At 38.2% G+C, this 72,089-nt stretch overlaps 3 protein-coding genes across 3 annotated transcripts; 2 read left to right on the top strand and 1 right to left on the bottom strand.

Annotated features, from left to right (window-relative positions):
* Positions 1-21,528: 21,528 nt before the first annotated feature.
* LOC133830167 (putative disease resistance RPP13-like protein 1) lies at positions 21,529-26,006 on the top strand. Its single transcript, XM_062260094.1, has 2 exons — positions 21,529-21,950; positions 23,847-26,006. Exons 1-2 carry the CDS (start codon positions 21,763-21,765, stop codon positions 25,996-25,998), a joined length of 2,340 nt encoding a protein of 779 aa, XP_062116078.1. The 5' UTR covers positions 21,529-21,762; the 3' UTR covers positions 25,999-26,006.
* A 50-nt stretch (positions 26,007-26,056) lies between these two features.
* LOC133830166 (putative disease resistance protein At3g14460) lies at positions 26,057-27,129 on the top strand. The gene is made up of 2 exons (XM_062260093.1): positions 26,057-26,738; positions 27,005-27,129. Exons 1-2 carry the CDS (start codon positions 26,057-26,059, stop codon positions 27,031-27,033), a joined length of 711 nt encoding a protein of 236 aa, XP_062116077.1. The 3' UTR covers positions 27,034-27,129.
* Positions 27,130-66,383: 39,254 nt separating this feature from the next.
* Positions 66,384-69,452, bottom strand: LOC133830165 (BTB/POZ and TAZ domain-containing protein 1). Its single transcript, XM_062260092.1, has 5 exons — positions 69,182-69,452; positions 68,935-69,068; positions 68,431-68,734; positions 67,981-68,297; positions 66,384-66,891 (listed from the first exon to the last, which is right to left on the bottom strand). The coding sequence occupies exons 1-5, from the start codon at positions 69,320-69,322 to the stop codon at positions 66,705-66,707; spliced, it is 1,083 nt and encodes a 360-aa protein (XP_062116076.1). The 5' UTR covers positions 69,323-69,452; the 3' UTR covers positions 66,384-66,704.
* Positions 69,453-72,089: the final 2,637 nt, after the last annotated feature.

Here is a 72,089-nt window from a genome sequence, read left to right as displayed (position 1 = left end):
CATTTCAGTAATTAAATTAGTTTACTGAAATATCATTTACAAGGAACTAAGTGTTTTAAGGATAATGTACAATGAAGGGTAAAACAGTATTTTAGTCCTATCTCATTGTAGACTGTCTATAGAGGATTGAGTGACAATTATGGTTGTAACAATGGATAATTAATAGCGTATCTATATTTGTTATAGAGCGTTCTATGAATTCAAGAGTGCAATTCCGAGTCTATAGTGGAGTCACGAGGAATTAATAAGTTAGTAAATTTATTTGTTAGATTTATGATAACTTATTGGAGCTTGATTTCATAGGCCCATGGTCCCCATTGTACCTTGGATAAAATCATTTAGATAGTCTCAATTAATTGATTTAACTATCAATTAGAATTATCAAAGTTGACCAGGTCAATTTTGGATATTTTCACAGAGTTATGTAATTTAGAGAAGAAAAGAAAAATTATGGCAGATTTATTAATTAAGATATATTGGTATCTAAATTAATAAATAAGTTTAAATCAAGGTTCAAATTATAAATAATTAATTTGATAAAGGATTTAAATGATTATTTAATTAATTAAATCAATGGAAAATAATGCAGGCCTTGTTTTTAAGTCCAATGGGCTTATAATCAAATGGGAAATTTCACGGGCCTAAAGCTCATGATAATTTCGACCTAGGGCTTCAAATTGGCTATTATTTTATTGATTTTTTAATTAAATTAAATGGCCTAATTGAGTCTATAAAAGAAGTGCTTAGAGAGAAGTCATCAGTTTAGATTTCTGAGACGACAGATAAGTTTGATAAGTCACAAGTCAGAATTTCTAATAGTTTTAGATTCTCTCTAAACACAAGTCATTTTCTAAGCCTCTTTGTTATTTTCTCTTCTTCTCTCTATATCTATCTCATGTGTTGAGAATTGCCCACACTAGTCTAGGTGATTCTAAGGATACATTGGAAGACTGTGAAGGAAATAGAAGATCGGTTCAGTTTCTTGATAATACTCTACGATAGAGAGGATACAAGAGTTAGAGAAAATGAAGGAATGACTCTTTCATTCCGCTGCGTATACTGTAAGTATTCTTGTCTTTTTTTCTCTTTGAATTCTATTTTAGAAACATGTTCTAGGTTATCTCATATTAATTTATTTAATATTAGATCTACATGAAAATAAATAAAGATCCTGTATAAGTTTTCCTAACAACTGGCCTCTGAGCCTTTGGTAATCTTTATTTTCATGCATGAATATGTTTAAAATTGGATTATTTGATATGTTTGAATAATTGGATGGTTTTCATGTTTTTATGAAGCATATTGATTTTATGTGAATTTTAGCAATTTTTTAGGTTATTTTGTTGTGTTTTCTATGATATTAAATTTATATATGTTTTATTTTGTGTAAAACATGTTAAAAATTAATTAGAAAATGGTTTTGGTATGAAAAATTGCACAATTTTTTTTTTCTTCTGGCTGCCATCGCGTGCACATTAGGCAGCCAGCCCTGCCACCGTGCGCGCATCCCCTAGGCAGCCGCGTGCACATCCCGCGCGCCTTGCACACATCACGCACACACCCAGCACACACCATGCACACGCATCCACGGCCGTCTCCTCCCACGTGCGCGCGCCCCAGCAACCAGAACATTCATCCATTGCTCAACTCTGAATGGATATAGGCCTCCCTCAAAAGCTGGAGGGTAATATTCCTGAAATCTCTCATATAGTAATTCCCACATGTTCTCAACCCTAGGCTGAGCCAAAACTGGTGCCACTCCTGGCATAACAAAGGAAGAGGTGTTCCCTGACAAATGCTATTGTTTTAAACACATGCTCTCTTCTTCTTGCCTCTGACATCTTTCTTGCATATCTGTAAACACCTGTTGCCAATTTTGAGGGGCAAGGGGAGGGCTCTAGCCCTGGCTATAATTTTCAGCCTCAACATAAACACCACCAAGTCCCATTAATTGCCTTGGGTACTTAACCTCCGAATTCATCTGCAGTCAATGACTTGACCCATTAAGCATAATGAGCACATCCAAAAGCCTTCCCACAAGAAAACCAAACAGCACCACATTCACATACCCTGATGTCCCAATAATGTACTAAATACCCAAAATACCCCTTGACTCACTTCAAGTCAAGTATTGGTCCCGTTGTGACTTTCCCACTAGCTTGCTCCCTAGGATCGCCTCATACCGAGTAACCCAAATATATCCACATAATGATATGTTCCCACACATATATCATATATATGAACATATACTCTAAATATACCTGCAACATGCCAAATTACGAAAATTTCCCTTCTTATGAGAAACAGGTTCACATGTAATACACCTAACACATGCATATCAAGTCATATTATAATATAAACTCACATAATCATATAATGATACACATATACATCACATAAACACATAATTTTCCACAATTTTCCATCCTGACCCTCTAATCAAGGCCCTAAGCCTCATTAGGTAAGTTGGGACGTTACACGTATCATCCCCTGCCATTCATCCTACACTGAACCCTATAGCACATGCCACCGCTCCAACAAAGGGTTGTACAACTCACCCTCCACCACGGCCACCAGTGGCCCTAACTCCGAACCATCAAGACCCGAGTCCCTCCAAATATAGACATGGTAAGTGCCCACAAGTACACTCAGTGAGTTCAAGTTCTCAAACTCGTTGCTACGAAGATGGAATACATGACCTGCACTTGAAAAACCAAAGGTTGTAGGCCACCGTGGAGAACATGCAAGAGGTACTCAATGACCTTTTACATGAAAACTCCGATGCTCCCCTCTCTAAGCATAAAGAGAGGGAGCATGTACTAGGAGAAACCACCGTACCCATGGATGGTGGAAAAATGCGACTCTTCACTAGTAATACCCCTCGCTCGAGATGCAAGGAAGATTTGATGCCAACGTTGCAACCTGGCGCGAACCCCACCTACAAGAGGTGAGAACCCAAGACTGCCTCCAAAAGAGCTTCACCGACTTAAGGGAAAAGCTTAACCAGAGAGGGTCCGAGGTAAGAACCGCACCCCCCGTAGCTTCTCTGGAGGATACAACCAAAGCAAGGGTTTGCCTTAAGAACCTATGAGACTCCTTGAAAAAAAGGAGAAGGGAACCAGACACTGAAATCAAAAGCCTTCGAAGTGAGGTGGTCATTGCATATGGGACGCACGGAGGTGATGATGAGTTTGACTACGAGTCGCCCTTCACAAGGGAAATATAGGTTGAGCAACTCCCCACCAACTTCAAGGAGTCTCACATGACTTCATACGAGGGCACTACAGACCCTAAGTATCACTTAGACGCCTTCAAAGACTTGATGAAGTTAAGGGGGTCAACAATAGGGCAAGGTGCCATTGTTTCGTTGTTACGTTTAAAGGAGCTTTGTACAAGTGGTTCAAGAGGTTAAGGCCAGGAACCATCAGGTCATGGCAGCAGTTCTCTAGCGAATTTCTTCAGCAGCACCGCGCGGTCCATGATTATATTATGCCGAGTACCAACCTCGCTAACATAAAACAAGGCGAAAGTGAAAGTCTGAAGAGCTATATTTATAGATTCAATATAGAAATAACTAAGGTGGGAAGTTCAACTAAAGAGGTGCTCAAGATGGCTATCTCAGCCAGAGTTCGTCTAGTGAGAAAATTATGGGATAACATGCTCAAGAGAGAGGTTATAGACTTAGATGACTTCTTCTAAAGAGCACGAAAGTATATACGTGTGGAAAAGGGCCTTGAAAGCTTTCATGCTAGGGGAAGCAAACCTCCTTCCAACCCCCATTCTACCAATACGTCTGGAGACTTCGCGTAGAAGAGATCATTATGGTAGAGAAGTCGCTGATCAAGTTGGAGATTGGGAGATGTCTACAAGAAGACTTTAAGAAGAAGATAGTGGAATTCATCAAGGATAGCCTTCGATAAGACTCCCTTCATTTGTGTCTCTTGCGAACCAAAGAAGTCACCTCAATTAGCCTCCACAAGGTAGTAGTATTTTTTCTTTATTTGAGTTACGCCTCGCAAGGAATCAAAAGTTTCACTATAGTTGGCCTCCCGTAGATGTAATTTTTCTTGGAAGGGTCCAAGAGGTCATTTAACTGACCCCAGGGTGTAACATGGCAATGACATTGAGCCTACCCTTGCACATTGCCTACTATCATTAATTTCAAGCACCTATCTTATATATTACATCTCTCATCTCCAAGGACACTTATGTGGACTCACATACTATTATATTTTAATATAATGTTTGATTGATTATATAAGTGTTACAAAAAGTGATTATTTAATCTAGTGGGGAATGTTATATTATTTCATATGTTCCCAAAATTTGAAAATGATGATGTAGCAATAGAAATGACAAGGGGCAAGGAATGGTTGGGTGACCTGGCTTAGGAGTAACCCAGTAGGCCATTGAAGAATTTTGACTGGCTTGAGAAGTGTCATGACCGACCAGGCATGACCTTGTCCGACCAGTCATGTGTTTGTGCATGACCTTGTCTGCCCAGGAATGACCTTGTCTGCCCAGGCATGACCTTGTCCGACCAGGCATGACCTTGGCCGATCGGTCATGACCATGTCCGACCAGTCAAGTGCATGTCTGCCCAGCTAAGTGCATGTCTGCCCAGTCGAATGCATGTCTGCCCAGTCAAGTGCATGATTGCCCAGTGAAGGTGTGGTCGACCAGCTTGAATGAGATATGGATCAAACTGGATAGAGCAGGACTACGTCAAGATTCCCAGAAACGGCTTCAACAAGAATCGGTCTTGGCATACACGGGAATCTCTCAACTTATCCCACAAATATTGTGTATTGTTACATTTTGAATATTAGTGTAATTTAAATATAATGAGAATAACAAAATATCCCGATTATGGGGATATCATCTGTACAATCCTAAGGCTATAAATACAAGGCTTATGGCATCATAAAGGGGACTTTTGGATTTTTGAACTTTTGATCTGAATTTTCTAGAGAGAGAGAGTACTTGTATTTGAGAGAATTCTTGTATTCTTGTAATCTACACTGAAGAAACTCAGTTGACTCAGGTTCATTTGATCTTGAGTGTAGATCTATAATCACAACTCTAAGTGGATTAGGCTATTACCATCACATTGGGGCTGAACCACTATAAAATCGTCTGTGTCGTTTATTTTCTCTTGAAGGTTTTATCGTTTTTGACGTTCACACGTCGTTGGCCAAAAACGCGGTCAACATCATATAATATAATGTTAGATTAAATAATGTGACAAAATGTGATTTATCACACAAATGTGATTTGTCACACCTTGTAACATACTATTGAGAGTCACAAAATTAGACACATGTGTGTGCCCAAATGTGACATATTTTGGAGTTACAAATTTGTAACTCCCAAATATTTCTCAATAATGTGTATATTATATGTTACACATTTGAGATTGGATTTCATAAAACCATTATGAAATATGGCTGTTGGAGATATGATTTTAACCCCAATAATGTGTTTTGAGAGTTACAAAATCATTTGGGAGGGTTTGGAACCATTTGGAAAAAACATCACATTTTCAAGTGCTGAAAATGAGCTGTGGCCGCGGCCACTGAATGATGGTGGCCACGGCCTGGGGGACAGAGAGCAGTGGCCGCGGCCACTGATGTCCCTGGCCGCGGCCCTAGTGGCTGACAACTTCATACAAATTCAGTTTTTATCCAATTTTGAACGTTTCCAACAGCCAAGTAACTCCCAAATCTCTATTTTAATTCCATAAAACATCTAATTAATCATTGGTAACAGCCATGGGGGTTGGTGGAATTTGAAATTCAAAGGGTGTCTCAAAACTCTATAAATAGGAGCCTAATACTCACTTGTAAGACACACCATTTTTCATCCACAAAGCACTTGGCTGAAAAATACACCTTGAGGCTTGATTATTCCAAAGAGTTATTTCCTTGAGAGATCCCTTAGTGCTTAGAGAATAGGGGGAAATAAGCTTTTGGACAAAGGTCTTGAACCTTGTTCTAGTTGGTGATCCCCACTACTCTACACTTTGGTTGTGTGAGAGTTTGTTTGTGTTTTCATTCTTTTGTTCTTCTTATTTACTTATATTATTATAGTATTGAGTTTGTAATCTTCTTCTTCTACATCTTTCTAGTTACTTGTATTTTGAGCAATTGAGTTGTAATATTTATTTAATCAATTACCTTGTCTATTGTATTTTTTGCATAGAGTTGTATATTGGTTTTTCCATATTTCAATTGAGCAATAATATATATTATCTAACACATACTACCATTGTCAATTAAAATTATCAAAGTGTATCAGAAGGAATGAAAAATAGTGTGCTTGGAAAGATAGATCCCATCAACCACTTTGGAGGTATTATAACTAGCCTCAACAGGCACCTAGCCATGTGTGAAGTAGGTGCCTAGCCTAGAGAGCCTCAATAGGCGTGTGGCCATATGCAAAACAAGTACCTAGCCTCGTGACATATATATAAAATACTTATAATACATACATATTTATATGTATATATATACATGAGCGGTGAACCTTATAAGGCACCATTTGAATCTATAAGGACTAGCTACCCTTACAGAGGCTAAGAAAGTCAAAAAGTCCCTCAAAAGTGACTTCCTCACAAACACGCACCCTACAAAGGGACCGTGTCGTAGAAGAAACAAGGGGAGCTCAAAGAGATCCCTATGTCTAGATCGATATAGTCACCTAACCCAGGGAAAAAGGGGCCTAAAGGAGGTCTTTGTAAAAAAACTCCCTTGCAATCAATAAAAGGGCCTTGAAAATAGGCGCATGCGAGACTTCACAAGTACCATCTCCCTATAGGGGTCGTAACCCAAGGGGAGATCACATCAAGGACCAAAAAGGGTCCTCATAATAATCCTAGGTCTACTAAAGTCACCTAGCCCAAAAATGGTCTCAAAAAAGACGCTTGCAAAAAGGGTCTCGAAGAAGAAGCTTGCAAAAATAGTACTATGCATAATAACGAGAAGGACGCTTCTCGATCAAAAATAAAAAATCAAAAGCGTGTGCATGCCGAATATAAAAGAAAAAAAGAGGTTGGGAGATACCCAAAGGGTCAGCAAATCCTTAAAATAAACCAACATGCATACATATGAGGAGCTCAAATGCTTCTCCAATAAGCATGAAGCACAAACAAGATACCAAGTGTCTTTCTTCAACGAGCAACACTTGGTAGACTTCGCAGTCGAGCGGACATGCTGCTATGATAGTGAACAAGAAGCCATCAAAAGAAGAAAAAAACCACAAGAAAGAATGGTTAAAGCATTCTTCACTTTGAAATCTGACAAATAATGGATACGGGCAAACCACCCAGGGCAACATCTTAGGAGCACTGCATGAGAGCTCACCTTGTCTAGAAGATACTTCTTGGGCCCCTCTGGATAGTGTGCCTCAAGCTCATTCGTATGACTTGATGTTTTGTACACCAATGAAACCTATGGGATCTTTACAAAGGAATGATTGGCATTAATTAAACTTCAAAGGAGTCATGAGGATCACCACTTGTGAAGTATGTTTTTCCATATTTCATCAACTCATTTCACAGACTAGGTCCCACGTCACAAGCATGTCATGGATAGTTGTGGATTAGACTTTTTTTACCTAGTTTTGCTTAAGGAACAGAAGACAAGTGCCTCTATAGAAAAACTCTCCACCAAATTTTGTTATGTACAAAACATTCACATCAAAAGGATTCAAACAATGAACATGAAAATGAAGAGAGTTCAACAAGCCTCCAAGGAAAACGGTGGTCATATTGGAACTGGTAATAGTCGTGATCAAAATTACACTGACACTGTGGATGTTGACTCAAACACGACCATTGATGAGTACGTAATCCATTGTGAAAATGCGGGAAACTGGCAGCTTTGAAAGTTTGCTAGGGTCTAGTAAATTCTAGAAGAAGATTCTTTGGATGCACCAACTATGTATGTAAATAACGTGAACTTCTTTTCTTTATTTCTCATACAAGAATGATCACATTTCTACTTGTGCGTATTATAATGCATTGTTGTACTGATTGATAGCTCAACACTTCACCATATCCATGTTGCGGGTTTTTTAGATGGAAAGATCCACTGATGTGTCCAAGGTCGAAAGAAATTATACCTACTATGCTGGAGAAAATTGAAAGGTTGGAAACTGACAAACTAAGCAGTAAAGACTGATAAGATATTTATAGTATTCTCAATCTTGGGCTTTACTTCTATCTTCATAATGTTTGTGTTAGTTGTAACTAATGACTTCTCCACAAAGAATTAGAATTATGATTACTTTGTATGTTCCAAATTTAGTATGTTTGCTGAATGTCTTAATATCTATAATTCAGATGGAACTCTATGATAAATTTCGGGTGATGGTATTTTGCTGTGTCAAATTTTTGTTGGTTTTCAATGAGCCACATGTAAATTATGAGGATATAATGGGGTAAAGTGTAGGATTAACATGTATATGAAAATTTTAATTAACTCTCTATAAAAACATAATTTCAAACTTTATTCCATAGGGGTTGCTTAAATGAAAAATAATTTTAAATCGTTGAATCTTAATCATTTGTTAACCTTGTAATGATATTAGTACATGGTTTCATAATTTTCATTATTTTTAACCCACAATAAGTAAATTGTAATTTTCCTATAAACAAGACAGAGATGGTGGTTGGATCAAATTTAAGATTTTTTAATTTAAATATTTGCACTTGAGTGTTACACTGGAGAAAAAAAAAATGCAAAATCAGTGTGATGGTTATATACTAAGGGCTACATAGTAACACAAAAAAGCACTCTGCTTAAAAAATCGACTGTTGTCTTGTCACATCGATATTGGTCGAAATTTCAAATGTTATATTATGCAATCTGCCAAAAATTTCAACAGGAGTCTAAATCCTTCGAGATTAGTCGAAATTTCAAGTAGCACAATTTACAACAATTTGATATTATTACTTGCAGTGGTAATAAATTAAACTATGACCTAATAAATAAAATTGCTTATTCAAAAACTGAAACTAGTTCTCCTTAACAATTCCTCAACCTCTTCTAACTTGATATAATACATTTGGGAAAAGGAAAAGTGGGCATGGCTAATACCAAAAAACATAGACGATTTGATTAACTATTCCTCATACTTAATTCTCTTCAGTCTACCACTGGTCCTTTTTGGTACTGGACGTGTGGGAATGGAGTTCTTCGACTTTAGCTTCTTCGTTGAAAATCTGGGGTCGGAAGGGGTCATGACAAGGATACCTACGGGTAGAGGACTCTGTTGCATGAAGTATTTTTCTTTGTCAGCGAAAACAACTGCCCCTCACCTCGTTTTAATCATGTGTTACAAGCAGACATGCTATCTTCAGCCGCTCATCCACTGGAGCAATCTGCAAGGACCCATTGATTAAAATGATTAATTTCAGTGTTAACACACAGGTAGACGAATAATTAATTTAAATAACTTCATACTGGAGACACAGATTCCTCACGTTTTAAGAAGGACTCCATAAACTTCATGACATATACTCCACAATCGTGCCCATTGTTCTGTTGGGGTGTATCACTCTTTATTGAAACTTTGAAGTTGGAGAATTGGAAGTCATTTTGTTTATGTTGCTTTATCTCGGACTTGAAAAAGCGATCAAGAGTGCTTAGCTGAAGTGCAAAATTTTAGTAGTCATGAGAAATTAAAAAAAATCATTTAAAAGGAATAACCATGAGAAAGGTGTTGAGGCATATTCTCACCATCTCTTTTGTGGCTTTCATGTTTACGGTTTTGCTTCTGGAAACAAAAAGGGGGTCCCAAATATCAGCACACCTATTGATTATATCCACCACGACTAGGAACCAATGATTGAAAATCTCAGTGACCAACACTAGTACAAGCATCTAAGAATACACCAAAATTAGATGACAGTGAGGTGTTCATTAGATTATGACCATTTAAGCAGTGGGGATATTGTTAACTTTAACAAATAAATTTTATTAAAGGGTTAGGCTTAATACAAACCAGTTCACAGAAGGAAAACTGCCCAAAGTGGAAATCAGCCCATTGTTGGCTTACAACGTAATCTTCTACTGGCCTCCCTTTCCCCAAGTATGCCTCCTGTTATATTCACGACGTTTGTCAAATTTCCTTATACAACATGAAATAGTAAACATAAAATGTAGGTTGAATTAGCGGTTATGGACTTTAGGTGAATTATCGATATTTGAGTGGGCATATACCAAATGGAAGTCGTTTCAAGAACCTCATGTTGCTACCTTTCCTCATGTGTCAACACCCGGGAAAAGAAAGTAATGATCTAAAATTAAGAAATCACAATGTATATGTTAATAATCAAAGTAATGATGTCAGAAATATAGAATCCACATGCAGTAAAAACTTACATCACCATAAATGTCTCTTTCGGGAATCAAGGTCCACATAGAGCTCCTGAACAATTCCATCTTGCCAAACTTCACCAGAGTGTAGCTGAGATGAATGAGACAGAGAAAATATAAAGACACATTATTAATACACCACTAGATGGTATTTAAATTGATTTTATCAATTGAAATGGTATGACACTCAATTGCAAGATTCCATACCTCCACTCCAAGTATGGGCTGAACATCCATTTCGCAAGCTTCATCACATCAAGCAGGACTGACACATATAGGTGAAAAGAGCCCACCACCTTTCCCCCCGAACTAGAGAAAACATTAATGGCTTTCTCACCATAAGGACCTGTTTGCGCTAGTAATTTTTGTTTTGGGGACTTTGATTTTGTGGAGGTCATATCCCTGTCAACATCGATGTGCGTAAGATCATGCACTACCCTCTCAGTTGCTGGTTGGATGTTCTCTATATCACTTTTTTTCTCACTAAATCCTTTCTTCTCTTTTTTTGTTAACTCAAAATTCTTTCGTCTTTTTCCAACACTCTCAACCTCGCACTCTATTGTGGACTCTGAATCTTTAACCGCAGCAGCCCTAATGATATCCTCAATAATCTTTTTTTTTTTGTACATTCTTCAACCAGGTTGGTTGTAATGGATAAAGTTATTTCACTCAGCTTTTGGTCTAAATGCTTCTGCATTGCATCCAAAGCCACTTGGACTTTCGCAGATGTTTCTTGTGGTAAATTGAGTGTGAATTTTCTCACTTCTGTCAACTCACTCATGAATGTGCCAAAGTCCTGCTTCAGAGCGCCCACGTTCTGCCTTAGACCATCTACAACCTGCCTTAGACTATCAACATACTGCTTTGTGCCGTCATCAGCTACAACAACAGGGGGGCTTAGAGGTACCAACAACGGCAGTCCTGACCCCCTTAGCAAGCAAAATCTACAAAAATAAAACAAAAAGAAAGAGATCTTGAGCAATAACTACATAATTTTTTGGCATAATCAAGATTAGCACATCAAACAAACATTTTACTGAAAGAAAGAAAGGAAAAAAAAGACAATTACATTGTTCGATTGGAATCCTCCAGATTTTTGAAGCCATTTCTTCACTCGCTTCACTTGGCTGTCCGTTCAGAAATCTATGCAAGGAATTGTTCGATCAACGTAACCGGAGTCAACATGATCAAAATAGAAGAGCTACACTAGAAAATAACAAACAAAAAATGTAAGTTTCTATACACTGCCTGAGCAAAAATTTGAGTCATAACTTGAACAATTAAAAGACAAATAAGATACCTGGAGAAAGATTAAGCATCCGGACAAGTATTTGTACTCGATCACTTGGAATTTCCTGATGGACTCCATAAGGAACCGCACGCAGAAGGTGCCCGAGTCTTTCGATGCTATGGAATTAACATCATGCAACACCTTCAAGTAGGAAGCGCTAACTTTCTTTTCGGCCATTGGACACAAGATACTACCGATGCATGCCAGGGAAAATCTTCCATGAAGAGGTCGTCGACGTCTTGTGACTCCTTCAGGTCTTTCTCCAGCTTCCTCAGGCAAACACTACATTCTTTTCCCACAACAGCGTTCACCAAATCTGTTTTAGGAAGTGCGCGAGTTCATCACCCTAAACTCCAAGGACCGTTATAGTGCGCATTTTAAACAGTGCTAAACTCGCTAACTGAGCCATTTGGCCATAATCGTGTAACTAAGTATGATTAGCGGTTTAGGGATTAAAAATTTCAGTTAAGATGTATTGTTTCATTAGAACGTTTACTGTATACATTAGGATCCCAAAAATATAGTTTAAAGGTTTATTACAAGAAAATATTTACAACCAGCCGATCTAAGCGGCAAAACAGGGTTTAACCCTAGTTCCTCTCCTTCAAACCTCGGCCGTGGTGGTCGAGCAGCTGCATATGTACACATCATCACCTAAGCTCTCTAACTCAAGAATGGTCCAGCTTTCTTTTTCCTTTACTTGCACCACATAGCACCCGTGAGCCGAAGCTCAGCAAGAAAACTCAATATGCTCATGAATAGTCATATCATGATATCAAATTATATCTAGCATGCCTAGCAAACATAGCTCTATTCAAGCATGCAAGTAAATTCAAATAATGCTGGGGAATCTAGGATAAGAAATCCTACCCTCCTGATTGGATGACCATCAAGCCAATCCTAATCAGATGAGTGATTTAACACTTAAGGTTCTAGTAAACCATACTGAGTGACTGACAAGCAAGTCACTACGGGGCTCAGTGCCCAAAGCCATGCAAATGATGATCAGAATGATCATACAAAGCTTATAGCCCTGAACAGATGAGTGAATATCACTTTGAGGAATTGTTAAACCATAATGAGTGACTGACAAGCAAGTCACTGTGGGGCTCGGTGCCCATAGCCGTGTAACAAAACCATTACCTGAGCTTTCCTGCAATGGCTCTAATTAGATGAGTGACTGATGGGTAGTCACTAGCTTAAATAGATGAGTGAATGATGGGTAAGTCACACGAAGCTCGGAACCCATAGCCATGTGACTAAACAGTCACTGGGCTTGCTGGCCTTGGCTCTAAATGACTAGCTGTTTAACGCCCAAACGTGACTTCCACTTAGCGGTGGTTGTAGTATAGATCGGGCGGTCGATTCCACAAGGAGGCAAAGAAATTAAGTTAATCAATAGATAAAGTTAGAGAATAAATAATGTGAGGAAAATAGAAAGAGTGATATTTTTTTGTTGTTTTTGAGATTTAAATATTAGAAATAAAGATAGATTAAAATGTGATGTAACAATAGGTAACAAGCAGGAAGGATCAAGAATCACCAATATGCATATTTATTTATTTGGATTTTTGATTCACAAAATTTACACAAATTGATAGTTCACATCCCAACTATTCATTTGGAAGATTTGACATTGAAGCACAAATATATTTATCAAAAATGTATTCAAGTGATTATTATTCTTTACCATGGAAAGATGAGATAAATCTTATGAGAAATCTAAAAATGACATTATACCATTGGCAATAATGCAATAGAAGATTGGACATAAAACCTAACACAAATATTACTTTTACCATTTATAAAATACATAGAAAGAGCATGACTAATTCTATATAGATTTTAGCAAAAGTAAATATATATGGATGAGATGGAGAAAATGATAAAGATATTATCTATATTATTTTCACTAATTTGATAATACATAGAAAGTGCTTGACAAAATCTATATAATATTAGTAAACATAAATATAGATAACAAGATGAAGAAATAGAGATGAAAGAAAATAAATCACTAAAATATATAAACTTTAAGCACATGGTGAATCAAAAATACCAAACAAAGTCATAGTGCATATAGGATTATCCTAACCTTCCTAAGAAGGTTAGCCTATTATGCTAGACATTCTCATGAAATTCTAGAGAGAAAATATGAGAAATGAGACTAAAATTTGGTAGAGTTTTGCTACCTAAAAATTACATAGAAAATGTGAAGAAAGTGTCCCTATTTATAGATGGAGAAAATGACTAAAAAGAAATTAAACTACAATTTGGGGTTTACAAAATAAATCTGAAATATTAATAATGAAATATGATTTTGAAAAATCAAATCTTATTATTAATATTAACCTAGCTATTTTGGTGTATGGTCAAAATACTTTTGTTCAAAAGCACCAAAAAAGATGAGCTTTAAAGCTCAAAATGGTAATTTTGCAAGGCCCAATACCCACAAAATATGGGTTGAAGGTGGCTGTGGCAGAAGTGGGTTTTGACCCACTTCCAGCCAATAAAAATGTGCCACGAGGCAGGCTGTTGGGAAGGCTTTAGATTGGGCTTGTTCACTTTGTTGGGCAGCTGGGTCTCTTTGGGCAGCTTGTGAAGGAGGCGAGTTGGCCCTTCATGTGCATTTGGGCCACTGGAAGAGGAGTTGGAGAAGGCTGAGGAATTGGCTTGCTGGGGTGAGGCTGAAGCGTTGGAGTGAATGAGCTGAAGAGTATTTAACGTTGGTCTTGGAGGCTTGATGCTGAAGACAAATTATGATGGCCTGGACACGTGGCGCGAAGGGAGCATGACACCTGGCGCTGGGAGAGTTGCTGGGACGCGTGGCAGGCTGGGAGCGCGACAAGTGGCTGCTGGAGAGAAGGGAAAGCTTTGGGCCTGTGATGCTTTGGGCCGAATTTATGGGCTTCAATTTTGCAAAAATGCCAACTTTTCCTCCTTTCTTCAACTTTATTTCTTTATTTCTTCTTTCTTTTCTTTATGACAAAATGCATCTTTAATTCCTACAAAATAACAATAAATTAAATTGTAATCAAATATTTTCATTTATAAAATAAATCATATTAATTCCATGAAAATATTAATTAAAACTTAATATATTTTGACAATTAAAATCAACAAATATGCATTTTTGGGCATTAATCACTAGCCTTAGGCTAGACAAGCGCTTTTAGTATTCATCGAACTTGAGGTCGGTACGGCATTAACGCTATTCTGAGTCATTTAATGTAGATGTCGATTAGATCTAATCTTTGTTGGCTTGCGTTGAATACGCTAAGGCCATTCCTGACTTATAAGTCAGCACTGTGTGACTAGTGCCCAGTACCACTGACGAACTTGACTAATGAGTCACAGCTTCACAGTTGATACTGACACCTTTGCCAATTCTGACTAATGAGTCAATGCCACGCATAAGTAAGCAATGCTACCAAACATGTATCGTATGTCAAATATCCAAATACATGGTATTCAGCACACTTACTTAACAATTGCTAGCATAATTGGAATCATGCATAAACACAGAGACTCAAGCTCTGAACAGTCTCATATTCAATATTCATGGCATGCCCTAATCACGTGTTTCTCGTGCATCACATGCATCACACTTAAACGTCCAACATGCCTCAATAATAACCATATACAAGTGAGCAAGATTGCTAAGCATTCAATATGCTATCAATATTCACATTTAAACATCCAACATGCATCAAGAATAACCATGCATGTCACATATGGGGTGCAGTTTTCTTACCTTTGGTCCAAGCACAGGTTACCAATAAACAAGCCACAAGCACGATCCTGATTCCAAGTCTCTAGTGATAACCTAGTCACAACCATAATATAAAACCTCATCAAAATGAGTAAATAAATACTTCCAAACCCAACCCAAGCCTTCGGGACGTCGAATCCCACTCAACTAGGTAGTAGATCGATCCCAGCCTCCTAGAGTTAAGTTCCCATCACAAAAACACAAGTTTGGGAAACTTTTGCCTTAAGGGCCGCGGCCCTCCATGAACCATGCCGCGGCCCGCCCCCCTGGAAGAGCCTATCACCACCTTCATCAAGCTAGGGCCGCGGCGCCCTAGAACATGGTCGCGGCCCAACCTCACACCAGCCTAAAAACCCTGATTTTCCACTTTTAAAACCTTCCAAAAACCTATCTAAACATCTCCAAATCCCAAAATCAAAGTTCCCAAACATCCCCATGATCCAAAATCATCAAAACCCAAGTCTCAAATCAATCAAAAACTCATCAAAACACAAAGTCCAATTCAAGCTTAAAAACTTTAAAAACTTAGAACTTAAAACTTGAATTACCTTCGATTGAGTTGTTTTCCAAGTAAACCCTCTGGCTAATAAGCTTCTAATCTTTCCTAGGATCGCTATGCCTCGATCCTCGCTTGAATCCGAGTCCTAGAACTCAAGTTTCCTTCGAAAATGCGATTGGGAGACAGAAATGGAACTTAGAGGGAGAGAGAACGTACATAACGTTCTTTTTATTTCCTAAAAGGTTACTTCAAGCTTAAGTAGCCTCAAACAAATCCTAACGCTCGGGGTCCCGAAAACACCCCCGGGGACAAAATGGTCAAAATCTCCAGAATTTCCCCCTGATCTTACTAACTCCCAATTTATCACCAAATATTTATTCCCATTACCCAAAACCCGATAATGCTCTAAATACCCCTTGACTTACTCCGAGTCAAGCATAAATCCCGTTGTGACTTTCCCACTAGCTTACCTCCTAGGATCGTCTCGTGCTGAGTAACCCTGGCATAACCAAACAATAATAAAGCACCACACACATATCACATATATGCCAAATATGCCCGAAATGACCAAAATATGAAAATCACCCAATTACTCAAAAATGGGTTCACATGCATATTTAATACACCTAGCATATGCATATAATCATTTAATAACATAATAAATCAATTATGGCCCTCCCGGCCTCCTAATCAAGGTCTTAAACCTTATTAGGGAATTTTGGGCATTACACGGACCATCAATCCTCATTAGAGAACTGAATCGTGTGATTGCAGCCACCTCCTTTTGACATGGCGACATGACTGGCATGATTTATCCAAATCTCTCAAATGAGCACCGGGTGATGATGTCCCCAGCCTTTGATATTCCCTCATCCCCCGATGCTGCATCGGGACTTGTTTCTCTTACTTTTTCGACATGATCAGTGTTCGAGGTGGTTTTTTTTTTTGTGGGGGGGGTACAGGGGCATCTTTCTCAGTTGGATACAATAGGTGGTACATGTCTCTGTAGAAACTTGTTCAATCTTATTTAATGGTGTAGAGTCTGCTTGAATGCGGCCCGAAAATAGTATCTGTCAAAATAGAAATCAATTTATGATGTTAAGTTTCTTCACAACAACCTATAAACAATGTACATAATCAGTTTTCACAAATTTGACCACTTCTCAAATTCAAAATTAAATTACAAGTTCAAATATTTATGAAAAAATTAGTCTTCAAATTAAAAATTTGCCTCACAACCCGATTTAAACCACAAATCTACATGACCATCTAGAATAATCGACTAGGATCTAGATAGTACATTACAAAAAATTAAATAAATGGTGCAGACTAACAGCTGCACTAGAAACAAAATGTATATAAAAAAAGGGTACAAAAAACTTTTCCCTCACAAACAATTCTCCATATAAGAATACGATCAATTATCGAAATGTATATTCCAACTGCAGCAATTACAAAAATGAACGAGTCTCATCTCTTACTATATAGTCTCATGAAAATTAAATTATGAACCTCCAAGTTTTCAGACAAAAACCAAAATTAACAATAATTCTACTCATACTAGTTGAGAAGAAAGAACGTTCCCTTAAGAGTCAGAAAGTGTTTTATTTCCATGTCTGGGATAGTTATGGAAAATTAACTCATGGATTTCTTTACCACTCAACATGTACACTCTAAAGTAGCATGGAAAAATAAAAGTGAGATTCACTGATCTTAGAATATTGATCTCTGGAAAATAACAACAGCTGCTTAATTAAATATTGGTTAACTTTGGCTTCCTATAAGTGTCCTCATAAAATGAGTTTGAATTCTTAGTTATTCATTTTGCCTGTATAACTATTAGTTTATTCAATAACTTTTTCATTGTTTCATGGCAAGAAATTAAGGTTCATATTACATTAAGATACGAACTTGGAATGACATTGATAGCTACTGTTCATGGGTTACAAGGGCTTAACCAGGTTCAAGTAAAGTGTTTTAATGCAGTAAATTAGCAACCAACAAAAGCTTGTCAAGAGTGGCTTTTCATGTTACTAATAGTACTAATTTCGTTTTCAGTTTTAATACTATTTGAATTTTTATGGTCAACGAAATTGAAGGCAACTATATTTGCAACTTAAGAGAGAAAATTAAAATGGAAATGTTTATATTTGTTTTGAAAGTCTTTTTGTTCTTTATCTATGTGTACTTTTGGTTGGATTGGTAGTTAGTAAATGATTTTGATTTTGGTGCTTTTACATATATATTTATGATTTCTTGTTCTGAGGCATCATCTTATTCAATTTCTTTACGTACATACATCTCGTTTCATTGCTGTTGAGTCTAGTTTTTGTCATGTTTAGGTGTTGTTTTAAGTAGTCTTTTATTTCGTTTTTCTTTCATTTAGTGCAGGTTTATGCTTTGTTTGTTTGTCTTTGTGAATATCAGGAAGAATTAAGCACTTGGAGGAAAATTTCAAAGAAAGGGAAGAAATAACCAAGTTTTTCAACATATTTTGAGAAAGGATGGATCTCAACATAATTTGGAAGTGTTGGTGAATTTTTGGGATGAAAACTTGAAAATTTGAGAAATCCCTTAAGAGCCACGGCATGAGCAAAGTAGAGCCGCGGCTAGGTGGTGAAATAGAACCACTGTTTTGAAGGAAATCCACGGGCCGCGGCATGGCTAGAGAAGGCCGCGGCATAGATGGGCATCAACCCAAAATTCGTCGACACGGGCCGCGGCATGGAAAGAACAATTCGCCCAGGAATTTAGACATGAGCCGCGGCATGGTGTATGTAGAGTCGCGGCCCGCCTCTTTTAAAAATTGAATCCTAGGTTTTAATAGGGCGAAAAAGAGAGAAGAAAGACGTACGGACTGGGGGAGAAGTTCTTGCTTGAAGGCTGAAGGCTTGGAGTATTTTTATCTACATGTTTTTCTTCTACTTTCTGATGTTATCTTTAATTTTCGTTGTGATTAGCATTATGATTATGAACTAATTTTCTGTTTAGGATGTTTAATTGAATCACTTGAATCCCTATTATGAACTAATGCAATTTCAATTCTCTTCTTCTTCAATCTTCTTCAATTCCATATAACCTGTTCTTATAGACTGATTATTGATTGGCCTTCTTTAGTCATATATATATGTTTTTAAGTCAAAATCTGAGAAGTGAGATTTAAATCTGCTGTGGTTATATTGGACATAATTCTAATTTGGAACGAAAGTATCTGAATTAATTGTGTAATTGTTTATTAAGTTGTCAAGATTAATACTACCTTTGTGGTTCAATTTACCATAGAAATATAGGAAATTGTCACCTAGGTTGAGTTTATAATTCATAGTATGATTATAGGCTGCTGTATCAACTTGTTAATTGAATTAGGCAAAAAGAAGAAGAATTCATATTTTGCATTAGGGAATAATAGGGAGGATAGTTGATGAGATTAAATATCCTAATTGTTTCTACAGTGGTTAAATCAAAAGTTTTACTATTAGTTGTTATTCCATTTAATTTTCAATTGTTGTTTCTGAACTTTTTAGTTTCTTTTGCTGTGTCTACAAAAATCAAGAATTTTAATTTATCAAATAGAATTAAAAAGATTGATTGATTGGTAATTGATAAATCAGTCCTTGAGGACGATACTTGGTTTTTACCATTTTATTACAAATTGCGACTGTGTGCACTTGCATAGCAAAAATATCGCAACAATTGCCTCTAAAAGGAAACAGAGACATTCATTCTTTCTTCTCATGGTAAATATCTTTTTGTTTGCAGGGATTTCAAGTGTGGACATGCCTTTTAGATCATTCTTCATCTGAGATCATCTTATGTTGGTTTTGAGTGCTTTGATTGTAACTAGCAACTACACATATTTATATTGGTTTTGAGTCCCTTGATTGTAATGGGAATTTGAGAAATGAGTCTTAAGTGAATGTTTTTATGCTCATAATTTAGCGTCTTGGACAAACATTATAATGTCCTAATTCTATATTCAACAACAATATATCACAAATTATCAAATGCTTCCCTCAGCAATGTCCTAGATTAATCCTAAAAATATATCACTCACAAAAAATAATCGATCATGAAACACTAAATCTTTACAATCAACCAATGTTCAACAATAGGCAACATGCATTTCCTGCTTAATGTTTTTTAAAATCAAAATAAAAGAGGCTTTGAAAACTAACTCTATCAAAACATTAACTCAACTACTCCATGCTCTCCTCTGCACTCTCCGAGACAACTTATTCTTTCTGATCCACCATACCTTCGAAAATTGCAGTGGGTCTCCTAGATTTCAGATACAAAGTTCGCTTCTTGTTTTGAGCTTCAATGAGGAGAGAATGAGTGACCGAGTTAACAAGTAATTGAATTTTAAAGAAGCCAAAAATAACACAATAACTTATCATGATAAAGAACTATACCTGCTCAAAGCTTGCAACCGACAAACCATGATCTAGAGCCAACAAATCGTTTTCCATCCAACACAGGTAAAAGAACCAAAATGTCAAATCATAATGCATAACAGTAGATGAATCCATTAAACCATACCCAAAAAATGAATTACCAAAGAGTTTTCTACTGAGTTTTCGCTTCAACAGATAAGGGAATCATGGATTGAGGTTTAAGTGTTTTTCTTTAGAGGGAGAGGCTGTGTTTTTTTTTAAGAAAGGATGAGTTTTTCTTGAAGAAAGAGGCTGAGTTTTGCTTGAGAGAGGCTGAGAGGAGAGAGTGAGAGTGAGAGATTGGGTAACTAGTTATTCAATACATAGTGAACAGTGAAAACACTGTTTACCCCTGCTGACCAAAGGCTAAGAATGTCAACTAAATTTTTTAATGCCCAATTGAACCTCAGCTCTTGGATTTGATCCAACGACTATTTGCTTTTCACGGAATGGTTCTGTGCACGGGATAGAATCGGTCCCCATGTAATATATATTTTCAAGGACATATATATTTAAAATATAATAAAAGCAAAATAAGAGAAAAATGTATAATATATAATTATAGGTGAATTCTTTTATAGGGACTTCACTTTAAGCCCTATCGGTGGAGCTCTTCACTGTTCTCGACTCTTGAATAGTTTTCGGAGCGATTTTTTTTATAACCATGTATATTGTAGTTGTTTAGAGCATTCTGCAAATTTTCAGAAAATTCTGAATAGTTTATAGTACTGAAAACTAGGTTCAAACATGTTGTTTTCCACACGCATAAAAAAAATTAGTCACGCGTGCAGCAACATGTTTGAACTTAGTTTTCGGTACTGTAAACTATTTAGAATTTTCTAAAAATCGCGTCGATACTCTAAATAGCTATAATATACACAGTCATAAAAAAAAATTACGCTGAAAACTGTTCAAATGTCGAGAATACTGAAAGCCCCACCAATAAAGTTTAAAGTGAAACCCCTATAGAAAAATTGTCCTATAATTATATGGACAAATTATAATAAAAGTAAAATATTATAATTATTTATTTTCTAAAAATAAATATTTTTTAAAAAATGAGACATGTCATTATATTATATTAAAGAAAGAATGCAAGACACAGTGGGCAGAGATTCTGGTTAAACACCGCTGGAATGACAACATTCAAAATAAAATAAAATAAAAAGAAAGAGAATAGGATGTGATTTTTATGCTCATACGACACTTGTATAAAGTAATGTAGTATGTCGTAGAAGGAAGTGATACAAAGAAAAAAATCCTCTGACGAATAAATAAAAAATCTGTGCACACCTTAACTTTGCTACTATACTTCTCTCGAACCCTTCTACTACATTTTCGGTCTTTGATTGTCTTTCATTTCTTTCTCTGAACCAACAAATTCCGAGATGGCTCTTGAAGTGATTGGTGGATCTTTTCTGTCTGCTTTGTTCCAGACGATGTTTGACAAGATAGCTTCTCCGGAGATGGTGAGCTTTTTTCGCAAAAGGAAACTCAACCATGGGTTGCTCCATAAACTCAAGATTGTGCTGTTGTCTGCTAATTCAGTGATTGATGATGCTGAGGAGAAGCAACTGTAGAGTCCAAAAACTTTACTTAGCTAATTGTTTAGTAGTATTATAGTATGTATAGTATTATCTTTGTTACTGTGGATTTTTGGTTCAGACCGGGAATTATTTGGACACTCATAGTAGTACTTATAGATTTTCTAAGTTTAATCTATAGTTTAAGAATATTAAGTATAACCTAAGGTTTGATTAATGTGACTGATATTAAGGATTATATTTATTATATTATAAGGTTTAGACATTAACCAATAGGATTTTAAGCACATGTTATGAATGGTAATTAAGGATTAAGTATTTTTTAGGATTAAATTAATTAAGGGTAAAGTTTGAATGATATAGGGTCAGTCAACAGCTTTGAATACGTTAAAGGCTTAGTCAAGGCTGTTTACTCCATTCAAACTTAGCTAAAAATGTGTAATTTCGTGTTTAAATATTCAGCGTGTGCCGATATATCGCAGCTATAGGGGGCGATATATCGCAGCACGTAGATACGGAAAACACGAGACGATGCACGGTCGCCTCGGGCATACTAGCCCAGGCGATATATCGCCTACAGGGGGCGATATATCGCCTCCTCCAGCATATGTTCAAACGTTTTTGAATTCTTTTCCTTTCAGCCATTCAAACTTCTTCAACAGTCCAGCATCTTTTGAACGATTATTCAAATGATTTTCACCTAAAAAGCCATTATTTTTATTCAAGTAAAATCAAGATATTTTCATTCCCAAACTCTATAAATAGGACCTAGTACCCAGCCATTTCTTCACCTTTTACTCTAAGTTCAGAAGCTGCTAGTGCTAAGTAAGTGTGAGAGTGTAAACACCTGGTTTGGGGAAAAATCATAAGCTTAAACATCATAAGCTTATCAAACACTTTGGGAAGTGAGATTCGTTAGTATTTCGGTTGTGGTTAGATTGATCTTGCAAGTCTTTGAGGTAAACCCGAAACTCTAGTTCATTTGATTTATGTTATGTTTCCCTTCTCTTAGTCTTCTACTCAGTTTCCTAACTTCATTCTTATTTTGGTTAGGGAATCCAAGTTCTTAAGCACATAAGTTGTGGTAAGCATATTTTCTTTTAATGGTTTAGTCTTCGAATTCATTTTCATCTCTTCTTCTTCTTAAGACTCACTCTTTCTCATATGGTTTTAGGAGTGTTCCAAAAGTCCTAACTCAGTCCATTATATCCCGGTAACTTTGGTAAGGAAAATAGGCTAGAATCTATATGTTTATGTTATCTTATGTGTTATGTTATGATATGTTATGAATATGTTATGAATGTGTATGTTTGTAGGCTTGGGCTTATGCCCTTTTTGACTAACAAGACCCCAAAAAGATTGTGGGCATATGCCTATTTAGCTGGTAGGACCCCACTAATCTCATGGGCATAAGCTTGTTTAGTCTATGGGACCCCAAGTAATAATGGCCATTATAATAAGTGTATTATGTGTTATGATATGTTTTTACGTTATTATGAAATTGATGTGTATGACTATGTGTTAGATTTTTCCTTGCTGGGCATTAGGCTCATTCAAATCTGTTTATGTGCAGGAACTAAGCTTTAGAGGCGGAAAGATTCGTGACGCTTAGAGGATGTGTATCGATGATGAATGGAGTCAAGGGGCCGAGCGTTACTCGATTCGAGGATGTAGTCTCATTTTAATTGTTATGGTTTTATATGTATTTTCCGCATTTTCTTATGTAATCCTTTTCATTTAAATCATGTTTTGTTTTTAAAGACAATGAGATCCCAAATCCTTCTTAGTATTCTATTTATTTGTAAGTAACTCTTATTTTTACAAGTTACTCAATAAAATTATGGTATTTTCGTAAAAATGTAAGTTTTATGTATAGTTTCGTTAATGGTCCAAATAGTCTAGATTAGTGGGTCATTACAGCAACTGAGGAATCCTCTTGTGAGAAAGTGGCTTCACGAACTCAAGGAAGCCACTTATGATGCTGAGGACTTGTTGGATGCCATTGCGACTGAAGCTTTGCAGAGAGAGATAAAAAGCCGTGCATCTTCAAGCAGGAAAATGAAGGAAAAGAAACTTGTCTCAACTTTGTTCTCTAGTACTGCTTCTGCTTTTGATTATGCATTAGAGCGAAAGATAGAAGAGATTCTTGATGGGTTGAAGTTTATTCTTGAGCAAAAGGATGTATTGGGTTTAAAAGAGGGTTTTCAAAACAGAGTTTCACAAAGATTACCATCAACTTCTTTGGTAGATGAATCGTGTGTCTATGGTAGGGATTCTTTCGGGGAGAAAATTTGTCACTTGTTGTTCTTAAATGATAATCATGGTGGCGACAGGATATCTATAATTCCCATAGTTGGTATGGGTGGGATTGGCAAGACTACACTTGCTGGTCTAGTTTATAATGATGACAGAGTGAAGGTGTTTGATGTTAAAGCATGGGTTACTGTCTCAGATGATTTCAATATCACTAGAATAACAAAAACGATTCTCGGTCATGTGGTTGAACCCAAACTATTTGATGATATCAACGTCTTAAATCAACTTCAGGTAAAATTGAAGGAGGTTTTAAGAGAGAGAAAGTTTTTCTTTGTTCTAGATGATGTTTGGAACAATAATTATGGCCGTTGGAATCTCTTAATGTGTGCTTTTGAATCTGGAGCACAAGGGAGTAAGATCATTGTAACCACTCGCCATGAAGAAATTGCATCAATGGTGACTACTCTTCCAGCTCTTAAACTAGAGACATTATCTAATGAAGACTGTTGGCAATTATTTGTAAAACATGCCTTTGTTCATGTCCCTGTAGGTGCATATCAAAAGTTCGAAATTATTGGTAGACAAATTGTTGAAAAATGCAAAGGCCTCCCTTTGGCTGTGAAAACTCTTGCTGGTCTACTACGGTCCGAATCAAATTTGGAGAACTGGGAGAAGATACTAAATAGTAAAATTTGGGAGTTGCCTAGTGACAAGAACAATATTCTTCCAGCTTTATGGTTAAGCTATCACTACCTACCACCTCACTTAAAGCGATGTTTCGCCTATTGCTCATTATTTCCTAAAGATTTCGAATTTAGTAAAGAAAAGTTGATTTTGTTGTGGATAGCAGAAGATTTTTTACCACACCAAAAGTATAAAAATCTCGAAGAAGTTGGAAATGAATACTTTGACGATCTAACATCGAGGTCATTATTTCAAATGTCATATACTACTACATCCGGCTGGTCATTTTCTGAGGTAGATGTCTTCGGCATGCATGATCTTGTGAATGATCTAGCCAACTTTATATCGGGAGAGTTTTGTCTTGTACTGGATAATACTGACTCTACTTCAGTTGCTATAAGCAAGAGTATTCGTCACTTGTCGTATGTTGAAGAAAATGTTTATGACCATAATATCTTTGAAGGTCTATCTCAAGCAAAATCTCTACGCTCCTTAGGATTGGCAAGTGTGGACAATAGAATTCTTGCAGGGTCAAATAAATTACCAGACGATTTATTGCAAAGAGCATTATTATCAACAACACTAAGAGTTTTGTCTCTCAGTGGATATGCTTATGAAGAGTTGCCAGATTCATTTGGAAATTTGAAACATCTAAGATATTTGGATCTATCCTATGGTCTTTTAAGAAGACTACCTGACACAGTGTGTAGTTTGCTCAATTTGCAGATACTACTGTTGTCATTTTGTAGAAATCTTAGGTTATTACCAAATAATATGGGAGGTCTGATCAGCTTGCAACATCTCGATATTGAAGAAACACCTTTGGAGAATATGCCACAGGACCTGTGCCATCTAAAAAATTTGCAAAGGCTATCTGATTTTGTCTTGGGTGAATGTAGTGGGTCTAGCATCAGCCAATTAGAAAAGCTTCACAACTTACGCGGAAGACTCTGTATTTCAGGGCTTCACAGTATCTGTGTTTCTGATAATATTTCAGAGACTACTCTGCAGAATATGAAGCATGTGAGTGAGTTGACTTTGATATGGGGTGGTGATATCAGCGATTCTGAGACTCAAAATGTAGTGCTTGGTAAGCTTCAACCTGGTACAAATTTGAAGAAACTCAGCATTAAATGTTAGTGGTACAAGATTGTCAGATTGGTTAGGTGATACTTCTTTTTCTAATATTACAGCAGTCATGCTAGAAGATTGTAAACATTGCCATTCTTTGTCACCGCTTGGCCAATTACCCTCCCTCGAAAATCTTCGTATACGTCTAATGGATAAGGTTGTGTCTATATATTCTAATGCGACTGAGCCATTTAGATCCTTGAAAGAATTGGATCTTTATGGTATGTCAAGTTTGAAAGAGTGTTGTTTTTGCATGGCAGATACTGCATTTCCGTCTCTAGAGTTTCTACGTTTAGGCAAGTGTCCAAGACTTGAATCATTTATGGAAGGGGGATCCTTCTCACGTTTAAGTCGTATCTCCATCTCCGAATGTGAAAAGTTGTTCGCAGTTCGAATGCAGTGGAATCTCCAGAGATTTCCATCACTTGAACTTTTAACTCTTTCGGGTTGTAAAGATATGGTGGATTCATTTCCGGAGGAAGCCGAGCTGCCAACCACGCTGAAGTCTTTATCCATCTCACGTTGTGCGAACCTGAAAGCGCTCAACAATAAGAGCTTTCAACAACACTCCTCCCTTGAACTGTTGGAAATTTGTAGCTGCAAGGAGCTTCAGTGCTTGCCAGAAGGACTACCCACTTCTCTTAATTTTCTGATAATCGATAATTGTCCTTTGCTAAGTGGACGGTGTGAAAAGGAGAATGGGGAAGATTGGCCCAAGATTGAGCACATACCTAATATGCAGATTGATGGTGAGCACATATTACGATATACCGTTTACCATACATGCATGTCCTCTACCTAGTTTACTCAATTTTTCTAATCAAAGAAACAATAGATTGATAACCTGGTTTCTACTATAATATATAAATATATATTCACATTAGCTGAACATAAATGGTTGATTTCAGTTCATTAATTAATTACTATTATTTTTAAATGCCTTCGTGAAGTACTAGTACAATATCTTCCTCTTTTAATGTCCTTTGACAGGTCTACTCTTCCTTTTTCTTTTCAGGAAAAATGATAAAGGGTTCTTTTTTTTAAAGTTAAACCTCAAGAAATAAGCGCTCCAATTACCCCTAAAAAAAAAACAAATGATAGAGAGGGCGAAGGAAGATGAACAGGTAAATTACATGTTTTTGTTAACAAGTGAAATAACTGTACGCTAACACACATCTAAGTCGCTAACACAGCCACAACAAAGATATATTCAGATAATTGCTTTAAAGGCATTTTCACATGTTAGAGACTTGGCCATAATTATAGCTATGTGGTTATCTCATGCTTTAGCCCTTGATTTTATTTTTTATTTTTGGTTGGAAAATCAGATGTTGAAGAGCCAGAGCTTAGAGGCAATGCTCTTCTAGCGTTCTCAATATAAGAGTTAGAGTTAGGTGACTAGTTACAAAAGTAGGCATTTTCTTATAACTAATTTGAGGTTCAGCATCTTCATTTTGAAAATAAGACAGCATTGTTGATTTATCCTATTGAGAAATCAATAATTGAACACTGAAAAAGCTTCAATGGTTGACCAGGCGATGGATCAAGTTCAAATGATCGCCACTGCCATGATCCTTGGAAGAAAACTAAAGCATCTCCAGATGTTTTTGGTGGTGCATTTGGCAATAGACATGAATGCTTGGAATGTGCAACAAAGAGCAGAGTAGACCAATCAACACACTTGTAGAGAAACAGAAGAAGCATATGCTAAAATGAAATCTGGTTTCTTGGAGGAAGAAGTCAAAAGAGTGATTTGAGCTGGACCAAGTGCTGAAATGAATAAGGTGGATTAAAATTATAACAACAGCTTGAATGTAAACAGTTTCAGCTTTTACCAGGTAGTGCGTGCCTCAGGAAATTGAAGAGCACAATTTCTCTCTCACAGGTTGTTGAATTAGTCCTGGTACACTCCAAAGTATTAAAACCAAAAACCACAATATAAAAGAATTTAAATAAAAAATATATTTTTCATAAATTTACCAATTTAAGATTTTATATATATTAACACAGATTACTACTACCAACTTCATTTTCCTATCATACAAGACTCTTAGCTAGAGGAGAAACAGAGCAACAGAGCAAGAAACCAATTAACCAATTGAAGGTCACCATATATATATAAATAGAAAACAACTGGAATTACAAACAATAAAACAAATAGATGAAAAATTGAAAATATTACCCATACATACCTTGGAGAAAGTTGTAGACCCAATCACACAAGAAAATAGTTAAGGACTATACATCGTCTCTCTCTGGGTTGAGGATTCAGAAAATAGTTTTATTAAAAATGATAGAAAAATATGGAAAAATATTAGCATGCCACCTCATTTCTTAAGAGCTTAGCTTTATATATATAGATTCTAATTTCAGTAATGATCACAATCACAAATGTCTGATGCCCTTTTTATTTACATTATTTATTTCTAGGATTAGCTTTTGACCATTATAGCACAATCACAAATGTCCCTAAATGTGACTTAAAAAACCAAATTTGATGATGGAGAAAATAAATAACAATATTTTTATCCCCATTTCAAAATTCAAAAAATTGAAAAAATGCATGTCTTGATAACATCAAAGAGTGGCAATGCATAGGATAGGAATCATATTTGATGTCTTTATTTTTCATTTAGTATTATAATTGTCCAAATAAACTCTAGGATGACTCAAATGCCTTTCATTGTTCAAGCCTCTTTCTAACAACTTATGAGATCAAAACCCACTTGCAATTGCTCCATACGCTCAAAACTAAAGTACTGGATTCATAACAGTGTTGACATTCATTGATAAGAATTTCACACAAAACACTGACATAAAAACAAGTGATATCCCAATACATCTTTATATATTTAATGAAAATTGTTGGTGTACGCCCTGAAAATTAGCATGTACCTTGTTGAGACAGCTCGGGTACAGCGAACTGATAAAAAGCTGTAATCGATGCACCACGTGTTCACCTCTCATCCGAGAACATTCGGTGCCATCCCCTATACAAATAGCTCGAGTTGTTGAGACATTTAGCAACCTTTCACCTGGAACCATTTTATGTAATATGGCATCAAAAGGCACGAGCTAACACTACGTTAAGCTCGTGGTACGCCAAAGGTCTGACGTACCTCAGGATCTTTATAAAGTTGACCACGCAATATAAACGTGCATAAAACAGACATCACGTATCTGTTTTATTCCTGAATTCCCGGATATTTAGATATATGTGAATATCCAAATATGTAACATATTTGGTGTTACAAATTCAGTTACAAATTTGTAACTTCCAAATATTACCCAGTAATGTGTAGATTGTATGTTACACATTTGAGATTGGATTTCACAAAGCCATGATGAAATATGGCTATTGGGGACATGTTTTTAACTCTCATTAGATGCTTGGAGGTTACAAAATCATGTGGGCAAGGATTTGAGATGTTTTGGAACGTTTTGGAAAAATGAATTTTTTGTGCAGAAAATAGCTTGTGGTCGCGGCCACTGTCATTCTCTGGCCGCGGCCTGGGGGACAGAGGCCAGTGGCCGTGACCAATGATAATCCTGGCCGCGGCCAGTGAGGCTGACAACCAATTTAATTTTTCAGTTTTTTCCAATTTGAACAGTTCTAACATCTCAAAGAATTCCCAAATCTCCATTTTAATTCCATAAACATTCAATTAAACATTGGTAACAGCCATGGAGATTGGTGGAATTTGAAATTCAAAGGGTATCTCAAACTCTATAAATAGGAGCCTAATGCTCACTTGTAAGACACACCATTTTCCATCCACAAAGTACTTGGCTGGAAAATACACCATAGAGGCTTGATAATTCCAGAGAGTTATTTTCCAGAGAGATCCCTTAGTGCTTAGAGAATAGGGGGAAATAAGCTTTTGGACAAAGGTTTTGAACATTGTTCAAGTTGTTGATCCCCACTACTCTACACTTTGGTTGTGTGAGAGTTTATTCTTTTTATTGATTTTGTTTTCATTCTTTTGATCTTATTTACTTGTAATATTATTGTTTTGAGTTTGTAATCTTCTTCTTCAACATCTTTCTATTTAATTGTATTTTGAGCAATTGAGTTGTAATATTTCTTTAATCAATATTATCTTGTCTATTGTATTTTTGCATAGGGTTGTATTTTGGTTTTTCCATACTTCCATTGAGTATAAGAATATATTCTCTAACAATCAAAATTTTATTACTTTTTGTTTCAATGGAAGGTTGAAACCATCAAGATCATGAACCAAGACCTAGTGAGGTTAGATAGGTTTGATGGATCCAATTTCACTAGGTGGCAAGACAAGGTGAAATTCTTTTTGACAACACTCAAGATAGCCTACATCCTTGAGTCATCCTTGGCACCTCTAGCCAAGCCATCCGACAAAGACACTCCCAAGGAGGTGGAGAAAAGAAGGAAGAGAGAAGAGGACAACCTTCTTTGTAGGGGTCATATCCTTAATGCCCTATCCGATAGGCTATATGACCTCTATACCAATACCAAATCTGCAAAGGAGATTTAGGATGTTTTGGAGAGTAAGTACAAGGCCGAGGAAGAAGGGACAAGAAAGTTCTTAATTTCTCAATATTTGAATTTTCTTTCATTGATGGGAAAACTCTTTTACCTCAAATTCATGAGTTACAAGTAATTGTGAACAAGTTGAAAGTTCTCAAGATTGAGCTTTCTGAGGCCTTTCAAGTTGGTGCAATAGTGGAAAAATTACTACCAACTTGGATGAGCTATAGGAAAAGAATCCTCCATAAGAATGAGGATTACACTTTGGAAGAGATCCAAAAACATATTAGAATTGAAAAGGAATTGAGAATAAGAGACAAGGGTGTGAATGAGTCTAAAGATGAGACTTCCAAGGCCAATGCGGTTTCACACAAGCATCCCAAGGGCAACAACAACAAAAAGGGTAGTGGGAACCCTTTAGGTCCAAAAAGAGATCATGGACAATTCAAAGACGCGAGAGGTCATTGTTTTATTTGTGGAAAATCCGAGCACTATGCTAGAGTGTGTAGGTACCAAAAGGACCCACATGGGAATGAGGTAAATACTATAGAAAAGGAAGAAGAGATCCTAACATGATTACCATATTTATGTGCCTTGTTGGGAAATTTTTATTTTGTAATAAAGCTTGTACTCTTGAAAGCAATCAATAAAACTAAAGTATTATTCTATAATAATTCTTTATTTTGCTATGAGACACTTGTGTGAGATATTAACAAAGTTTTAAAATAGACTTGTTAAAATAATAGGTAAGAGTGTAGACCTAGTATTTCATAATGTGATTATTTGTTTGAGAAATTCTCACAAAACATTTGTGTTCACATTTTTATCTTGTGAAATACATAAAAGAAAGAAATTAAGTAAAAGTTGCTTTGAAAGAAGTGTGGAAGTAAATAAATCAAGATAAACATTTAGGTTTTATCTCGAGAGTTTATCACGTCGCTTAGAGGACTCATGATGAACTTTGAGAATCATAAGTCTAGATTTATCTTGAAGGATAAATGACTTAATAGAAATGAAGAAATTTTTTCTTAAAAGTGATTATCACTATGAGAGAAATGTGGGGGTGATGCTCCAAAAGTTAATCAATTTATTTTGTTGATAATAATTGATTAATTCGGTCATCCTATCAAATAGGTGATTTGGAATTCCACATTCTAAATCACATTGGCTATATGTGTATATAATGAAAAAATCTAGGCATTCTTGGTGTCTAAAGTCATTGTTTGTAATATTTTGATTCATGAAGGAATCAATTTAAAACATTAAGGAGAATTATAGAAACAAAGAGGTTTCTAGAATTAATATTCAAACGTTTATCTTGGATATTGAACTATAAAATAGTGGGGGTGTTGACTATGGTCAAAATCACTATTTTAAAGAGGTAACTAATTTAATCAAACTATAGCTAGCAACAAAGTTTGAATAAAATAATGAGAGTGTCTAAGTATGCATACATGAGAAAAGAAATGATTCATATGGAATCATTTCTACATCTCAAGGGGTGGGACTTAGACTCCCTAAAGAGATTCACGATTGATGGTAACCTATCTTAATACTAGTAACCAAACTAGTATTAGGTTCAATAGGTAATAACAAGTCAATCAAGTGAATAGTATTAGTATTCAAATTTTGTCCCATCTAAGATATGCGTACTAGTGTGTTACCAAAATGAAGGTTAAAACTGAAATGTTTTTTAATAGAACTCAATCTTGAAAAGACAAGTATTTTAGGGTAATAAAATATTGTAAGAGTTCTACCTATACAGACCTAGGGGTGGTGTCGACCCTTATGAGAATTGGGAGTCATTCTCAAGAAAAGTCTATGAATGGAATGTGCACATGACAATTAACGGTGCAAAAGCAAGACATTGAGGTCTCAAGTGAACATAGCAAATGTGTGTGTGTTATCAGTGGTTTGTTATCAAGGGATAGTGGTTCAATGCTTCGGCAACCAAAATTTCAACAATCTTTGTGATAATTACACTAAGGTAAAATTCAAGTCGAAAGACATTTTACTTTATGCACCAATGCAAAGGTTTCTATAGAGAGTGAAAATTTTAAACAAGTAGGGGAATATTATATTTTTAATATAATGTTTGATTGATTAAATAAGTGTTACAATAGATAACTATTTAATCTAGTTGGGGAATGTTATATTATTTATAATATAATGTAATATTATATTATTTTATAATATAATGTTTTAGATTAAATAAATGTGACAAAGAGTGTCACATATTGTAACATATAATAGAGAGTTACAATATTTAGATATATGTGAATATCCAAATATGTAACATATTGGGTGTTACAAATTCAGTTACAAATTTGTAACTTCCAAATATTACCCAATAATGTGTAGATTGTATGTTACACATTTGAGATTGGATTTCACAAAGCCATGATGAAATATGCCTGTTGTAGACATGTTTTTAACTCTCATTAGGTGTTTGGAGGTTACAAAATCATGTGGGAAAGGATTTGGGATGTTTTGGAAAAATGAATTTTTTGTGCTGAAAATAGCCTGTGGCCGCGGCCACTGACATTCCCTGGTTGCGGCCTGGGGGACAGAGGCCAGTGGCCACGGCCACTGATAATCCTGGCCGCGGCCAGTGAGGCTGACAACCAATTTGATTTTTCAGTTTTTTCCAATTTGAACGGTTCCAACATCCCAAATAACTCCCAAATCTCCATTTTAATTCCATGAACATTCAATTAAACATTGGTAACATCCATGGGGGTTGGTGGAATTTGAAATTCAAAGGGGTATCTCAAACTCTATAAATAGGAGTCTAATGCTCACTTGTAAGACACACCATTTTCCATCCACAAAGCACTTGGCTGGAAAATACACCATAGAGGCTTGATAATTCTAGAGAGCTATTTCCTAGAGAGATTCCTTAGTGCTTAGAGAATATGGGGAAATAAGATTCTTGGACAAAGGTTTTGAACCTTGTTCAAGTTGGTGATCCCCACTACTCTACACTTTGGTTGTGTGAGAGTTTGTTCTTTTTATTGGTTTTATTTTCATTCTTTTGATCGTATTTACTTGTAATATTATTGTTTTGAGTTTGTAATCTTCTTCTTCTACATCTTTCTATTTAATTGTATTTTGAGCAATTGAGTTGTAATATTTCTTTAATCAATATTATCTTGTCTATTGTATTTTTGCATAGAGTAGTATTTTGGTTTTTCCATATTTTCATTGAGTATACAAATATATTCTCTAACAATAAATATTTCTGGACCGAATCCTAGCCTCCGGGACGTCGAATCCTACCAAACGAGGTAGTAGGATCGATCCTGAGCCTTTAGAGTTAAGCTTCCACGACTAAAAACCAAATCTGGCAAAAAATGCACAGGCGGGTCGCGACTTGCCTCCCTGACAGAGAGCCCTCTGCCTGGGCTTCAGGGTGCGGACCGCGACTTGGTCCTCTAGAGTCGTGAAGCACCCCCCGGGCAGAGCCTTCCTAGTTCTAGGTTCACCCAGGTCGCGACTTGACCACGAACCCAGCCATTTCCTATGTTTTCTCCCATTTAAAATCCTCCAAAAATCTATCCAAACATATTCAAATCTCAAAAACAAAGTTCCCAAACATCCTAATTTCACAAAACCATGAAAACCCAAGTCTCAATCAAATCAAAAACTCATCAAAACGTAAAATCCAATTCAAGCTTAAAAACTTGAAAACTTAAAACTTAAAACTCGGATTACCTCAGATTGAGTCTTTTTCCAACTAAATCCTCTGGCTAATAAGCATCTAGTCTTCCCTAGAATCGATATGCCTCGATCCTTGCCTGAATCCGAATCCTAAAACTCGAGTTTCCTTCGAAAATGTGATCGGTGACAAAAAGGGAATGGGAGAGAAAGAGAAAAAAGAAAGAGAATGTTCTGAACGTTCTTTTATAATTCTGATAGGTTACTTCGAGCTTAAATAACCTCAAGCAAATCCTAATGCTCAGGATCCCAAAAATGCCTAAAAATAGTAAAAATTCCCAAAATTTCCCCCTGATCTCACTAACTCCCAATATATCATCAAACAATCATTCCCATTACCCAGTATCCCTGTAATGTGCTAAATACCCAATATACCCATTGACTCACTCCGAGTCAAGTATGGGTCTCGTTGTGACTTTTCCACTAGCTTGCTCCCTAGGATCGTGTCATGTCGAGTAACCCAAAGATAACCATATAATAATGAAATACCACATACAGACCACATATATGCCAAATATACTCATTGTTGACGCCGTTTTTCGTCAACAGCGAAAGAAGAGCACAAAAACAATAATCAGTAATGGCTGATAAAAATATGATAATACAAACGAGGTTTTTTAAGTGGTTCAACAGTTAAATCTGCCTAGTCCACGAGTCTTTGTTATTAAACTTAAGATGATCTCTGAAAATTCTTCAAGGATGAATTCTCCAGAGTTTTCTCTTAAGATCACAAAAATTTGGTCCTTTACAATGGTGCATGACCTCTCTATTTATAGAGAAGATTTCATAATACTATCCCACATATTTCAGGAAGTTATTCTGTATATGCAAATAAATTAAATGGCATTAAAAGCTAGCAATCCTATATACAAGGAAACGTCCCCTGAAGATCAGGGGGCGTATAACTGAACAAATAATATCCCTTGATTATAGGGGATTTATAGTAATCAATGTAGACCGCGTCTCTTATAGATGACTCATCAGGATATTCAAAGTTATTATCCTATATCATCAAGGCCCTGTTCACCCAGGTTTCTTATTGACTTTCGAGCTATAGCATCTTCCCGAGGCTACATGACTTCGAGCTCATATGCGCGTCAGGCTCGGAGCCCTGATCCGAGGTCATCGCGAGAACGAATGTACTTCGGGGTCTATCTTTCGAGCTTGTGAGGATTTCGAGGCTATCATCTTCGAAGTCGTCTCTGCTTTGCAGGCTCGATGCTTAGATTTCGGACATATTCCAGACTTTACGAGTTCATTCATCATGAATCCAGCTTTCGAGGTCACAACTCTCATGGCTCGAAATCTGGGTGTAACATTTTTCCCCCTCAAAAGTATTTGTTCGAATCCTATTAGAAGGAAACTTTTGAACTACTTTCTTCGGGAACCGTACCGTCACATACTTGAAAATGGACACGTGTCATTTGGGTATTGCCCATTCAGGGTACTCGAGTACCTTGGAAACCTACCCATGATCGTTCGTCTGCCACCTTTCTGGTACCATCATATCATTAACTCCTATCCGTTGGATTTTGCAGGGTTTTGTTCAATGGCTCAGATTAATCCCCTTTTACCATCCATATATAAGACCCCATTCATCATCTTCCTTTTATTTTTCGGTCATCAGAAGATAGAAAAGAAGCAAAACCAGAAACTATCCCTGAGAACTTCTTGCTTGTGCATGTTTTCTCAACCGAAGAAACAGAGAACCACCAGTTTGTTCAAGACCGTGAGCTCTTATCTGCAGCCTCTCCTTCAATCGACAATTTTTCTACAATCGCCATCATTGTGTAAGTATCCGATTGTCCCTTTTTTTTTCTTTTTTATGCCAGTTTCTGTCTGCGTAGTTCTTTTATCTCTGTGAATGCAATTTCTGTGAATGCACTAGTTTATCTTCTTAGTTTGTCACGCTAGGAGGCTTTTGACCGATATGCTTTCACGTCTAAGTCTCCACGCTAGGCTTAATTCACTGGTTCTAAATCCAGTTTTTGTGTAGAACATGGTCTCTTTTTTCTGGGTTTCAAAATTTAAAAAGACATATCTTGCACACCAAGATATCGGGTATAAAATCTTGGTTTTAAAGAACGCACGATACCCAAGATTACCATTTCTGAATAACCGCCACCCTTTTTCCCTGAAATTTCGGGATTTTCAAAAAAATTTGTCCACTCTCCTCCTTTTTCTCGTGGAATACACGTTCTGACTCTCAATCAGAGTCTTAGTTTCGAGCTCGTTGCATTCTTAAGCATTCTCCGAGCTTATCCTGTCAAGCTCGTAATTCTTGAACCCTTGCATGCATGGCCCTCACCATTTTTTCTTTCTCACTAGATGTCACAGAATCTGGAAAGACGGTGGGGTCGTTGCTGGCAATCCCTTACTCGCCAAAAACCCCGAGCCCAGAGTCGCTGTTTGCTCGGAATTAACGTCTGATTCGCGAGTACAATCTCACGCGTGAACAGGAGGAGATTCGAGCTCATTATCGCCGCCAAATTGACGAGGTTATAGAGAGGAAAAGGAGAACCCTTCGAGAGGCTCTTTATCCAGAACCCGATTATGGACCCAGGCCGATTCCCCTTGACCCTAAATTAAAAGTGACCGTTGCGTATAGTCCGGGAGAGCTCCAATTCTCGCTTATGGGGGAGCCTTCTACCTCGCAACCGAGGAGGGAATTCTTTGAGGCCGAGCACTATTGGAGCTCGGTTACCTCACTAGGCTAGATAACTGATATCCTGGCTTTCCATGGTCTTAGGCTGTCAAGCACCCTAAGGTGTCGAGCCCCTACCCCCAGTGAGCGAAGCTGTCGTGCCCCGGGAGATGGAAATCCCAAGTTGAGGAATGCGGCCTGGAGCCAAGAGCATATGAAGGCAGGAGCGTTACTGCCTTTGAAATCATTTTTCAAGGACTTCACCGACTTTGTTGGGCTGGCTCCATTCCAGCTCAACACCAATTCTTACAGGGTTCTGTCTGCCCTGAGGTCGCTATACCACGAGCTGAAGTGGGAAGGACCCTCACCACATGAGATTTTATACCTCTTCTGTCTGAAAAGCAACCCCTCCCGAGCTTGGGGAAGATACGGCTTTTACTATCTTTCGAGCTACCCCAAAGAGAAAAAGGTGTTTGAGGACCTTCCTAATCATCCACCTGACTTTAAGAAAGCCTTCTTCTGGACAAATGGCTTGTCTCCATCTCGATGCTACTCATTCAGACGGATTCTAAGTACTCCAACCTTCTTTATCTCTATGCTCAGGCTTTTATTTGTAGGTTCGTACTTAGTTGCAATGTGTCTTATTTTCCAGCCAATTTTCACCGTCCTACTCCCGACGACGCAATGAAGGAGCATAGAGAGACTCTGCTCCAACTCCCTTACGGCAGGAGGTCTCTCTCATACCTCTTACATGAGAATAAGCTCTGAGCTTGCGGGATTTTGGGAGATGTCCAGTCCACCTCGGACTAGTCCAATAAAAAGTACGACCGATGGGAGCATGTGCCTTTTCCCACAGGCATCCTCCCTCCAAGGAGAGAGGCGAGGCCACCGCCCCCAGCTCGCCGAAGAAGCCCACCATCGAGGAACGAGGCTAACGATGAAGCCTCAAGCCCAGACTCGGATGATCAAGGTAAAGTCATCCTTAGCTCGAGAATGTGGTCCCCCACCTTATTAAAGCACCAACCCGATAGGTTAGTCTTGTGCCCAGATGATAGGGACCACTTCTATTTATGGACTTGGGTAGACGACCGAGTTCATAGGTTTGATAGTTGGCTCGGGAAGTATGACACAATGTACAACCTGAACGAGGTGTGGGACGGGATAGCCGTCCAATATGGGACCAATGACTATAGGGACCTTTCGAGGTTGACATCCACCTATAGGGAAGGTACTCCCCCCGCCTTTTCTAAAGATGGGGGAATTTCATGGTCCCCGAGCTCGAGCTCGGGGGAGAGTTCCAGTTAGGTTTCTTCTACCATTACTTTGTATATCTATGCGATGTTGAATCACTTTATATATTGTTCCCTCTTTTTGTTATGATTCTCATTGCGGCGTGATTGTGCAGGCAAGATGGATTCCGACCTTGACAACATCCTCGAGACTGGTGGTGCCAAGAGGAGCAAGCGTCCCAGGGCGGGGTCGCGAAAGGTTGACCGGCCCGCCAAAGTCCCCAGGAGGTCCGAGAAAACTTCTCCTCCCCTGGCTCCGCCTGTTACGAGCTCCGTCGCGGCGTCAACTTCACAGGTCGGTGCTCCCGCCGTGGCGCCGACTTTGCAAGTCGGTGCCTCCACCGTGGCGCCGACTTCACAGGTCGGTACCTCCATTATGGCCGAGCCCCAACTTCCTGTAGTGGTCCAGTCATCACTTGGTCCACCTCCCAGAAAGCCTTCTGCTTCTCGAGCTCACAAGCTGTCAGTTTCTACTCACGTCGAGGAGTATGTAATTGACAATGCGGCCGGACCCCATGGGTCTATGCTGGGTTCCGATGTTATGTCCCGAATCGGCCAGAGCTTTAGCAGTCTCGACGCTCCTCAATGGCAATTTTTGAACAATGCCCGAGACTGCACTGCCCTCTATGAGAAGAGTATCGAGCTTGCTATCGCGGTAAGTTTTCTTCTACTTCTTATTTATATTTATACAGTCCTGGTGTTTAATGACGATTTTTTCTTTTGTCAGTCTCTTGTCGTTACTGCCCAGCTCAACTATAGGTTGAACAACGAGATCCATTCGAGCAAGTCTTATGCTCAGGAGGCGAAGGATCTTCAACTCAAAGCGAGTGACGACCTGAAGGCGGCAAATGAAAAGTTTGAGGCAGGAGCCGAGGAGCTTAAGGCCAAAGCGTCCGAGCTTGAGAAGCTGAATGCTAGGCTTGCGGAGCTCGAGAAAGAGAATGCTAAGCTCGCGGAGCTTGAGAAGGAAAACACTCGGCTCCAAGAGGCTAACAAAAAGCTCGAAGAAGATCAGGCCGCCACCTTTGATATAATTGAGGGTGAAAAGGCTCGTCTCCTTGCTGAGTACAAGGAGAAGAAGGACCAGGCGGTTGATTTGGCCATGTACAGAATGTGGGCCAACAACGAAGACCTGGATACCAGCTTCTTAGGTCCTCATGAGGCGAAACTTCTGGATAAGTGGAATGCTCGGCTTGAGGCGGAAGAGGCTGCTCGGGAGGCCGCCTCTGAAGGTGCTCAGAACGATAGTCATGCTATTCATCCTGAGGGGTCCAGTGCTGCCGATGCTGAGAAGGCCAAGGAGACTCCTCCTTCTTGAATCTGATCTCGGAGAAATCTTATCTTGGGGCTGCGTCCCCTTATTTTTGTAATTGTTTTAATCTATGCCTGTAGGGCTGATACAATTTCTTTTTATATTAAAACATATGCTTTACATTTCTTGGTTTGAAATATTTTGCACATTTTATATTAATGAATCGTTTATGTTTATTTATTCATACAAACATAGTTTGGATTTAGGCTCGAGACTCAACGCATTAATGCATCGTTTGCTCGAATTATCCGCTTCCGATCTCGTTATTTATCAAGGTCGGATATTACTTTAACCATGAACCCGAAAGTACTGGTATGGTGTGTAATGCAAATGGTTTAGTTACATCTTATTGCTTAGTTACTTTTTCTTTTCCTCGGTTATTTCTCCGAGGTTATAAGTTCGAAACTATTTTCCTTTAAGATGTTCCAGCCTCGATCTCGACTTATCTCGAAGTAGGTTTAGGTTCCCACTTATCGTTGATTAGTTTTAGATGGTTTTCCCCAAACCTATTAAGTTCGTGTTTGGTTTGTAATCCTGGTTCGCACATTTGGTTATATCTAAACGTTTTTATCTTTTGATAATTTGGTTACGTCCAAAATATCTAAGCTCACACGTCTGGTTATATCCAAACACTTGTATGTGTTTGATAATTCGGTTACGTCCGAACTATCTAAGCTCGTGCGTCTGGTTGTATCCAAACACTTGTATGTTTTTGATAATTCGGTTACGTCCGAACTATCTAAGCTCGTGCATCTGGTTGTATCCAAACACTTGTGTGCATTTCGTGTATGTTATTTTATTTTTTAAGCTGATGGTATATATACCAATGATGCCCCCTTAATATCCTATGAGTTTGACCATAGGTTATTAAATTAAGAGAGATTGCAGCAGACAAATTAATACAGATAGAAAAATCATGGTTACAGGCAACACTTTTCCTATACTATTGGTAGTAAGGTCTAAGGTGTTCGCCATTCCATGCTCGCGATACCAGGCTCCCATCCAATCTCGCTAGCTTGTAAACACCGGACCGGACGACTGGCTCTATCTGGTATGGTCCTTCCCAATTTGGCCCGAGCACACCAGCTGCTGGATTTCGTGTTGCCAAAAATACGCGTCTCAACACTAGATCTCCCACACCGAACTTTCGATCTCGAACCCTCTTGTTGAAATACCTGGTAGCTCGTTGCCGGTAGGCAACGTTCCTCAGCTGAGCCTCATTTCTCTTTTCTTCAATCAAGTCTAAGGTTTCTTCGAGCTGAGTGTGGTTTGAGTTTTGGTCGTAAATGTGAGTTCGGACTGTCGGAATTTCGACCTCGATAGGCAACATAGCCTCACATCCGTATGCTAGAGAGAACGGGGTATGCCCTGTTGATGTTCGAGCTGTAGTCCTATATCCCCACAGGAATTGGGGCAATTCTTCGGGCCAGCGTCCCTTTGCTTCCTCCAACTTTTTCTTTAATGAACTCTTGAGAGTTTTGTTTACAGCCTCGACCTGGCCATTTGCTTAAGGATGAGCTACTGACGAAAAACTCTTTATTATTCCATTCTTTTCACAAAAGTTGGTAAACAAGTCGCTATCGAACTGGGTTCCGTTGTCGGATACAATCTTCCTCGGCACCCCATATCGGCATACGATGTTTTTTACCACGAAGTCAAGGACATTTTTGGAAGTTATTGTTGCCAACGGTTCAGCCTCCGTCCACTTTGTGAAATAATCTACAGCGACGACAGCATATTTTACACCGCCCTTGCCAGTTGGGAGAGAGCCTATGAGGTCGATTCCCCATACCGGGAATGGCCATGGGGAAGTCAACATGGTCAGCTCGGATGGAGGAGCTTGAGGAATCGCGGCGAATCTCTGGCATTTGTCGCATTTCTTCACGTACTCGAAAGAATCTGTTTTAATGGTAGGCCAAAAATATCCTTGACGTATGATTTTCTTGGATAGGCTATGCCCCCCGGTGTGGTCTCCGCAGAATCCCTCATGAATTTCTTCAATGATCTTCTTAGCTTCGGGTGGAGTTACGCACCGAAGTAATGGCATGGAATACCCCCTTCTGTACAGCTTTCCGTCCATAATGGTGTAACGGGGAAGTTGATACATTAATTTTCGAGCCTGGTTCTGATCTTTTGGAAGGACGCCGGTCTCGAGATATTCCACTATCGGGGTCATCCAGGTAGGCTCGGACTCAATCATACACACGTCCTCCTCCTCTGGCTCGTTAATGCAAGGTGCCGAGAGGTGTTCTATGGGCACAACGTTTAATTCATCGTTCTCTGTGGAGGTGGCGAGCCGAGCTAAGGCGTCAGCAGTTGAGTTCCGCTCTCGGGGAACCTGCTCGATCGCATAAAATTCGAAATGCTCCAATGCGGACTTTGCCTTTTCTAAATAAGCTACCATCCTCGTGCCACGAGCCTGGTATTCTCCCAAGATTTGATTAACCACGAGCTGGGAGTCGCTGTAGCAATGTATAGCTTTGGCTTTGAGCTCTTTGGCTATACAAAGTCCCGCCAGTAAAGCCTCGTATTCGGCCTCATTATTCGACGCTTTGAAGCCAAATCTTAAGGCAGAGTGAAATCTGCTCCCTGCGGGGGTAATCAAAATGACTCCTGCCCCCGATCCATTTTCATTGGACGAGCCATCGACATAAAGTTTCCACAGCTCGTGGGCCGAGGTTATAACTTCATCGTTGGCCATGCGAGTACATTCCACTATAAAGTCAGCCAAAGCCTGAGCCCTAATGGTTGTCCTTGGGTGGTAGGTGATCTCGAACTGTCCGAGTTCAACTACCCATTTAAGAAGTCGACCAGAAGCCTCTGGTTTAGACAAGACTTGCCTAAGTGGTTGATCAGTCAACGCATGAATGGGATGTGCCTGAAAGTAGGGTCGAAGTTTACGAGATGAATGTATTAAGCTGAGGGCCAGCTTCTCCATCAAGGGGTACCTCGATTCTGCCCCCAGTAACCTTTTACTGCTGTAATAAACGGGTCTCTGTACCTTTTCTTCTTCTCGAACGAGCACTGCATTTATTGCGTGTTCGGTGGTGGAAAGGTATAGGTACAGTACTTCTCCCGTTTCAGGTTTTGATAAGATGGGGGGTTCGGCGAGGTGCTTTTTAAGCTCCTGGAATGCCAGCTCGCACTCCTCTGTCCATTCACATTTCTTTCCTCCCCTCAAAAGGTTGAAAAACGGAAGACAACAGTCTGTAGATTTTGAAATGAACCTACTTAGGGCCGCCATCCTGCCGGTCAAACTTTGGACATCCTTGTGTCTACGAGGTGAGGGCATGTCAATCAGGGCCTGGATCTTGTCGGGGTTGGCTTCTATTCCACGAGCGTTCAAGAATTTTCCTGAAGATACCCCGAAAGTGCACTTCTGAGGATTCAGTTTCATGTTATACCTTCGGAGCATGCCGAAGCACTCTTCGAGGTCATCAACATGGTTCTTGTTGAGTTGAGACTTGACAAGCATGTCGTCAACATAAACTTCCATATTGTTCTTCATTTTTCTGAAAACATCATGTTCACGAGCCGCTGGTATGTGGCCCCAGCATTCTTGAGCCCGAATGGCATGACATTATAGCAGTACAACCCCTTATCCGTTATAAAGCTCGTATGTTCTTGGTCGGGGGCATGCATGGAAATCTGGTTATATCCAGAATAGGCATCAATGAACGACATCAGATCATGCCCCACCGTGGCATCCACGAGCTGGTCAATCCTTGGTAATGGGAAACAGTCTTTTGGGCAAGCTTTGTTGAGATCTGAATAGTCAATACAGGTCCGCCACGTCCCATTAGGCTTCGGGACCAACACTGGATTGGCTACCCAGTCAGGGTAAAAGGCATCCCTAATGAATTGGTTTGCTTTTAACCTGTCAACCTCCTCCTTTATTGCCTTCTTTCTGTCATCGTCCAGCTGTCTTCGCTTTTGTTGATTCGGAGGGAAGCTTTTGTCTATATTTAGCGCATGGCTTGCTATATTCGGGCTTATTCCCACCATGTCCGAATGTGACCATGCGAAGACATCCTGGTTTCTCTTTAAAAAGCAAATTAGTTGTTATTTGGTCTCATCCTGGAGGTGTTTTCCAACCTTCACCTTTTTCGAGGGATCGGTTTCCTCGAGCTGAATTTCTTCGAGCTCTTCTAAGGGTTCGAGGTCAGCTTTCTCCTCAATCCTTGGATCGATCTCCTCATCAATCTCTAAGATTGTCCCATCTTTACTTTGAATAATGACGAGTGCTTATGCACTCGTCTGCTTCTTTCCTCTCAAGGAAATGATGTAGCATTCCCTCCCAGCTAACTGATCTCCCTTTAATGTTCCAACGCCGCTAGGGGTCGGGAACTTAAGGGCCAGATGCCTTTCTGATGAGACTGCCCCCAGCCCAACCAGGGCGGGTTTCTCGAGCAGCACATTGTAGGCTGAAGGTAGATCCACTACCACAAACTCCATCATCTTAGTTGCCGAGACTGGATAGTCTCCCAAGGTTACGGGGAGCTCGATGGAGCCCATGCTGGCGATCCCTTCTCCTGAAAAGCCGTATAAAGTAGTTGCACATGCTTTCAGGTCGCAAAGGGAGAGTCCCATCTTCTCGAGGGTTGCTTTATAGAGAATGTTGACTGAGCTCCCATTGTCTATGAGAACTCAGTGGACCCTTTTATTTTCCAGCTGGAGAGTGATGACCAGCGGATCATGGTGAGGAAACTGGACATGGGACGTGTCTTCCTCAGTGAAGTTTTTGGTTAGGATTCTATCCTCTGACTTTTTGGAGCTCTAGGTTCGGGTTCATAGGGAGACCCGTCCCCAGTCTTCAGCTCGTTAACATATCTCTTTTGGGCATTTCTGCCCATTCCTGCGGGATGAGGCCCTCCCGAGATGGTTATTACATCCTCTCCATCTATCGGCGGGGGCCTATCTTCTTCCAGAGCTCGGGAATTATTGTTTTGCGTGGGCTGCGACGCGGCTGCTCTCTGGTTCGCGGTCGCCTGATTAGTACTCTGGTTCTTTACATATTTTCTGAAGTAACCTCTCGAGATCAATCCTTCGATCTCATGTTTCAGCTGTCGACATTCATCAGTAGTGTGCCCGGTGTCTCTATGAAATCGGCAATACTTGCTGGAGTCCCTCTTGGACTTCTGATTTCTCATTGGGTCCGGACACCTGAAGGGGGCCTGGTTTTCATTAGCCAGGTATATGTTCTCCCGAGATTCATTGAGCTCGGTGTACACTTTGTACACGGAGAAATATCTCTCCCCCTTCTTTTTCTTTCCTCCTTCGACCTTGGGGTTACTCCCTTCGTTCTTTTTTCTCTTGGAAGGGTTCTCCGCAGCAGGTTTTGAAGCTACTGGGTCTGCCGAGGTTGAGGCAGAGTTGATGTTTATCGTTGTAGTTTCGGGCTGGGAAGTCACATTAAGTGTCGACCTCGCTTCCTCTACATTGACAAACCTCTGCGCCCGTCTATTAAACTCGGTTAGGGACCTCACCGGTTTTCTTTGCATATCGTCCCAGAGGGCACTTCCTGGCATTATTCCGGCCTAGACAGCCATTAGGTGTCCACTGTCATCCACATTCCGAGCTCGGGCAACTTCCAAATTAAACCTTGTAAGGTAACTTTTTAATGTTTCGCCTGGTTGTTGCCGAACGTTAGTTAGGGTTGATGCCTCAGGTTGAACCCCCATCATGGCTTTGAACTGCTTCTTGAACTCTTTAGATAGCTGCTCCCAAGAAGTTATTGAGTGTCTCTTATATTTTTCGAACCAGCTTTTGGCTGGTCCTGTCAATGATGCTGGAAATAACATGCATCTGAGCTCGTAACCCACGTTACTGGCTCTCATTATGGTGTTGAACGTACTCAGATGACTGTACGGGTCGGTCTTTCCCTCAAATGTTGGGACGTGAGGGATCCGAAACCCTTGGGGAAATGGAGTGTTGGAAATATGGGGAGCAAACGGTTCAAGCTCCTCATCAGAATCTTCATATCGACCGTGTCCTTGCTCGTTTTTCAAAAGCCTAAAGGCCTTTTCCAACTGATCAATTCTTTCTTGGACTGGGTCCACGAGAGGCACTGTCTGGAATTGGTTGTCGTCGATCACAATTCTAGGCTCGCGCCTCCGTAAGGGATCTTTACGCCTATACAAGCGATCCCTCAGGTCCGGGTTTATCGGGTCAACATTACCCCGACTTTGATTCAGGTGTTCTCGCAGGTCAGAGCGATTTCTGCGGCTTCCAGTATTCTTACGACCTCGATCATGCATGCTGACCGATCTGGTATCTCCAGAGTCGTCACTAGTAAAACTCGTTGCATGGTTATTTCGAGATGGGTCTTTTCCTTGCCGCCTTATTTCTGCTGTGCGAGACCGCGATGTTTGACTTCTCTCTGATAAGGCATATCTCCGCTCCTGGAAAGCTCCCCTGTTTTCCTGTCTCTTCCCCGCACGCCTTTCGTCCTGATCTCGAACTGGTTGAGCATTCCTGCGAGGGGGTGAAGGATATCTTATAGGTGATGGAGGGAACCGTATGGGTGACGGTGGCTGCCACCCATTTCGTGGCCTAGACGGTCCGGAGTTTGCCCAAGATGGGTTGGTCGCATTCGGTATGCTTTCAGGGACTTGAGTCCGAGCCTCTGCAGGGGCTCGGTTGTTCTCATTTCCCGCAGGTATTTCCATAGATGGATTAACTGGGGCCCTAGCTCGAGTACTCTCTGGGGCCTAGGGGGAGCGGTTGGCTCTGCTGGTGCCGGAGGTTGTGCCGGCCTTCTTGTGGCAGCATCCTTTCGCGGACGCCCACGGGGCCTACGGTGAGGAACATGCACATCCCTAGGAGGAGGAGCTTGGTTTTCACGCGGAGGCGAGGGCTGAGCCACTTGCGCCTCTGCAGCTATCCTAGCTAACTCCTCATTCCACTTGTTGGCCTCTGCCAACTGCTGTTTCAGCTGCCGGTTCTCAAGTTCCACAATGGGAACATATCGCTAAGGATTTTAATACATATCCTCATCTCTTGGTGGAGGAGGTGGTCCCCGAGAATCGGAGGATCCACTCCTTTCTTCGACATCTGGGTTTTCCATCGGCTGTTTCCGAGGACGTCTTGGATAATCTTCTTCAGGAATGTTCTGATTATTAGCGGCCATAACTTGTTCAGGGTGAATGCTTAAGGCTCTCAATGAAAGTACCAAACTGTTGACACCGTTTTTCGTCAACAGCGAAAGAAGAGCACGAAAACAATAATCAGTAATGGCCGATAAAAATATGATAATACAAACGAGGTTTTTTACGTGGTTCAGCAGTTAAATCTGCCTAGTCCACGAGTCTTTGTTATTAAACTTAAGATGATCTCTGAAAATTCTTCAAGGATGAATTCTCCAGAGTTTTCTCTTAAGATCACAAAAATTCGGTCCTTTACAATGGTGCATGACCTCTCTATTTATAGAGAAGATTTCATAATACTATCCCACATATTTCAGGAAGTTATTCTGTATATGCAAATAAATTAAATGGCATTAAAAGCCAGCAATCCTATATACAAGGAAACGTCCCCTGAAGATCAGGGGGCGTATAACTGAACAAATAATATCCCTTGATTATAGGGGATTTATAGTAATCAATGTAGACCTCGTCTCTTATAGATGACTCATCAGGATATTCAAAGTTATTATCCTATATCATCAAGGCCCTGTTCACCCAGGTTTCTTATTGACTTTTGAGCTTTAGCATCTTCCCGAGGCTACATGACTTCGAGCTCATATGCGCGTCAGGCTCGGAGCTCTGATCCGAGGTCATCGCGAGAACGGATGTACTTCGGGGTCTATCTTTCGAGCTTGTAAGGATTTCGAGGCTATCATCTTCGAAGTCGTCTCTGCTTTGCAGGCTCGATGCTTAGATTTCGAACATATTCCAGACTTTACGAGTTCATTCATCATGAATCCAGCTTTCGAGGTCACAACTCTCATGGCTCGAAATCTGGGTGTAACACTCATAACGGGCCAGATTATGAAAATTGCCCAATTAAAAAGAAATGTGCCCACATGCATATTTAATACACCTAAACATGCATATCAAGTCATATTATAATAGGGAAACTTCACTATTTATGCATAATATTGTGTATAATTACTAAATAATACCAACACTAATTAGTTTTTCAAATTGGTGCTAAATTTTCACCAAGTACCAAAAATACCCCTCTCATTTTTTCCCACCCAAATTCCCCCCCCCCCCCCCCCACAGACTCCCTCACTCTCTCTCACTCTCTCTATCTCTCTGTTGCTCTTAATCCATTCCTCCCCGAAACCCAAACCCAAACCGAAGGCAAACCTCGAAAAACAAAACCCAAAATCGATCTCACCCTCTTTCTTTATCTTCTCCGAAGTCGGCCACCCAAACTCGTCGAACACGTCAATCGAATGCATATTCTCATTAAGGTAAATTATTGAACCCATATTCTCATTATTGTTGTTTTGATCCCTTTGAATCTGGTGGTGTGGAATGGGTATGGCAGTTCTTAGGTCTGCGTTTTTCTGTTATTTTTCTGGGTTTGAACCAGTAGCTTGATTGGTTTAATGAAGGTTCAATAGAAGCTCGATTGATCTATGGCAATATATGAAACTAGCTCGATAGGCTCGATTATGGTTTGATAGTAGGCTCGATAGGGTATGTAACACCCTAAACTCCAGGGACCATTACGGTGTGTATTTTAAACAGTGCTAAACTCGCTAATCGAGTCATCTGGTAATAATCGTGTAACTAAGTATGATTAGCGGTTTAGGATTAAATTTTTTTGTTAAGATACAATGTTTCACTAAAACGTTTACTGTATACATTGGGATCCCAAATATATAATTTAATGGTTAATTACAAAAAAATATTTACAACCAGCCGACCTAAGCGGCAAAATAGGGTTTGACCCTAGTTCCTCTTTAAACCCTTGGTCGTGGCGGTTGAGCAGCCGCATATGTACACATCGTCACCTAAGCTCTCCAACTCAAGGATGGTCAAACTTTCTTTTGCCTTTACCTGCACCACATAGCACCCGTGAGCCGAAGCCCAACAAGAAAACTTAATATGCTCATGAACAAGTAATAACATGTTACTAAATCATAACAGGCAAGCCTAGCAGTAATAACCCTACTCATGCATGCACGCAGGTAAAAATAAATGTTTGTGAAGTCTTGCGCTCTGAGTAGATGACTAATAAGTCTCCCACTTTAAGGTAGATGACTAATAAATCTCTCTGAGGTAGATGAATAATAAGTCATTCTTTAAATAGATAACTGATAAGTCTGTCTCGATTAGATGACTAATAAGTCCATGTCGGTCAGATGACTGATAAGTCCATCACGGTCAGATGACTGATAAGTCTATCCCGGTCAGATGACTGATAAGTCTATCCCGGTCAGATGACTGATAAGTCCTTCTTGGTCAGATGACTGATAAGTCCATCTCGGTCAAATGACTGATAAGTCCATCTCGGTCAGATGATTGATAAGTCCATCTCGGTCAGATGACTAATAAGTCTATCTCTGAGGTCTCATACCCTCCTAGCCATGTGACGTGTAGGTCACCTTAGCCTTTCAGGCTTTGGCTCTGAATAACTAGCCTTTAGACTAGACAAGCGCTTTTAGCTTTCATTGAACTTGAGGTCGGTCCGGCATTAATGCTCATGCTGAGTCATTCAATGCAGATGTCGATTAGATCTAATCTTTTCGGCTTGCGTTAAACACGCTAAAACCGTCCTTGACTCATAAGCCAATACCATACGACTAGTGCTCGGTACTACTGCCGAACTTGACTAGTAAGTCACAGCTTCACAGGTAATACTGACTCCATTGCCAATTCTTACTAATAAGTCAGTGCCATTCACAAGTGAACAAGATTTGCTAAGCATTTGATATGCAATCAATGTCCACATTTAAACACTCAACATGCCTCAATAATAACCATGCATGTTATATATAGGGTGCAGTTTTCTTAACTCTGGTTCGAGAGAGAAATAACAATTGAACGACCATTCAGAATGTTTGATCATTTAATCCCTTAGCGGTTACCTAGTCATAACCAAATATGGAACTCTGATTAATGAAATCAACAATAAAAGGATCTTGACCTAAACCTCACTCCCGGGACCCCGAATCGTACCCAATCGGTGAGTAGATTTGATCCCGAGCCTTAGGAATTGAAACCCCGAGCCTAAAACCCTCAAAAGTGCCCAAAATATGTATCAGGAACGCTGCCCCTTAGCACCCCAGCGCTACAACCAGGGGAATTTTGCCGTGGCTAGCGCTGTAGCGCTAGGACCAGGCAAAATTGCCCTGGTTCTTCCCTCCTTCGATTCCTCCATTTCCAACCTGAAAAACCAGTTTCCAAACTCCATTTAAACCCCCAATTGAACCCAAAAACCATATACACATAACCTAGGCCTCATAACCCAAGTAACCCTTGCCAAAAACTCCCACAAATTCTTATTATCCAACTCAAAATCCAGCTGAAACTCAAATAGAAAAACAGAGCAAGAACAAGAGTTTTAATGGCTAAAAACTCACCTCAATCTTAGAATCACACCCTCTTCAATGGTGGAATACAACCCAATACTCTCAAGGCTTGGTTCCCTAGCTTGGTTCCTCAAAAAGAGCTTCAAAAATCAAGCAGAAAAGAAGAATAAATGATGAATGGGAGAAGGTGAAGGAGTGCTCTGTTTTCTACAGTCTTCTAAGCTTTAATGGATGATATATATCCTTCAGGGTCAAAAGACTAAAATGCCCCTAGGTTATTTAAAATCCTCTTAAGGCCACCAAGGGCAAAATCGTCATTTCCTGCCTATCTCGTTAATCATAATTAACACCCTCCAATTCTCGTTATTCTCAATATTCTCAAATGCTAATAAATTATATCCCATTACCCTTTAATTCCCGGTAATGTTCTAATCCTCAAATCACCCCGAGACTCACCCCGAACCCCAAAATTAACCCCGTTATGACCAGACCGAAAACATGCCTTCAAAGATCGTCTCATGCCGAATGGCTTGAAAAAATCCACATTATAATGTGGTCTTATTCAAAATTCACCAACATGCATGAAAATACACAATTACACCCTCAACGAGCCAAATTACCAAAATACCCTTATAATAAAATATGGACCCATATGCATGTATTTATCATCATATAATAATATAATTCCCATAAACATGCATATAATCATTTAATAACACAATAAATCAATTATGGCCCTCCCGACCTCCTAATCAAGGTCCTAAACCTTATTAGGAAATTTGGGGCATTACATGGTAGTTTGAACGGTTCGATGGTGGATCGATAGGAGCTCGATGGATCTGTGGTATTAGATAAAAAGGGCTCGATAGGTTCAATAATGGTTCGATAGTAGGCTCAATGGATATATGGTATTATATTACAAGGGCTCGATAGGTTTGATTATGGTTTGATAGTAGGCCCGATGGATCTGTGGTATTAGATTACAAGGGCTCGATAGGTTCGATAATGGTTCGATATTAAACTTAATTGTAGCTCGATGTTTATTTATGTGGAAAAAAATTTCTTAGCTCGATAGGCTCGACACTAGCTCGATAGTCTCTATAGATTTAGGTTATTGATATTGCTCGATAGGCCCGATAGTTTCTTGATAGGGTATGTTGCAGCTCGATAGAGCTCGATGACAACTTATTTCAGTTTTTTGATGATTTTTTTTAAATTTTTTTAACATTCTATTTTCTTACCAATTTTTTTCATGTGTTGTTGCAGATGCCTAAGTTTCTTGTTCCGTACAGTGATCACTTTCCTGGTCGAGTGACATATCGGGGAAGTAGCACTTTAAATCACATTAAGACTAGGTTTGTGGAGCTCGGGCTGCTTGAAAGGGCTAAGGAATCCCCTTTCAAGCAGTTCTTTTTAGCTTCGGAGTTTAATTTCTCCAGAGTCTTGGTGCATCAACTATTGTTGAGGAAAATCGCCAGCAACAACGAAGATGAAGTGCATTTCTTATTGGGGTCGAAGTCTTGTAGATTCGGCATGGGAGAGTTTTCCCTAGTGACGGGGTTGAATTTCAGTACCTTCCCATCACCAGAAGAGTTGGAAGAGCATAATCTCAGCGACCGGTTGATAAATGAATATTTCAACGATGCTGAGAAAGTAAAGCTCTCACAGGTGGACCATGCTTTCAAGACTTGTACTGTTGTGGCAGATGTGTACAAGCTTGGGCTATGTTTGTTGGTTGAGGGGGTTCTAAATGCCATAGAGGGCAAGTTGCACATATGGTGAGATATTCTAAAAATTTTTGAGGACGTAGAGTACTTCTTCAGCTAACCATGGGGGAAGTACTCTTATAGGAGGCTATTGCAGTCTTGTAAGAAGGACATGGTGAAGCAAAATTCCAACTATGACAACAAGAAGGATGCCAAGGTGCAACAAGAGTCCAAGTACAACATGTATGGTTATTGATCTAGATTTTCTATACGCAAGTATACGTAGTCGTGTCAAGTAGTAAATTCTGGAAGAACGGATATCGTCCCACATAGACTATCTCCCAAGTACCACTAATTTATTTTAAAATTCTCTTTGGTTAATTAAAATTTAAGTGAACAATTAAAAATAAAAGAAATACTATAAACTACGAACCAAAATTAAAGAACAAGAAACAAAACAATGAATCACTACTTAAAAATCCTAGGAATTAATTTCATCAACTGTTCATTCTATTAATTTTAATAATCAATTCTAAATCTCTTCTTTCTATTCTAATAGCAGGTTAATATAATTGATTCCTATTCTTTTTCAAGATATAAGATCCCAATCTATATACAGGTTTTCTACATTTCTGTGATAAACTTGAACATATAAAAGGCATTAAACATGGAAACCTAATTACTACACAAGTCATAGTCATACAGGTACTTTCGTCCAATATGCACCCTATGTCTATACAATGATAGCATATTCAATTCTCATCTTTCGAATTTTGAATCAAAACCATTAAATCAAGCAAATAGTGATCAAGTATTTACTAGCATTAAACACACATCATATAGATTAGAATAGAAAAGAAGTCTCAATAGAAAATCATAATAAAATTAAAAAGAATCTCAGTGACTACATTAATTCCTAGATAAAAGAAATTAGTTCATAAATACCATGATGAAAATAAACTGCAAATAATTGTTCATAAAATTAGCCTAAGAATTCAGATGAAAAACAGAGAAAATAATTACAGCAGCCTCTTTTTATCTAGGGTTTTTAAAACTGAGAGTCCTCTCCAAAATCGCAGAATAATGTTCCTTAAATAGCCCTCCAATGTTCCCAAGTGAATAAAGCAGATTACCCTTCAAAAAGTGGTTTAAAATCTGAAAAAACGCGTAACCAGCGCTGTAGTGCTATTAACAGTGCCAAAATGCCTCAAAATTTGGTGCACTAGTGCTGTAGCGCTGCTTCCATAATAGAACGGAAACTCGTTTCGAACAGCCTGCAGCGTCAGCTCATCGTATTTTGATCATAACTCCTTCGATAAAACTCTGAATTGAATGATTAAAAAAGCTATGGAAAGCTAAGAGAAATATCTACAACTTCTATTTTTAAAAGTGTTTCCAGAAAGTGAACAAATCATGGTCAAAATTCGGCTTAAAGTATCAGACTTGCATTATAGAGCATAAACGACATGTGTTGAGCATCTTCAATGTAGTATTTTCCACACATAATGTCTCGAAACTCCACAATCAACATGAAATCCATCTTATTTATCATATTTAACATGTTTCTTCTCATTTCACTCCATATTATGTACTTGACCATTAAAACCTGAAACAAGAAGAAAACAAACATAAATCCGCGCTAAACAATCCTAAATAACTAAGAACATAACATAAAACAATCTCTAAAACAAACCTAAAATGAACCTAACAGTTATGCCCTGACCTTACAGTACTGGGCATATGAGGCTATCCAGCAGCTTGCGACGGAGTTTGTTGTGAGCTCGGGAAACATGGTCCTGAGGATGCTTAGTTGGTTGCATCGGAGGAACAAGGATTTCACCAAGTCCGTCATCTCACCAATGTTATCGAAGAAGAATGTAAGTTATATTTTATTGACATTAAACAATTGTTTTGTATATATATGCTTATTTTTTATGATTATTTGAGTTAACCAAATGTTTTATGTTGTTTGTAGTTGATCGTCCTTCCGATGTTGATGCCTCGACCATCAGAAAAAGACTATTATTTGTCGTTGACAAAGGGAGATCTTCCCCTTTATCCTGGGCTTGGCCAGGATCCCTCGGAGGCTGATGAGGAGGAGGATGCGACTTTTGAGAAAATCGCAGAGATAGTTTCTCAGGCAGCCAAGATATTTGATGATGCTGCCTCAGAGGAGGAGGTTGCAGGTCCCACCCCTCCTGTTGCCCCAGCCTCAACCTCAGCCCCAACACCAGCCCCAACCTCAACCTCAGCCCCAGCCTTAGCCCCTGAGCTCGCCGACTTGATTGAGCGGTTGGACAGAGTCGAGGGTCGACAAGAGACCCTACTGAAGAACCAATTAGTGATCCTGGACACAGTCAGTCAGATCCTGATGTTTATTAAGGAGAAACCGAGGGGCTCCAAGGAAGATTTAGACTCAGAGTCACTGGATATTCCTCTAGACTATGTTGATGATCCAACCACACCTCCTACCATCATTATGACACCTGATGATACAACTCCAGGAATTGTGATTGTCAACCCTAAAGATGTTGCTGGGGTTCGGTTTTAGAGGGCTAGACGCCAAAGACACAAGACAGATTGGTTTGAGGACTACACTGATCCCACGAGGAAAAGACCTCGAACTGATGCAACTGCACCACAAGAGGAGGCTACACAGGTGTTGGACCCTCTCAAAAAGCCAGATCGCAAACAGTATAGGACAGTGTCCAAGTGGCTGCTTGGAGACATCCCCAACAAGACCCCGAGGGATGTAAAGACTGGGAATCACGGTCCAGCATGGTTTCTGACGTGGAAGACACCCGAGTCGTGGCTCAATGATGGGGTAAACCATTTATACCTAATGACTCGATAGTGGTAGAAATTATGTTTTGTTTTCAATTTTACAAGTTCTGTTTTTATTGGCTCGATATGAGCTCGATAGGATCTCGATGAAAGCTCGATAGGAGCTCGATGAGGGCTTACCTAGATCGATATGAGCTCGATGAGAGCTCGATTGGCTACATAAGTTATGTTGTTTACTGTTTGAGATTAGCTCAATGTGAGCTCGATGGAGCTCGATAGTAGATCGATATGGGTGTTGAACTAGGGTTGTTATTCATTGTTTTAAATTAGCTTGATATGAGCTCAATAGGTGCTCGATTGGCTACACAAGTTCTGTTGTTTACTGTTTGAGACTAGCTCGATGTAGCTCGATAGGAGTGTTGAACTAGGGTTGTTGCTTACTGTTTGAGATTAGCTCGATGTGAGCTCGATGGAGCTCGATAGTATATTGATAGGGTTGTTGTTTACTGTCTGAGAATAGCTCGATATAAGCTCGATGGGGTTCATTATGGACTCGATGAGATCAATGTTTAGTTCGATATAAGCTCGATAGTGCTCGATGAGAACTCAATTTATTCGTTTATCCATCATTTTTTAGCCATTTATGATGGTCTTTGCTAACTTTTTATATCGTACTCTCTTTGTAGCGTATTGTTGCGGCAGAACACTTGCTTCGTATGTGTCGCAAGTATTTTCCCAATACATATCGACAAAATGCAGTTGTGATGAACATTTATTTCTCACAAGTGATACCTGCCCGATATGATCAGTACAAGAAAATTGCCGACAAAACAAAGTTCACGTGGGATTCTGATGTTATGTCCATGTTGACCAGCATCGAGCAGCAGTTTCTGGCATCTTGGGGAGGAGTTAAGGATGTATATTGGTGCCAGAACTATGAACAACAACATTGGTTTTCCATTGAGGCTTCTATTTCAAGTTGGACTCTCACTGTTTATGATTCAGACAACTCGGTGATTAGTGATGCAAAGCTGGATGAAGTTGAATCCATGGTGTTTTTTGCTTCCTTCTCTGTTGATGCAGAGTAAATTGTTTACTGATAGCTTGATGTTGAAGATCCCTGCAGCAGGAAAGAGGCTGCATCAGTTCACCTGGCGTCGCAAACAGAAACACGAGCTCACTCAGTCAAAGAGAAGGTAACAAACATCATATTCATACTATATTTGTTTCTAACTAAAATTATAGTATTATACACTTAATGTTTACATTTTTTTTTACAGTGGGGATTGTGGTGTGTATGTTGTCAAGCATATTGAGCATCTCATGGCCGACCTTCCATTGGAAACCATCTGCGACGAAAATATAGAGGTGTTTAGGAACAAGTGGACCACAAACTTGTGGTATCAAAATTTGTTACCTTGATGATTGTATATATACAGGGTCTTTACATGTAAAGTTTTTTGTTCACATTTTTTTATAACTTTCATAGGTTGTTATCGAGATATATCGAACATTATCGAACTAATATCAAGCTATATGGAACTGTTATCGAGCAATATCATTTTCATATCCATTATGTAGATGTTATCGAACCATTATTGAACTACTATCGAGTTATATCGAACTGTTATCAAGCTTCAATCGAGCAATATCATTTTCATAGCCATTATATAGCTGTTATCGAACTAATATCGAGCCATATCGAACCATTATCGAGCTACGATTTAAAGTCAGTTTAGAAGCAAACATACATATTATCAAGTTCATATCGAGTTTACATCAAGCTTAACATAACTTTTAAGAAAAATCAAATAAAAAAGAAGGGAAAACAAGCTAGGTTATTCATACAAGTCCAAATGGGAAAAAAGAGTTTATAGCCTAGCTTTGCATGTAGCCCTATTGTGGCCAAGACCACCACACATGCTACACTGGCGCTCTTTGCGAATGATTTCGCCACTCGATGGGTAGCGTTTGTCTTCCTTCTTCCCACCTTATTCTTCTTCGGTCGACCAACTGGTTGTATTTCAACGGGAACCCCAACTTGCATTTTCTCTATGTTCTCGGGAACTTCCCAATCATCATCGTTTCCAGTTGGGTAAATTGTTTCTTTGTAAGACTCCCTCCACATCTCAGTAGTGTAATATGGTGAACGCATAGAGTAAATGTTGACACCGCGCAGGATGGCTGTAGCCACACCATGAACACAAGGGTAACTCATTATTTGAAACTGGCCACAGAAGCATGATTTGGTCATCAAATTCTCCTCACCATCACCTTCTGGGCCTCCCACATGAAATTCAAACTGTCCAAGAGGATGGACTTTCAAGTACTTTGCATCATTCGCAATGTCTGAGACATGTTTCTCATATATTGTTGCTAATTTAGATGTGCACTTCTCTACCTCCTCACGACGTGCAGCAAACCATGACTGAATTGTGAAACGAATGAATTCCACAAAAGTAATGACTGAGAAGGTTCTTGCGTCTCTGGTTTTGTTGTTGAAACTTTCAGTGTAGTTGCTTGTCATTACATTGTATCGATTCCCAAGAAAGTAAGCACGAGTCCACTTATCGAAGCCAATACCCTTGAGATATTGAGCTATGGAAGGATCCATTTGCTTTATATTGTTGAAGAACCTGTGAAATTTTGACTTCCGAAATGCATATGTCGCATTCCACATCTTCTTGTGACAGTGATCAGTCTTGAACTTAGCGATTACATTCATACTTATGTGATGGTAGCATGTGTCATGGTAGGCATCAGGGAAGACCAACTCAAGAGCATGAATAATGCTAGCATGCCTATTTGATACAAAAGACAGATTATCAATAACTCCAATGGCTTCCTTCAATTTCATCATGAAATACTTCCAAGAAGCATGATTCTCACTATCAACAATCGCGAACGCAATTGGATAAATGTGGTTATTCGCATCCAATGTGACAACACACAACATGTGCCCACCGTACCTTGACTTCAAGAAAGTGTCGTCCTTACATATAACAGGATGACATGATGTAAATCCCCTTCTACAAACTCCGAGTGAGAAGAAACAGTAAAGAAAGAGACCGTCATCTGAGACAAAATCAGTTATTGTACCTGGATTCTTTTGCTGCAGCATGTACAAGTAAGAAGGTAACTTGGAGTACGATTCTTCAGGTGTCCCCCTGACATAACCGAGTGCCTTCTCTCTGCATCTCCAAGCCTTCATATAACTGATATCAATCCCAAAAGTATTCTTCATATCCTCTTTTATGTTGTTTGCTGGGTAGCTAGTGCCATTAGTAGCATATTTGTTCTTGATAAGGTGCCCAATGACAGAAGGTGCTGCTTAACGGTGGTCTTTTTGTCACAATTCTAGTGAGCAAGTATGTACACTATTATAAACAGTGATCTCAAACATCTCCGATCGCATTACTTTTTTCCCTCTTATTCTCCAACCACAATCAGGATCCTTGCAGGTGATATACAACACATCAGTACCAGACTTCTTAACCATAAACTCAAAATTATTCTTCATTGCGAAGAGAGCCGCTTTGGTTTTCAATTCCATCTTGTTCTCAAAAGTCTTCCCAAGAAGTATTTCTCCCAACGGTACACCGGATGAGGGTGATTCAGAATGAATAGAAGCCATGATATCTTCTTTTGTAAACATGGGAGCACTCCATTTTTTGTGATCTTCTGTTGAACATATTGGAATGTTCCCTATATAGTTATATTATGTTCCACTAGGATGACTAGAGTTGGTGCCAGGTGTTCGACGTCCTTGACTTGGTGGGTTCTGAAACACCCTAAACTCCAGGGACCGTTACGGTGCGCATTTTAAATAGTGCTAAACTCGCTAATCGAGTCAATTGGCCATAATCGTGTAACTAAGTATGATTAGCGATTTAGGGATTAAAAATTTTGATTAAGATATAATGTTTCATTAGAACGTTTACTGTATACATTGGGATCCCAAAAATATAATTTAAAGGTTTATTACAAGAAATATTTACAACCAGCCGATCTAAGCATAAAAATAGGGTTTAACCCTAGTTCCTCTTTCAACCCTCGTCCGTGGCGGTCGAGCAGCCGCACATGTACACATCGTCACCTAAGCTCTCCAACTCAAGGATGGTCCAGTTTTCTTTTGCCTTTGCCTGCACCACATAGCACCCATGAGCCAAAGCCCAACAAGAAAACTCAATATGCTCATGAACAGTAATAACATGTCATCAATCATATCTGGCAGGCCTAGCAAGTATAGCTCTAATCAAGCATGCAAATAAGTTCAAATAATGATGGGGTATCCAGGATAAGGAATCCTGCCCTCCTGAGTGGATGACCATCAAGTCAATCCTAATCAGATGAGTGATTTAACACTGGTGGTTCCGTTAACCATAATGAGTGACTGACAAGCAAGTCACCAGGGGCTCAGCACCCACAGCCATGCAAATGATAATCATTATGATCATACAGAGCTTATAGCCCTGAACAGATGAGTGAATATCACTTTGAGGTTCTGTTTAACCATAATGAGTGACTGACAAGCAAGTCACTACGGGGCTCAGCACCCATAGCCAAATGACGAAACAATCACCTGGGCTTTCTGGCAATGGCTCTAATCAAATGAGTGACTGGAGAACAAGTCACTACGGGGCTCGGCACCCACAACCATGTGACGAAACTGTAACGACCCAAATCTACTAATAAGGCTTAAGGGCCTTGATTAGGGTGCCAGGAGGGCATAACTGGATTATATGTGATTTAATGATTAAAAGCATGTTATATGATTATTTGAATATCTGTGATGCATGACTATGTGTACTAGCATGCATGTAGGCCCTGACTAGGTTAGAAGGGCATATTCGTAATTTTAGCCCATTGAGGGCGTAAATGTAAATAATTGTAATAAATTGTTGAGACCACATTACTATGTGGATATATTTGTAATATGTGACTCGAGGCGATCCTAGTGAGCGGTTCAGCGAAAAAGTCACGGCAGGGATTTATACCCGGCTCGGGGCGAGCTTGGGGTAATTCTGGGAATTTAGAGAATATATTGGAGTCTATTTTGAGATTGAGGAATATAATTGGTGATTAGTTAGGCATCGGGAAGTAAGTGGAAAATATTAGAGACACTCGAGGAATTAGCGAGAATTGGGAACAAATGACCAAAATGCCCCTAGGTTGATTTAAAGGCTTAGGAATTATGGGAGGGTATCATGGTCATTTGGCTTATAAAGGATAAGAGTTAAGTCTGCTTTATGCCTTAGTGGAATGTCTAGAATCTGAAGTAAGTCTGAAGAAAGAAAAGAAAAGGAAAGAAGGAAGAAGGAGATAGAAGTTTCTCTCTCTCGGTTTAGGTTTCTTCCTCATTTCTTGAAGGAATTTGGAGTTGTAACTCAGGGAGAGTCTGGGCAGGAGCTTGAGGCTAGGGTCCTTGGTTTGGCTTGAGGAGTTAGCAAGAGTAGTCCATCCATTTGAGGTAAGGTTTAAGGTTGCTTTTCAGTTTCTGGTTTTAATGTAAATATGGATTTTGAGTTGAGTTTTGGTGGGAATTCTAGGGAATTGAGGCTGAATTTTTTAGGAGTGAAAGCTAAGGAAGAGTGGAGGATAACCTAAGGTTGAACTTCTCTATTTAAGGTAAGAAGCTCTGATCTTGATCACTTGAATTCTGTGGTTTCAGTTGTTTTTCTTGTTGGGTTTCTGAGCTCTAGGTTCAGCTATGGTGATTTCCTTGATTTGGGGTGCATGTGATTGAGTTTTGTATGGTTGGGTCTTATGGGATGACTTGAGGATGTTGGGAGGCTTGTTTTGAAGTTTGGTTGAGTTTTGGAAAGGTTTGGCTCAGGAAAGTTCGAAGGAGAAAAATCTGTGTTGGGCTGTGTTGAGACTAGCGATGTAGCGCTAGTCATTGGGCGCTACAGCGCTAGGCCCTAAAGTTCCAGAGCCTTTTGGCTCTGCTTGTAGCGCTATAGCGCTCTCCTAAGGGCGTTGTAGCGCTACCCTGTTCCCAGAAAAGGGTTTTTGGGTTAATTCTAAGGGTTTTTGCCCGGGGGCTCGGGGTTTGATTCCACTACTCCCGTTTGGTGGAATTAGGGCTTCTTGAGGCTAGGTTTTGGATTTGAGGTTTGGTGATGATTATGATCTATGGTTGTGACTAGGTGTACGCTAGGGCTCAGACGGGATCGTGCTTGAGGATCAAATTGAACAAAGCTAGCAAAATCTAAAGGTAAGAAAACTGCACTCGGTTATGTGTTTGTGATGGGACTAAGAGTTCCCTATAATTGTATGATGTCATAGATGGTATTATGCCATGGGACATGTGATAAACGGCCTAAGGGTGCCGTAAATAATACTTGCGCACAGGACGCGGCTCAGCCACTGGTAGCTGAGGATAGCTTAATATTCACTGAGCTCGGTTTAAGCGGGCCGGAAATGATGTACTTGGTATGCTGAATACTTGAATAACATGAATTGATTATTGATTATTGATTATTGATATGAAATGATGTACTTGGTATGCTGAATACTTGAATAACATGAATATTTGGACTTTTGAGTACATGTTTATACTGTATGAGTTATCTGGTTGTTTGCTTAATGATTATGCTCTGTTATGGTGTTTTCTTGTTGGGCCTTGGCTCATGGGTGCTACGTGGTGCAGGTAAGGGCAATGGCAAGTTGGACCAGTCCTAAGATGGAGAGCTTCGAGGTTGAATGTACATAGTCAGCTGATCGGCCACCACGGCCGAGGAGTGATACAGGACGAGAAAAGCTTAATTGACTGTTTTGCCTTAGAGTGGCTAATAACTATATTTCAATCCTAAAATTTTGTAGACTATCTTTTAACTTTACTACTTTTGGGATCCCATGTAATGAAAATGTTTGTTTATAAGAAATGAAGCTTTTGAGACCGAAATCTTTTAACCCTAGTTCAACTATAGTTTCAGTAACACGTTTCAAGTTAAATGACTTGATTAGCAAGTCTTGCACCTTTATAAACACACAATGTAATGGTCTTGGCTATCCAGGGCGTTACAGAAACCGTCACCTGGGCTCAGCACCCATAGCCATGTGACTAACAGTCACTGGGGCTCTCTGGCCCTGACTCCAATCAAATGAGTGACTGCTGGGCAAGTCACTTCGGGCTCAACACCCATAGCCATGTGACTAACAGTCACTGGGGCTCTTTGGCCCTAGCTCTAAGTAACTAGCCTTTGGCTAGACAAGCGCTTTTAGTTTTCATCGAACTTGAGGTCGGTCCGGCATTAATGCTCATTTGAGTCATTCAATGCAGATTTCAATTAGATTTGATCTTTTATCAGCTCTGCGTTCATGACGCTTATGCCACTCCTGACTTTTAGGTCAATAACACACGACCAATGCTCAGTACTACTGTTGAACTTGACTAGTAAGTCACAGCTTCACAGTCAATTTTGACACCATTGCCAATTCTGACTATTTAGTCAGTTCCATGCACAAGTGAGCAAGATTTTCTAAGCATTCGATATACAATCAATGTCAACATTTAAACATTCTGCATGCCTCAAGAATAACCATGCATGTCACATATGGGGTGCAGTTTTCTTACCTTTGGTCCAAGCACAGGTTACCAATAAACGAGTCACAAGCACGATCCTGATTCCAAGCCCCTAGTGATAACCTAGTCACAACATAATATAAAACCTCATCAAAATGAGTAAATAAATACTTCTGGACCAAGTCCTAGCCTCCGAGATGTCGAATCCTACCAAACCAGGTAGTAAGATCGATCCCAAGCCCTTAGGTTTAAGTTCCCATGACTAAAAACCCATTTTGGCCATTTTTCCCCTTTTGAGCCGCGGCCCCAAACATTAGAGATGCAGCCCCACTCAAGTCAGGCCCAAAAATCTTCTCTGACAGCATTAGAGCCACAGCTCTCCCCAATGGAGCCGCAACTCAAATAGCCCAGCAGCCCCAAACCACCAACTTCTTCAAGCTTGAGTCGCGGCTCAACCTCGAACCCAGCCATAAAACCTCCATTTCTTCATTTAAAAACCTTCCAAAAACCTACCCAAACATATCCATATCCCAAAATCAAAGTTCTCAAACATCCCTATGATCCAAAACCAACAAAACCCAAGCCTCAATCAAATCAACAACTCATCAAAACACAAAATTTAATTCAAGCTTAAAAACTTTAAAAACTTAGAACTTAAAACTTGAATTACCTACGATTGAGTTGTTCCCAACTAAATCCTCCGGCTAATAAGCTTCTAATCTTCCCTAGGATCGCTATGCCTCGATCCTCGCTTGAATCCAAGTCCTAGAACTCAAGTTTCCTTCGAAAATGCGATCAGGAGACGAAAGTGGAACTTTGAGGGAGAGAGAACTTATTGAATGTTCTTTTTATTTCTTAATAGGTTACTTCAAGCTTAAGTAGCCTCAAACAAATCCTAACGCTCGGGGTCCCAAAAACGTCCCCGTGGGAAAAATAGTCAAAACCTCCAGAATTTCCACCTAATCTTACTAACTCCCATTTTATCATCAAATATTTATTCTCATTACCCAATAACCCGGTAAAGCTAAATACCCCTTGACTCACTTTGAGTCAAGTATAAATCCCGTTGTGACTATTCCACTAGCTTACCTCCTAGGATCGTCTCGTGCTGAGTAACCCTAGCATAACCAAATAATAATAAAGCACCACATATATATCACATATATGCCAAATATGCCCGAAATGGCCAAAATATGAAAATCACCCAATTAATCAGAAATTGGTTCACATGCATATTTAATACACCTAAACATGCATATAATCATTTAATAACATAATAAATCAATTATGGCCCTCCCGACCTCCTAATCAAGGTCTTAAACCTTATTAGGAAATTTGGGGCATTACAGGTTCGCCCGTGCAATATGACGTATTGGTTGTTCTTGTGCTTGTTCTACTTGCAAATGTTCAACTACTAGATCGTCATTCACTGAATTGTATCCTAAGTTCTCATTATGTTCAGCTACTAGATCGTCATTCACATAGGGGCTGTACTCATACTGGTTGTCACTCAGGTCACCAATAGGACATCCTAAAGTACTGGCTGCTCCCTCATGTCCGGAAGTGGAATATGGATCTGCACTGACAATCTTTTCAACAGGAGTGACACACAAGGCCAACCTTTCCTTAGATGTTACTCCTAAGAATGCACGGACACCAAGATCACTTTCAACATGAACGGTTGTAAACGGTTGGTTGCCGCATGTGTAAGAAACCCATACATCTGTTTATCAACTTTAAGTTCCTTGTGCAATATGTCAAGAAGTTGCAAGTACGTTACAACATCCTCCATGGGTATCACCATGCATTGAGGGTCCTTGAAAATCCACTTATTCCCTTGTAATTCCCAAACACCATTGTAGGATACAAAAACGTAGACAATGGAACTTGTGTTGGAAAAAAAACATTGAAATTGTCAAGAAAACTATCATTTTTTCAGAAATTCATGAAAAAATAGCTTTATCAAGCTATCATCGAACGTTATCGAGTTACCATTGAGCCCATAATCGAGCTCTTATCGAGTTAGTATCGAGCTACCATTTCATAAACCGAACATAAAACCTAACCAAAACCTTCATCGAACCCTATCGAGCACATATTGAGAAAACAACTACACTAAATATTCTAGCGTCCAATCGAACACTTATCGAGTTGTCATTGAGCACAATCGAGCAACAAAACCTAAAACTATCGAGATATAATCGAACTATATCGAGCAGCATCGAGCTCATAAAAGACCTTCTTCTACATACCATCAAGCTCCTATCGAGCAAAAAAGTTGCAGAATACCCCGAAAAACGCAGATCGCAAAATCTCACTAAAACACACCAATATAGGCTCAGATATGTTCAAAATAGCCAAAAAAATGTAGACAAATAATACCCAACACATGAAATGAACAATCTTATTACCCATGGTTTTTCTTCCCCAAAAACACTCAAAATGGATGTTGCCTTTGATATTGGCGACTTCACAGAGACAATGGAGATGGCTTACAATGATTTTGACATGAAAATCATACAAATTTGTAGGTTTTAGGGAGGATTTCGTGAGAATGAAAGAGAGAGGGAGAGAGAGGAAGAGAAGATTTTAGGATTTGAAGATATAATGAGAGATGTATTTTGGGTATGAGAGGAATGTTTAGCATCAAATTGAAAAGATTATTAGTGTTATAATTTTTTTGGTAAAATTAGGCATCATTAAGTATTAATAGTGAAATTTTCCTTCTAAAATCCAAGAGCTTTTGGGGGCCATTTTTGTTAGTATGAGAGGCCCGTATGGTTGATTTCCCAAAAAGGACTCCATTTCAACCAAAAGAAAATAAAAAAGACAATTCGGCCATTTGGAATATCTTTACCGCACTATTGTATTTGACATCATTAACTCAATTTGAGGATGTTTTGCTTCAATTGTGTAGTCATGAAATGAAATAATGCAATAGACCACCTACATAATAGTCATCACAACTCAGCTTAGTTGGACACTAATCTTAATCAAATTTTGACCTTGCTACATAGTTGTCCCCTGCATTATTGACTTTCACTAGAATAGGGGATCTTACTCAACCACCAAATGGGGGTCTACCACACTTAAACAAGTTACATATGGCACAAATATATAGCTGAAAAAATCAAAATGGTCCCAAAGACTTGATGGCGTGCTTCTTCGAAATATGAAGGGGGAAAAAGTAGGAGGATTACCAAAGAAAGTGGTAACTCCAAATGGAAAGCAGAGAGTAATTGCAGTCTGAGTTTGAACCCAAGTCATACAATTTGTAAGGTTAATATTTTATTGCCAATACACACCAAAAGGCTCTTCCTTTAGTTTCTTTCAAACAACACTCAAGTAAATGAATTAATTTGAAAACACTCAAGTAATGAAAAAGGATTTTCTTTTACTAGTTGAGCCACTTGGTTTGACACACTTAATTTACAGTGATCAAAATTACACTAGAGAATGAACCTTTTGTTTGAATCTTGGATTTTTTTAGGATTTTAGGAAGGGAAAAAAATTCCAAAGAATTCATTTTCTCATGTTTGCATTTAAACACAAAATTGAGAAAAACTTAAATGTCTTATAATTGTATAAATTCTAGAATAATTATAATCACATTAAAAAATGAAAATATTAAATAAAACAAAGAAGTCTTTTATAAAATTTTAGAAAACATTTTCTTCTATTTTTCTCACCTCTTTTTTATTATGATATTTTTCTTTTATAAAATACAAGATCCAAACATAGCCTAAATTTTCTACAAAATTAACTCTTGAAGTAAATCAACCTGTCTATCAATATAGCATTTTATGTTCTTCCTAATTTAATTTCTACATGCCTTTTTAAGTCGCCTTTCAACAAGAATATCTTTGCTTTTCAAAGCCAATATTACAATGTCAGTAGCTTGTATTAAAAATATATACATCAGCCACATAAACAGTCAGCTGAAATGCTCATATTTAAAGACAGTGGAAACTCAGTAGTTGGTATCTTCTGAGTGGTGAAGTAGGGCCCATTGCATGTAAACTTTATCAACATGCTTCATTACATTCATTCCCTCTTTCCCTCTTTCCAAGTCAAAAAACAGTAGGCTCCCTACATGTGTAGTTTTAACTTTAGTTTGATTGCAATATTGATATTTTTTTTGCTATAGTTATCAGGGTCGGTCGCCATTTTAGAAGCAAGTCTTTTGTGTTAAAAACCTTTTGTCAGGTCTACATTGAAGAATAAGCAATCATCTATAATCTCTCAAATTGTATAGGCCATGTGAGGAAACATAATGATGAAGTCCTTGTTTTGGAAGAATTATTAATAATGGAGCCACGAAAACCATCAGAAGCATCTTTTCTTTCTCTCTTTTTGCATCTTTCTAGTGTTTACTTAGATGCGGAATAATCTATTCAGTAAAAGTATTTGGTCTCAAATGATTATATTAAAAGATGTGTATTTATTTAACAACAACCAATATGTACATACATATAAAACTAATGACTCAAAATTACAAGTAATTTAACCCCATATAGGTGCCTTTCTTTACCAAAACACAGACCAAGGCAACCCTCTTCGCCTAATGGGATTTTCTTACTTTTTCTCTTTTACTCATACAAGTGATTCATATTTTAGAACCACACTATATGGATTACCTAAAAGAAAAACTTCCCTTTACAATAAGTGAACTTGAAAATCACTCTTTTCACACTCTAAAAAAGAAAAAACACAGTTCTCACTACTCAGTACTTCTACTATGACTACTGACTACTCTCATTACACAACCTGTAGCCCCTCAAGCCCAATTTCTCTCTTTGATCCGCTTCTTTCCTCCTTGTGGTTAAGGACAAAGAGGATATGGTTTTGGCCGACACCACCTTTTTCACTAGTAGCTTCCATCTTAAATCATCTCTCCTTTTCTCTTGGAGCATTTTCAACTTGAATTGCCTGCCCAATTGCAAAAACGACAGATCTCAATCAATTAATGTTGCACAAGAGTTGGTAATCAAAAAATCATTAACAAGAAAAAGATAAAATCCCCATGAAACGACAAGTGATTTGATTGATAATTGTGTTGATCAAAGGCCTAAAAATCATGATATTTCTTTATATGGTGACCTATCATTATTGGTTTCTCATTTCCAATCAGTTCAAACTATAAGATATTTTTTATAAAAATCTGCCAGGTGGTAAGGGCCTGGTGTACTACGTGTGAAAAAGAAAGGAGATTTTTGTTAGTACCAAGTAAAGTGCGCCTTGTTAATTTCATCTTAGGGTCACATTTATTAACCCAAGATACATCGTATTATGTCCTGTTGCTCTCAAATACAAGTGTGACACACAATCAACGAATTTGGTTGATCCCATGGGATAAGGATATAAACCTCATCTAGAAAACAATTATGTATATACCCAAATAATTTAAATCTACGGCCTTAGCGATTATGACATACCAACAGCCCATTTAAAATATCAGGGAACAGAGAACAACAAAGTGATAAGCTTTCTCCATTGCAATAACCTAAACTCAATTATTTAAAAAGTAAATCCTAAACGTGAACCTTAAAACTTCTACCAATATTAACCACGAGAATAAGAACTTTCCAGGTCATAACAAAAAAACAAACAACACCAGCTACCAAAACCAATTATATAGACTACACTAAATGGAAACAAATGACCCTGTACTGACTCGAAATCCTTCCAAAATCAAACGTGCCCCATCAAATATTCTGGAACATTTCTATCATAAACGACAAAAGGATTCATAAAAAATTGAACGGTTCTTTTATTGATTCGTGGCCAAAACAGACACACACACAGGTGTCACTAACTATATTCATTGTACACCCACCAAAAAAATAGAAAACAATATCATATTCATATTATCACCAAATAACCATATTAAGCCGACTATATATTTTTCTCTCTTTTTTTTTTTTCGTTTTATTGATGCTGTCCTAACTATCATTATAACCAGTCCCAGTCAATAATAATAACAACAATAACAATATTAATAGAATTTAATTTAAGTACCTGCAAAGAGGAACTCTGCATGAATCGGAATGTTCACAAATCGAAGAGTGAAGCCTCAGAAGCTGCCACATCCTTTTGCAACGCAAGCAGCCTTCATTGACCCTTTTCTTACACGTGGCAAAGTGATTGATCAATTGCTGGAGACCTTGGCACGTGGAGAATTTGCTACACGGGCCTTTCTTCTTCCCGGGCACCATGTCATGTGGCCCAACGCTTGTGCACCCTTCTGTACATATGTGCTGTAAACACTCCATAGCCTCGCTTAGCTGTAAATACAAGCTTTGTGTTTCCCTATGCTTTCTTGACTTCTTCTTCCTCTGTTTCACAACAAATTTTATTCATTTTTAGTCACAAATATCAAACCAAGATTATCAAATTAATCTGGATAATTTATTTTAAGTTCACATTTAAATTTGGTAAAAAAAAAGTAGTTAATTATTGTAAAATTACCTTTTCGTCCTCGTCAATGAATTGCAAGATGTCGAGTTCGAGAAACGGATCGTGGTCTTGAAGGAATTTCCAGCCTTCGGTGGCTTCAACAGCCTTGAAATGAGTGGATACGAGTTTCATGCACTTGAGGTAAAGATCCGGTGAGTCGCAGAGCTTAGCCAATTGGAGGACGTCCACCACATTCTCACTGGTCAACCGTTGACCCAAGTTCTTAGCGCATTTCTGTTTCAGCTGTGGCACCAGGTAAACGTGCGACAAAGCCAGCAAATGAATTCCATATAACTCCAGCTGCTCCTCCTCGCACCTGAACACAACCAAAAAGGGTATAAACGTCATTTCACAACATAAATCTCAAATCATTAACCCTTATGTTTCAAGGAACGTTCTTTTGTTTGTAAAGAACAACCGTAGAGAATCTTTCTTCCGTGAAATAAATAAAAACTTAATCAATTAAAATCATTTATCAACGACGTCGACGAGGCTAAAATTGTAATTAGCAATTACCTCGACGAGTAGAGGAAGCGAACAAACGAAACGACGGCGTCTCCAGGAACGCCGAGGATCCGAATGACTCTTTCGGAGCTCCGGTTCTTACGTGGCTGCTCAATTATACTCTCAAATACAGCCGACACCGAAGCCTTTTATAATTTATAACCAAAAAAGAAAGAAAAAAAATCACTAACTTTTCGTAAGAATTGAATGAAGAAAAATTCGATGAAATTGTTAAGAAAAAAGATGTGATTTTTCGTACCAGAATGCTAGAATGCGCCGGGATTCTTAGTCCGTCAGATGTGAGAATACAAACATCGGGCTCCGGCAATACCCGGGGCGGATCCGACTCCGTTGAAGTGATGTATTCGTACAGGTCGTAAGCGATTGGACTGGTTTTCATTGTGACAGTAGAAAGAAAGAGAAAAAAAGAGATGTAGAGAGAGATCAGATCAAACGGCGGAGATTTAGCGAGTGGTTTGGTTTTTAGGTGAGCCGACGGTAATGGAGGACGATAGTAATGAATGGGTTTATGGGTTGTGTCTAGCTTTATAGATGAAGGAAGAGAGAGAAAATGACACCAAATAACGGAGGAGATCTTTTTATTTTCTTTTTTAATTTTTAATTAGGTTTAATATTTTGTTAAATAGTTCTTTTTATTTGTTTATTTATTTATCGTTTTGATAAATTCAGAAGAGATCTACCATTGACAGCTCAGCAATGATGATACAAATCTACTGGAGGCGACGCGCTTTCCTGGGAAGTGGGTCAAAAACACTTTCTTCTTCTTTTTCTGAAGGTTTGGAGAAATGAAATGAAACACGTGCTTAAACTAATAGACCACAGACGTGGAAGTTGGTATGTAATATACATTGGTCTAAATAATTATATCATAACCATAATTTATGGTAGTCAAAATCCAAATTTTTAGTTTTCTTTATGAATTTTAAATTACTAGATTCCTTTTCTAGTTCTGGAGAACAGGATGAGTATATTATATACAAAAATATGAATATGTGTTTATATATTGTTGAGTCCACAAAAAGCAAAAGCAAAAATATTGGTCAAATTGAGGCAAACAAAACAAAACAAATAATAGCTTTAGCAAATTTATGTTATACATATATATATAACATTGTTATAAAATATTTTATCTATTTTATTCTTTTAATCTAATTTTTATTTATTTTATAAATTATAATAATATTAAAAAAAAACATAACCGTTCTTCGCACAATCATTTATTTTTTTTAAATAAATATTTTTATTAATTTAATTAATAGTATTATTAATCAAATTAATATTAGGGATATACATGCTCATATTTTTAATTGTTAAGATATTTTGGTTTTTAATTTAAATTTTCTTTTTATTTAAAAAAAAGTCATATAACATTTTCTAATTTTGACATTGTCATTTAAAATATATATGACGATGAAGTTTATAGTTATTATTTATGTTTTTGCCAATTAAAAAAAATTAATATTTTATTTAACTTTAAAATAATAATAGTAAATTAATTAACCACAAATAAGATAAAAATAAGATGGTTATATCAATTTTATTATTTTTCTATTTTTTATTCATTTTAAATAATAATAATAGTAACTAAATAAAAAATATATTAGAACTCGCAATATTGGAGATGGTGGAAAATCTTTCGATTAATGATGCTACAAAATCTATTCGAAGATTTATCGATTAACTTATACTTACTAATTTGTTAAAACTTTGATGTCTCTTTTTTCTCAGCCACCTCCAACATCGGATAAACATCTAAAACATGATAGAAAAATAAGATGAAGATGTTAGAATATAAAGATCAATAATTTAAAATAAAAACTTTAAAGATTAACAAACATTAATAATTGAATAAATACTCAAACTTTAAATCAATCAAATTTGGAAATATGAATTGAAATTCTTTGAAAATTGAAATTGAAAGACCGAGTTTAGAGAGAATAAGAGAAAAAAAGAAAGAGAAATTAGAGTAGAGGAAAATATAAAATTAATAGAGAACGTTTAGAATATATATAAATTCACAAAGAGATATTTATCTATAGTTAAATAATAATATCTTATAAATATCTCATTTAAATTTAAAAAATTATATTTATTATTATTATAATCTATAAAATGAATAAAAAAAATTAGATTAAAGGAGAAAATAGATAGAGTGACTTGAAGAGTTTTTAGAATGTCACATCATCTCTTTGATGCTCTCTTTTATATATATACTAGAAAACATAGTTACGCGCAATTTTTTCTAATGATTAAAAAATATATATTTTTAAATATTTTTTGAGATTGTGTGTAAGGGATTCATTTTCACCCTACACATATAACATGCTCCTTATATGGATACGTAAGAGCGTCTTGACTGTAATTTTCTTTTTCATGATAATGTTCATTATATAGCAAGCCTCCTACAGGTTTTCAAAAAATTCTGAATAATTAAAGTTCCAAAAGTAAAATTCAAACTACTTGTTGTACGTGTGCTTTTATTTAATATTAGTATTATTTTATACGCTTTGAGTTGTTTTTTTGTTTATTATATAAAATTTTTATGATTTTTATATTTTTATGGTAGAAAATTTATAAATCACGACCTTTTGCACAATCATTCTTTTTTTAAAATAAATATTTTTATTAATTTAATTAATAATGTTCTTAATCAAATTAATACCACGTGTAAACATGTTGATATTTTTAATTGTTAAGATATTTTGGATTTAAATTTGAAATATCAAAACAATAAATCTTGAAGATAAATGTCAATTTATATATAATTCATTTATTATTATAATTATTAAAAAAATAGTTATTTCTAAATACTTTATTTAAATATTAATAAAAATATTTTTATTTTAAATTTGAAATGTCAAAACAATAAATAGATAATTACAGATGGAAAATTTTGAAATAAATGTCAATTATATATAATTATAAAAAAGATTATTAAAAAATTAGTTATTTATAAATAAATTAAGATATTTAAAATTTTGAATTTGAAATATGAAACAATAAAAATATTATCATGAATTGGAAAATTTTCAATATAAATGTGAATTTATATATGGTTGATTTATTATAATATTTATTAGAAAACTAGTTATTAATAAATATTAAAAAAAAAGTTACGGAAAAGGCATTGCCGTTATTGATGATTT

Source organism: Humulus lupulus, chromosome 4 (assembly GCF_963169125.1).
Source record: "Humulus lupulus chromosome 4, drHumLupu1.1, whole genome shotgun sequence".
In the NCBI taxonomy this organism is placed as follows: Eukaryota; Viridiplantae; Streptophyta; class Magnoliopsida; order Rosales; family Cannabaceae; genus Humulus; species Humulus lupulus.
This window is presented reverse-complemented; position numbering and strand designations above follow the sequence as displayed.

What these genes read in the sequence shown, in the direction of transcription:
- LOC133830167 (XM_062260094.1), top strand. Translation starts at nt 21,763, where the DNA reads ATGGCTCTTGAAGTGATTGGTGGATCTTTTCTGTCTGCTTTGTTCCAG. An exon ending in GATGCTGAGGAGAAGCAACT is followed by an intron (nt 21,951 to 23,846) that starts GTAGAGTCCAAA and finishes ACAGCAACTGAG; the next exon opens with GAATCCTCTTGTGAGAAAGT.
- LOC133830166 (XM_062260093.1), top strand. Translation starts at nt 26,057, where the DNA reads ATGCTAGAAGATTGTAAACATTGCCATTCTTTGTCACCGCTTGGCCAA. An exon ending in ACCTAATATGCAGATTGATG is followed by an intron (nt 26,739 to 27,004) that starts GTGAGCACATAT and finishes TTTTCTTTTCAG; the next exon opens with GAAAAATGATAAAGGGTTCT.
- LOC133830165 (XM_062260092.1), bottom strand. Translation starts at nt 69,322, where the DNA reads ATGAAAACCAGTCCAATCGCTTACGACCTGTACGAATACATCACTTCA. An exon ending in CGGCGCATTCTAGCATTCTG is followed by an intron (nt 69,069 to 69,181) that starts GTACGAAAAATC and finishes AAATTATAAAAG; the next exon opens with GCTTCGGTGTCGGCTGTATT. An exon ending in TCATTGACGAGGACGAAAAG is followed by an intron (nt 68,298 to 68,430) that starts GTAATTTTACAA and finishes GTTGTGAAACAG; the next exon opens with AGGAAGAAGAAGTCAAGAAA.